At 43.4% G+C, this 72089-nt stretch overlaps 1 protein-coding gene across 4 annotated transcripts; it reads left to right on the top strand.

Moving 5' to 3' along the window:
* The first annotated feature begins 29410 nt into the window (after positions 1 to 29410).
* Positions 29411 to 57400, top strand: SPARC (secreted protein acidic and cysteine rich). 4 transcript variants are annotated; one of them, XM_073649830.1, is made up of 11 exons: positions 29530 to 29563; positions 32341 to 32429; positions 44478 to 44547; positions 45241 to 45297; positions 45656 to 45746; positions 46367 to 46488; positions 48755 to 48875; positions 53202 to 53335; positions 54780 to 54928; positions 55152 to 55300; positions 56586 to 57400. In XM_073649830.1, the coding sequence occupies exons 3-11, from the start codon at positions 44491 to 44493 to the stop codon at positions 56612 to 56614; spliced, it is 909 nt and encodes a 302-aa protein (XP_073505931.1). In that variant the 5' UTR covers positions 29530 to 29563; positions 32341 to 32429; positions 44478 to 44490; the 3' UTR covers positions 56615 to 57400. The 4 variants fall into 4 exon arrangements, with proteins under 4 accessions (XP_073505930.1, XP_073505933.1, XP_073505931.1 ...); XM_073649833.1 differs by having other exon boundaries at positions 29536 to 29563; positions 45244 to 45297; XM_073649829.1 differs by lacking the exon at positions 32341 to 32429 and having other exon boundaries at positions 29411 to 29563.
* The last annotated feature ends 14689 nt before the right edge of the window (positions 57401 to 72089 follow it).

Genomic DNA, 72089 nt, shown 5'->3' with positions numbered 1-72089 from the left:
CTGCCAGAACGCTATGATGTAATATTCCTATAAAACTTACTGAAATTTTCTGCCCAAACTTTGTAAAGGGATTATGCCCCTATAATATAAGGAGTCCCCTTGCTGAAACAATCCAGGATCTGGCTTCTGTAACCCCAGTGAAGCCAGGAAAATTCTCATTTATTGACCACATGTAGTATTCTTTAGTAGGAATTTACATGAACAGCAGATTATGTGGTGGGCCCCACCAGAAAACTTGCTCAAGCTGTTTGCTTTAGCTAATAGAAGGGGTCCTAAGTGGACATGTAGAATGTGATCAATAATTGTTTTAACGAGACAACCTTTTTAAATGAATATTGATGATGTTATCTCCATTTAAAGGGGGCTTATCACTTGCTATAAATATGTATTTTTTTCCCATGGTGTAAATACCGCTATTGTCCTGAGTCCGGCGCTGTTTTTCTTTTGTTCCTGTGCCTCTCCATTCCTGAGATATGGTCCTTTCTTTCCTTCATATAAATCTAGTCTATGTAGCCCTGGGGGTGTGGTCCTCATGTAGACACCTACAGAAAAGAGTTGAGGACCACGCCCCCTGGACTACATAAACTAGATTTATATAAAGGAAAGAAAGGACCATATCTCAGGAACGGAGAGGCACAGGAACAAAAGAAAAACAACACCGGATTCAGGAGAACAGCGGCAATTACAATTGGTAAAATATATATATATATTGCAAATGACAGGTGCCCTTTAAAGGGATTTAGCGGGCTTTACATACATTTCTGCACTTACTCTATGTGACTACAGGCTGCTGAATCTTAACAGTGTGAAACACACACACTGTTAGGACTCTGTTCCTCACGTGACCACAAGTATGCGATTTGTATACTTGCAGTCACATGCCGACTAGGTTCTCATTAACTTCTCTCCACGGAACATTCAAAGAACCAGGAAAAGTTGCTGATTGACATGTGACCACAAGTATGCAAATCACATACTGATGATCTCGTAATGACAACTCAAAAGCTGGCAAAAGAGCGGAATCCTGACAGTGTGCATGATGCGGCATTCGGCAGTCACATGGAGCGAGCGCAGACATTTATGTGGAGCCTGGAAAACCGGATAGACAGTGATAGCAGATTTACTAATACAAATTTGTGAGGTTTGGGCTGGCTGCATATGAGCGAATGAGAAATCGCCCAAGTTTCATCCAGAAAACTAGAAAAAAAAAATCTAATTTCATGTTTGTGTCCGTTTTTTACGTCCATTTTCATACATCTACACTAAAAATATACACGTTCAAATACAGTTTCCTAGGTTAAAGGGGATATTCGGGACTTTGTTAAAAAAATAAGTGCCTAAGGACTAACAGGCAGGTAGTTGCTTCATACCTGTTTGTGTTGCCCGGCGCCATTCTTCGCCGGCACAGAGCAGTCACAGACCTCTCCTGCCGGCAATTCAGCTGCCTCTGCTGACATCACGTCGACAGAGCGGCGGCTTCTTTTCTGCCCTGCTCTGTCGACGAGGTGTGACAGCGGAGAGCCTGCTGTCAATCAGAATGATGTCGCCTGTCAACAGAGCAGAGCGGAAAAGAAGCCATCGCTGTTGACGTGACATCAGCAGAGGCAGAGGAATCACTGGCAGGAGCGGTCCGTGCTGGCGAAGAACAGCGCCGGGCGCAACAGGCAGATAGGTAGCAACGACCTACCTGTCATTTTTTTTTACAAAGTCCAGGATATCCCCTTCAATAATAGAAACATAGCTGTAAAAATCGGATGTCACATGTTGGATCCATTTTTTTCCGCGTAGAATCCGTTTTTTTCTACGCACCCATAGACTTGAATGGGTGAGTCTCAGAAGATACTCGGAAGAAAGTAGTAAATGCTGCAATTTTTTTCTCACGGACAGTCGGACAGGAAATTAATCGTTCATCTGAACAGCCCTATTAAATAGCAGGGGTCAGTGTGCTGTCTGTGTGCTGTCCGGTCACAAACACGACCTATTTATATGGTCGTCTGCATGAGTTGTAACACTGAGGACGCCACCGTTGTCCTCAGTATAGCGTGCTGTGATTCTAGGATCAGGATCATTGTTTGCTCTACATGGGATCTTATCATAGATGATCTATAAAGTCTGCCTCTCGTTATATCTGTGCACTGAATACAGTGTAGATTATGTGACGTGGCTGAAGCTTTGCACTTGAGAACACTTGAGTTTCCTATTCTGTCGTGAGTCAGTTTGGAGGAATGCATTAGATGAGTACATTTTGTTCTGTCTGCATTTTATAAGACTTTTTATAGACTTATACAAGTTAGTAAATTATAGCTTCCTAAAAATGCTACTAGGCTTTTGCAATCTATTCATTTTTTGTTTTATTGTTGATTCTTTTAGGGATCTTTCACTTTCACAAAATTGTTTCCCAAACGATTGCATAATTATAGAAGAGCAAATACAGATATTACTCACCCGCTTCATTCCAGTGATCCTTTGCGTTTTGGCTGAGGTGGTGGCGTCACTCACAATTACAGTTCACATCACCGCTGCAGCCAATCACTGAGCTCAGCAGACCTGCTAAGATCAGTGATTGGCTGCAGCGGTGATGTACGCTGTAGTTATGATGCCAATACACAGAGACCAAAGCAGAGGTGGAAAGCGGAGCAGGAGAGAATGAGTCGCTCTCGGTATTTGTCATTTTGCAGCTATGCAATTGTTTTGGCATCATTACTTTTGTGGCAGTGGAAAACCTCTTTAAGAACAACAATAAAACAAAAAAGATATATATTGTAAAGCGGAGCCTGTTACCACTGTTTACATATCTATCTACAGTGGGGAAAATAAGTATTTGGTAACGAGTTCAAACAGGTACAATTAATACAGGTAATGAGTGCAGAGGAGGAAGGCTTCTTAAAGAAAACTAACAGGTCTGTGAGAGACAGAATTCTTGCTGGTTGGTAGGCGATCAAATACTTATTTCATGCAATAAAATGCAATTTAATTATTTAAAAATCATACAATGTGATTTTCTGGTTTTCATTTTTAGATTCTGTCTCTCACAGGTGAAGTGTACCTATGATAAGAATTACAGACCTCTCCATTCTTTGTAGGTGGGAAAACTTTGCGAAATCGGCAGCGTATCAAATATTTATTTTTCCCATTGTATCTAAATAAAAAATGGAGGCAGCATCCAAAAAAAGTGTAATATTACTGGAACGTTTCGATTCACAGTCTGAACCTTTTACAAGATTCTATCTATCTAAAATCTAAAAAAAAATAAAAGTACTAATTTTCTGTACGAAAACTTCCAAGATTATCACCAAAAACATCTTGCATACAAAATACTCCAAATAATGAGGCAGCACTCCAAAGTCAGATCAGAAAATGGATTTTACTTGTCCCATGTGCCATTTCATCTCACAATAAAAAAAACTTTTCTCTCTTTCCTGACTTTTAGGCCCTCCCAGACTACAGTGTTTGGGTGTGACTGCAAACCCCACAACCACTATAGTTATGGCCTTGCCACCACAAACACCCAATCAAACACAGTATGGCCAGGGATTTTTTTGTGATTTTCCCACCTTCCCATCCTATCTTAAAGGAATATCAGTTATTTAGTGTTGTTTTTTTTTATAATTGCAGTTTCGGCGGAGAGGGAGAGGCCTGGGAAGATTCACAATGTCAATGGCCATAGGTTCATCTTGTTACTCACAACTCCCCACTCTAGCCCCAGCCCCCTGCACCCACTTGGCTGTTGGGAAAACCATGGTCACCGAGTACATCACTGGAGGACTTCTGAAGTCTGCATTTGTTCTGAGATCTCCTGTTTCCATCCCTTGCCTTTTACTGACCAGCGTGTCTGGTTTTCCCTGTTTCTGTCCCTGCTCTGTCTCTGGAACATGTTTCTGGTCTTCATTTTCCAGATTTCAGCTCCTGGTCTGCTCTTCTTTTTAATGGCTCCTTTCCGGTAACCATGTTGCTTTCCTGTGACCATGTTCCTTTCCTGTAACCATGTTCCTTTCCTGTGATCATGTTCCTTTTCTCTGACCATGTTCCAGTTGTGTGACCATGTTCCTTTCCTGTGACCATGTTCCTTTCCTGTAACCATGTTCCTTTCCTGTGACCATGTTCCAGTCCTCTGACCTTATTCCTTTTCTCTGATCATGTTCCTTTTCTTTGACCATGTTCCAGTGGTGTGACCATGTTCCTTTCCTCTGACCATGTTCCTTTCCTGTGACCATGTTCTTTTCCTGTGACCATGTTCCAGTCCTCTGACCTTGTTCCTTTTCTCTGATCATGTTCCTTTTCTCTGACCATGTTCCAGTTGTGTGACCATGTTCCTTTCCTGTGACCATGTTCCTTTACTGTAACCATGTTCCTTTCCTCTGACCATGTTCCAGTCCTGTGACCTTGTTCCTTTTCTCTGATCATGTTCCTTTTCACTGACCATGTTCCAGTCGTGTGATCATGTTCCTTTCCTGTGGCCATGTTCCTTTCCTGTAACCATGTTCCTTTTCCTTTTAGCATTTTCCAGTCATGTGACCATATTCTTCTCCTGTGACAATGTTCCAGTCCTGTGACCATGTTCATTTCCTGTAACCATGTTCCAGTCCTGTGACCATGTTCTAGTCCTGTGACCATGTTCTAGACCTTTGGCCACATTCCTGACTTTTGACCAATTTCCCGTCATGTGGCTCCATTGCTGCACACTCCAATTCTGACTTTGTTCCCCTCTTGTTATAATGGCTGCATCCAACTGCCAACCGGTGACTTTTCTGGGGACCAATGATCCTTCAAAAGCAATGCATTAAGGACAAAACCTTTTTGCAGATGCTAAGGGTGAAGGCCAGGAGATCAGGAGATCTGGATTCCCCATCCCAGTCTGGCCAGTGTAAAACCAGCTGCAGATTAAACATCCACTTTCCACATCATGACAGTCATAGCACCATCTTCATCAAGCTTCATCACAGCATAGATGACACATCTTTAATCTCCTCGGCCATTGCGCAAAGTGGTTGCAAAGGAGATGAACATATTTCCCATGTTCCAACTTGATGAAACAAGTGTTATTGTAATGTGAATTGTGACTTGTGTTTGTAATGTTAATAATGTGTGTTGTTTAACAGTAGGGCTAAACTTAAGGGACAAAAGACAGTTACTGGTAGAAAGGCAGATAGGGCCTGGAGTGCATAGAAAAGAGCTTAAGGTCCAGTGTGACCAGTGCCACATTTTTGGGTGTGAGGGGAGACCGTGACAGAGATAGCATGATCCGGAGCAGAAACGAGCAAGAGTGACTGAGAGACAGAGTCATTTACCGGAGACGGATCCTGGGAGAGGACGCCTATCAGTACCTCCATAAACAATGCATTATATATATATATATATACAGTATATACAGTGTATATATACAAGCTCATCAAGAGAATGCCAAAAGTGTGCAAAGCAGTCATCAAAGCAAAAGGCGGCTACTTTGAAGAACCTAGAATATAAGACATATTTTCAGTTGTTTCACACTTTTTTGGTAAGTATATAATTCCACATGTGTTAATTCATAGTTTTGATGCCTTCAGTGTGAATGTACAATTTTCATAGTCATGAAAATACAGAAAAATCTTTAAATGAGAAGAAGTGTCCAAACTTTTGGTCTGTACTGTATGTATATATATATATATAAATTGCGTTGCATACTTTATTTAAAAATAAAAAATGCACCAAAATTACCTGTGTGACCGTATTGCATTTTGAGTGCAGTTTTTAAGGTTTATAAATATATTTTATTTTCATGTTAAATCAGAATTAACCCCTTAGTAAACTAGTGCTAGTTGTGAGACATTTATAAATTACTTTTGCTGTGTTGGGCTAAAATAAGTACATGTGAGTGCTGGTAAATTTTATAAATGTTTATTTTAAAGTTAAATGAATAGCAATTTTGTGGCAAAAATGCCACGTACACCAGCAAGTCTCCCATCTTGCACAGTGTCATTTGGTCCTGTTTAATGGAAGGAGGGTGTGCTCTTTGGGCCAGAAATAGAAGGCTTTTCCTTCTGCCACGTCTTTAGTCCAATCAGCGCTATGTTTTTTAGTGAGCCTCGGCCCAGATGTTTTCTGTCTTGTAGGGACATGCAGGGTAGAGGCAGCTGCTGCTTTTGATTGCACAGTAATCAGGTTTGTACATGGAAGAGACTGTAATAATCAATCTCAGATTACACAGCGTAATTCTTTTATAGCACTTTTGTCACTGAATTTATCCTGAAAGTAAAAAAAAAATCCGAAATCCATTTAGCACATACAGTTGAAACCAGAAGTTTCCATACACTATATAAAAAGACACATCTGCATGTTTTTCTTAATATCTGACATGAAATCAGAATAAACCTTTCCCGTTTTAGGTAAATTAGGATTTCCATAATTTTTAATATTTGCCAAATGCCAGAATAATGAGAGAGAGAGAATGTTTTAAGGCATTTTTATTACTTACTGCAAAGTCAAAAGTTTCCATAAGTTTCATTAGTATTTGGTACCATTGCCCTTAAACTGAATGACTTGGGTCAAACGTTTGGGATATCCTTCCACAAGCTTCTCACAATAGCTGGCCGGAATTAGGAATCCATTAGAAAGACCCATTTCCGCCCAAGCTTTAACTTTCTGGCTGATGTCTTGAGATTGCCACATAATCTTCTTTTCTCATGATGCCATCTATTTTGTGAAGTGCACCAGTCCCTCCTGCAGCAAAACAACCCTACAACATGATGCTGCCACCCTCGTGTTTCACAGTTGGGATGGTGTTTTTAGGTTTCCAAGCTTCTCCCTTTTTCCTCCAAAAGTAACGATGGTCATTATGCCCAAAAATGTTAATTTTAGTTCCATCAGACCACAGGACATGTCTCCAAAAATTAAGGTCTTTATTCCTGTGTGCATTTGCAAACATTAGTTTGTCTTTTTTATGTTTCTTTTGGAGTAATGGCTTCTTCCTGGCAGAGTGACCTTTCAGCCCATGTTGATACAGTACTTGTTTCACTGTGAATATTGACACAATCTTACCAGCTTCCGCCGTCATCTTCACGAGGTCTTTTGCTTTTGTCCTTGGGTTGATATGCACAAGTTGGACCAAAGCACGTTCATCTCTAGGACACACAACCCATCTCCTTCCTAAGTGGTATGATGGCTGGACATTCCCATCTTGTTTGTACTTGCATATAATTGTTGGTACAGGCGAGCGAGGCACCTTCAGGTATCTTGAAATTGTACACAAGGATGAGCCAGATTTGTGCAAGTCCACAGTTCTCTTCCTGATATCTTGGCTGATTTTTTAGACTTTCCCATGATGTTACACAAAGCAGCAGTGTGTTTCAGGTATGCATTAAAATACATCCACAGGTGTGTCTCTAATTAACTCAGATGTTGCCGAAAAAACTATCAGAAGCTTCCAAACACATGACATCATCATATGGGCAGTCCAGAGTTGTTCAAAGGCATAGTAATCTTAGTGTATATAAACTTTTGAGTTTGCAGTAAGTAATAAAAATGCCTTAAAACATTCTCTCTCTCTCATTATTCTGGCATTTGACAAATATTAAAAATGATGGTAATCCTAATTGACCTAAAACAGGAAAGGTTTATTCTGATTTCGTGTCAGATATTGAGAAAAACATGCATATGTGTCTTTTTATATAGTGGATGTAAACCTCTGGTTTCAACTGTATGGGGAACTCTGAAGAGACAAGTTGAGCATCACTCTCCATCCAGCATCCAGGCTCTAAAAGAGGTCGTTTTTGAAGAATGGAAAAAGATAGACGTTGTACTATGTCACCAATTTGCTCATTCCAGGCCTAGAAGACTTAGTGTTTTCCTTAAAAATCATGGAGGTCATACAAAATACTAGATGCAGAAGTTTTGATGGGGGGTGTACTCATTTTTGCATCGACTAATTTGAGTAAAGCAGAAGGTTTTGCAATGAAAGTTATATTATTAATAGTGATGAGCGAGCACTAAAATGCTCGGGTGCTCGTTGCTCGGGTCGAGCACATTGGAATACTCGGATGCTCGACCCGAGCAACGAGCCCAATGTAAGTCTATGGGAAACTCGAGCATTTTTCAGGCGGCTCCCCCCGGCGGTCTGCAGAGGGCTTAAAAATTGCCCAAATCGATGGGAACAGTGCTCAAATGACATGGGAACAGCATGGGGAAGACCCCTGGAAGCATTTCTGACTCCCAGATCACTGCTGTAAACAACGTTGTCAGAGTATTACGCCACTTTTACGGACTCACAATAAAACATACAAAAACGAAACCAAAGTGGATTTTCCTGGGAAATATGTTAAGGAACATCCTTTCCAGGGTAATGACTTGTATATAAGGCAAAATAAATAACCAAAAACAAAAATGCTTCTCCACACCTTGGGCTATGTTCACATGTAGCGTTTTTTATGCGCTTTTTCACTTTTGCATTGCTTTCAACCAAGACAAATGCATTCACCGGGAAATCTGAGGTGCAGTACCCCTGTGGTGACTGAACCCTCAGGGGCATCACACAGACATGCAACAATCACCGTCCATGTCCTTGTCCCACAGCAGCGTTCAGTTGTCCATACCCCATTCCTTGGAATGCAAGCGCAAGTATGCAGGCAGCCACCCACCCACCCACAGGCTGCAATACTATACTGCCAAATTTTTGACAGCTGCTTGCACTTGAAATGTTGCCTTTTAGGCTCGTGGAGGCGGAAGCTTTTCATAACCTCATACCGGCAGCAGCCGGGTGTCCATACTCGGTCCCCAGCCACCACTATATTTCCCGGTATCGCCTCCGCCTTACACAAGCACGGGTCCCACAACATTACCCGTGCCCTCCTCAGTGCACTTACTGGGAAGGACCACCTAACCACAAACACATGGACAGGTGAATGTGGCCAGGGACGGTACGGAGCCAGTCCACAACTTTTTTGGCTGAGAGTTGTATTTAGCTCGGTAAAAGGACTGGCATAGAGGGCAACCATATCTACCTTGCATGTTATTTCTCACAGGAAGTCCTCTAAAGCTGCTTGCACTTGAAATTTGGCCTGAACATTACTGCTGGTACTTTTCTGTGGGAATTTGCGCAAACTATGGTACGACGCCATGGTATTAGCACTGCCTCCAGTACCAGTAGCGAAGCCATCCCCAATTTCCTTCTCAGGAATTTTATTTGGTAGACTGAGTGGCTGCCCAAATACATTTTCTCACAAAGGAGCTGAAGATAGAATGGCAGCAGGTGCAAATTTCTCCAGCCTCCAGCCCAGATATTAGAGGGTGAACGGCAGCACATTGGATCAGTGGTTAGCACTGAAGCCTTGCAGCGCTGGGATCCTGGGTTCAAATCCCAGCAAGGACAACATCTGCAAGGACTTTGTATGTTCTCCCCGTGTTTGCGTGTGTTTTCCTCCTCAGTAAAAAAAAAAAGCAGCCATAGAGTGTCCGGGAACCTTCCCAAACACGTTTCTTAGCCAGGACTGCTTCTCAGCAGGGTTGGACGGTCCCACCAGAGAATCCTCTGGTGTGCCATGGCTTCTACCTCAGGAGAGTTCATGATAGCACTAACTTTGCAGCTGCTATGGGGCTCTTGAGCGGGTGAGAAAGGTTAGCCCTCAGAATCAAATCCTCTGGTGGGCACAATGTTTTTCAATTTGAAACAGCTTCTCAGTGGGAGTTGTATTTTACCACAGCCATATTCTTTAGCTCTGTGAAAGGGCTGGCATAGAGGGAAACCGTATCTACTCCGGCTGTCATTTCCCCATCACCAGGTTCTGCCCATTGTCACACACGACCATGCCTGGCTGTATGTTCAGCGGTGAGAGCCACAGATCAGGCTGCTATGTTACAGCTTTCAACAACTCTGCAGCGCTGGGCGGTTTGTCAATTAAGCATTAAGCATGTTATCTTCAGCACAGCCTGTTGCCGCTTGGCCAAGGCAGTGCTGCAGTGCTGTCAGCTTGTGACTGATGTGATCATTTCGGAGATGGAGGAGATGGTGCATGAGCTGAACAATGTTCATTGTTGTTAAATTGGTGATGCTAGTTTTTACTAAAGAAAGATCCTATTGTTTTGTTTTTTTTTTACGTTATTTTTTAAGACAAATGCATGCACAGGGAAATGTCATTTTAACATTTTACAACCTTATCTGGCCATGTGGTGTGTGACACATCATCAGACACATGCATATGTGGCGCCCCTGAGGGTTCGGTCGCCACAGAGGTATTGCATCTCAGCCAGAGATGTGGCATCTCACTCTCAGGTAAGGAAGGAGTACAGCTCAGGACCCTAACACCTGCATCCAACACATCCACTTCAACAGGGCAGGGCGAGATTGCTCCTAAGGGAGAGCACAGTCCCTGGTCCCTGGCTGGAGTGGAGGGGAACCTAGTGAGGGGGAACCATGTAGTGGGTGTGGGTGGAGGAAGTAGCTTAGGGGAGCACATGGAGAGGAAGGTATAAAAGAGGCAACCATCTTAGAAAGACAGATCAGTCAGAGGAGGAAAGTGAGGGGGGCAGAGGCTCTGCAGGAGCTCTGCTCCAGAGGCGGGCCTAGCCAGTGAGGCCCAAGTCTGAAGAGAAGGAGAGAAGAGAGGAGAGGGAGCAGAGAGGCTCCAGGAACCGAAGGAGAGAAGAGAGGAGAGGGAGCAGAGAGGCTCCAGGAACCGAAGGAGAGAAGAGAGGAGAGGGAGCAGAGAGGCTCCAGGAACCGAAGGAGAGAAGAGAGGAGAGGGAGCAGAGAGGCTCCAGGAACTCAAGGAGAGAAGAGAGGAGAGGGAGCAGAGAGGCTCCAGGAACCAAGAAAGGACCCCATGGGTACGGGCCGTGCAGAAGGCCACCCGTACGCCCGAATCTACCAGGAGGTGGAGTGGTCAGGCCACACAAAGGGAACCGGTCCCTCAACTAGCAGAGGACTTTATGCCCAACTAGAAACCGGAGGCTGCAGTACTTTATGTCCTGTAGCCACAAGTCCACGCCAGTCTCACCGAGAAGGTAGCCATACAGGACCCAGGGGACGGAACAGACGTCGCCTGCCAAGGCCCACGGGTACCGGATTGGAGATACTAGGTGTGAGGTGCAGGAAGCAGGCCAGAGAGCGAAGACACACAGAAGGGGGTCTTGCTAAGTACTCCGGAGTTACCTGGGGGTAGACCGAACCCCTCTCTGAGTAAACACAGGACGACGAGGGCAGTTACATGGATCCCTGTAATCTGGACTGCAACAACTGTGAGTAAAGACCCTGGGACTCCACTTCTTTGTCTCTGTGTTTCTTGCTGCGCCATCAACCCCTGCACTACAATGCCCAGCACAACCTGCAACATCTACACTGCCCTGGAGCTAGCTCTTCCTGTGGAGAGCCACACCATCCCTGTTGCAGTAACATCAGCTTGAGAGGACTGCACCGCAGCGGCGGCTCCCTTTAGCCGCATTCAACAGGTGGCGTCACAAACTTAAACACTAGAAATCCCCTATCCATAACCCCTTTTATTGACCGCCCTGGGTCACGGACCGGGTCACCGCCATTGTGACATTCCCCAGCATTCACCGGCCCGGCACCTGGTATCCCCTCGGCCCAAGTGGGCGCGTCACATACAGTGCTGAAAAGACATGGAAACAGCATGGGGAAGACCTCTGAAAGCATTTCTGACTCCCAGGTCATTGCCTAAAAGTGTGGCCATCATAAGTGATCCTTGGCGCATGCGAAGATGCCTCCCGCCATGAACCTGTCGTTGCAGATGTGACGCCCTCCCTGAGCAGATGGGGGATACTCGGAGCCGGGCCTTGCAGATGTTGGGGGGATGCAGTCGCAGCCTTGACCCATTCCGTGCCCAGGGCTGTCACATGAAAAATAATGGGCTTTTGGTTGAGTGGTTGTTCGACTACGCCACCTGTGGTTTCTGGTGAGGGCCACCAGCGCTGCCACAGTCCTCTGAGGCTGATGTTCTGGCAGCTCGGTTGGCACTACTCCCCACAGGCGGAGTAGGCCTCAGGGCAGGGTTAGGTGATCTGTGTGGAGGGATGGTGGGTGCAGTGCCGTGCAGGAATAACCAAACGGAGGCGGTAAATGAAGTCATCCAGGGTTTTACTCACTTTAAATGAATTTTAGCCGCAAAGCTTCCCTCTGCTTCACACGGCGTACTGCGGCCACCAGGAAGGGGGTTCAACACTTCCTAGGTAGATCAAGAGCACCTGTCAGGACCCCGTTGGTGTGTTCCTCTCCTTCTCCTTCTCCTTCTCCTTCTTCTCCTGCTTGTGTTCCCCCTGGGATCCACTAAGCCGCCGGGCTTTTCCAACAGTGACGTGAAGTACACAGTCAGATATCTCTTGCAGCAGGAATCCCTCTGGCTTGGCCAGAGTGAAGAATACAGGTGGTGACTCCGCTCCGTCCGTATCCCCCTGGGATCCTTTTGCCTGTGGAGCCTATCTCCACTGCTCCCCTCCAATGCCTTCTTAGAACGGGACCCTGACCGGGCAGAGACACTGGTTAACTCCGACCCGCTCCTCGTCTCGAGGCCTGAGAACGAGGACAGTGAATCTTCAGCCAGCTGCAGACTCTTGCTGGACCCTGACAGAAGACCACAATCAAAGGACCTTGAACTTAAGATGGCCATTGGTTTTATATGTTGCTATAAGTGCTTCCTGTAAGTGTTTCCTCCGTCCTCACCCACTACTAGGTTCCCCCTATCTTTGGTTCCCCCCCATCTCCTCTATCCCGGAACGGGGCAGCACCCTGGTGCATTTAGGCCCCCTGCAGGACAGAAGTGGTGTAGTGTTGAGTGTGAACTGGTTGATGCTCCATCCTTACCTGGAAGAGGAGATACCACACCTCTATCTGAGGTGCAGTACCCCTGTGGCGACTGAACCCTCAGGGGGGTCACACAGACATGCAACAATCACCGTCCATGTCCTTGTCCCACAGCAGCGTTCAGTTGTCCATACCCCATTCCTTGGAATGCAAGCGCAAGTATGCAGGCAGCCACCCACCCACCCACAGGCTGCAATACTATACTGCCAATTTTTTGACAGCTGCTTGCACTTGAAATGTTGCCTTTTAGGCTCGTGGAGGCGGAAGCTTTTCATAACCTCATGCCGGCAGCAGCCGGGTGTCCATACTCGGTCCCCAGCCACCACTATATTTCCCGGTATCGCCTCCGCCTTACACAAGCACGGATCCCACAACATTACCCGTGCCCTCCTCAGTGCACTTACTGGGAAGGACCACCTAACCACAAACACATGGACAGGTGAATGTGGCCAGGGACGGTACGGAGCCAGTCCACAACTTTTTTGGCTGAGAGTTGTATTTAGCTCGGTAAAAGGACTGGCATAGAGGGCAACCATATCTACCCTGCATGTTATTTCTCACAGGAAGTCCTCTAAAGCTGCTTGCACTTGAAATTTGGCCTGAACATTACTGCTGGTACTTTTCTGTGGGAATTTGCTTGCCTCCTACCAGCCTGGAATATTTCCAGCAAACTATGGTACGACGCGATGGTATTAGCACTGCCTCCAGTACCAGTAGCGAAGCCATCCCCAATTTCCTTCTCAGGAATTTTATTTGGTAGACTGAGTGGCTGCCCAAATACATTTTCTCACAAAGGAGCTGAAGATAGAGTGGCAGTAGGTGCAAATTTCTCCAGCCTGTTAGATATTAGAGGGTGAACGGCAGCACATTGGATCAGTGGTTAGCACTGAAGCCTTGCAGCGCTGGGATCCTGGGTTCAAATCCCAGCAAGGACAACATCTGCAAGAACTTTGTATGTTCTCCCCGTGTTTGCGTGTGTTTTCCTCCTCAGTAAAAAAAAAAGCAGCCATAGAGTGTCCGGGAACCTTCCCACACACGTTTCTTAGCCAGGACTGCTTCTCAGCAGGGTTGGACGGTCCCACCAGAGAATCCTCTGGTGTGCCTTGGCTTCTACCTCAGGAGAGTTCATGATAGCACTAACTTTGCAGCTGCTATGGGGCTCTTGAGCGGGTGAGAAAGGTTAGCCCTCAGAATCAAATCCTCTGGTGGGCACAATGTTTTTCAATTTGAAACAGCTTCTCAGTGGGAGTTGTATTTTACCACAGCCATATTCTTTAGCTCTGTGAAAGGGCTGGCATAGAGGGAAACCATATCTACTCCGGCTGTCATTTCCCCATCACCAGGTTCTGCCCATTGTCACACATGACCATGCCTGGCTGTATGTTCAGCGGTGAGAGCCACAGATCAGGCTGCTATGTTACAGCTTTCAACAACTGTGCAGCGCTGGGCGGTTTGTCAATTAAGCATTAAGCATGTTATCTTCAGCACAGCCTGTTGCTGCTTGGCCAAGGTAGTGCTGCAGTGCTGTCAGCTTGTGACTGATGTGATCATTTCGGAGATGGAGGAGAAGGTGCATGAGCTGAACAATGTGATTACATTGTTGTTAAATTGGTGACGCTAGTTTTTACTAAAGAAAGATCCTATTGTTTAGTTTTTTTTTACGTTATTTTTTAAGACAAATGCATGCACAGGGAAATGTCATTTTAACATTTTACAACCTTATCTGGCAATGTGGTGTGTGAGACATCATCAGACACATCCTTTTTTATTTCTGATGGAGGGACTCTGAAAGTCATAAAGCCTATTTTTACAGGGACATCAGACGGCCCTTACTATTCTTAAAAGGCCAGCAGTCGGCCCTAGCTATTGTTAGAGAGCCATCAGCCGGCTAAGTTTTGTTGTTCCCATTATTAACAAGTGGGTCTCCTATACTGTTATTGCGTATCCAGTGACAGCAAGGGCTGCCAAAAATTTGGACGCAACCCAATACCCCTTTGAAGAGACATAGAGGAGGGTCTCAGTAAAAAAAATGTTCCCATTATAAAGGAGCGGGTCTCCTATAGTGGTAATGCCCATGCTGTGACGGCAAGGGCTGCCAAAATTTGTGAAAAACCTCACTAAGAATTTAAAGACACACGGAGCAGGGCCACAGTAACAAGTACGACATGTTCCCATTAGAAAGAAGAGGGTCTGCTATACAGTTATAGGGTATGCAATGCAGTAAGTCCAACGGCTAACCGATTTTAGGAAAAACCCCACTAAGAATTTAAAGACACACAGAGCAGGGCCACAGTAACAAGGTACGACATGTTCCCATTAGAAAGAAGAGGGTCTGCTATACAGTTATAGGGTATGCAGTGAGTCCAACGGCTGACCAATTTTAGGAAAAACCCCACTAAGAATTTAAAGACACATAGAGCAGGGCCACAGTAACGACAAATTCCCATTAGAAAGGAGAGAGTCTCCCATAGTGTTGGCCTATGCAGTGAATGCAAGGGCTGTCAAAAATTTGGAGGCACTTCAATGCCCCTTGGAAGAGACGTGGAGGAGGGCCTCATAAAAAAATGTTCCCATTAGAAAGGAGTGGGCCTCCTATACTTGTAATGCCCATGCACTAAGTATATGGGTTGACAAACATTTACCCCTGGGGGGTATACATGAACATACTGTATAAAAAAAATTTTTCACGGGTATCATAAACACCCTTTAAAAAAATTCTGTGGGTGTTGCATGACGGGTCACCCTGGTGATATGGTGGTGGAGGATGAGGAGAAGAAGGAGGACAAGAGCAAATAGACAAAATCAGGAAGCGTATACCCATGTGTGGGTGTGAAAAGGTGCATGGGAATACATGGATTTGAGTTTATGTTACGCTGCTATCATTCGGAGGTGTTGAGAAGTCAGGCCCAATCTAGCCCTTGTTCATTTTTATAAGAGTCAGCCTGACAGCATTTTCAGTTGACAGGCAGATGCGCTTATCAGTTATAATTCCACCAGCAGCACTAAAAACCCGCTCACATAAAACGCTCGCGGCAGGCCATGCCAGGACCTCCGAGGCATAGAGAGCCAGTTCATTCCATGTATCCAGCTTGAATACCCAATAAGGCACAGAGGAATCACGGAGGACCTTAGTACGGTCGGCAAGGTACTCCCTCAGCATCTTCCCAAACTTTGCACTCCTTGTGAGAGTACCCCGTGCCTCAGGGCCTGTGCGATTGGAGGGTCTGAGAAAACTCTCCCAGAACTTTGACAGTGTTCCCCTGCCTCTGCTGGATTGAAGTTGTGTCTCTCTCACCTGTACTCCTTGGTTGTCCAACGAAGTGTGCCCTCTGCCGCCTGCGTTTTCAGATGGGAATTTTTTTAATATTTCCGCAACAAGGGCCTTCTGGTACTGCCCCATTTTTGTAGACCTGTCCACCTCAGGAATAAGAGATATAAAGTTCTCCTTGTAGCGTGGGTCTTGAAGTGTCACCAACCAGTAATGACTGTCACCCAAAATTTTGACAACGCGAGGGTCATGGGAAAGGCAGCGTAACATAAACTCAGCCATGCGTGCCAGACTACTAACAGGCAAGACTTCCATGTCCTCACCAAGAGGATGACTGACCATGCTCTCCTCCTCCTCCTCCTCTCTGTCCTCTGGCTATCCACGCTGAACAGACGGTATGACAGCTGTGCAGGTAGTACCGTCTATAGTGCATGAAACTAGCTCCTGTCCTTCCTCCTCCTCCTCCTCTTCCTCATTGTAACCCAATGCGCGTTGGGATGAGATGAGGCTTGGCTGTGTGTAATCACCCTGTATGGTTCGTTGCTCCATCTCATCGTGTTCTGCCTGCAATGCATCCTCTTTGATTGTGAGCAGAGAGCGTTTCAGAAGACAGAGATGCGGGATGGTGACGCTAATTATGGCGTCATCGCCGCTCACCATCTTGGTGTAGTCCTCAAAGTTTTGGAGGATGGTACATATGTCTGACATCCATGTCCACCCCTGAGGTCTTATGTGTGGAGTCTGCACTGAATACCGACAGCCTTGTTGATGCTGGCACTCAAGAACTGCCCTCTTCTGCTCACAAATCCTTCCCAACATCGGCAGTGTACAGTTCCAATGCGTGGGGACATCACACACCAATCTGTGAGCCGGAAGCTGCAAACGCTGCTGAAACACTGTAGGTTCAGCTGTGTGAGCCACAGATCTGCCTGCTCTTTCAGAGCTGTCCACAACTCTTCAGAATTGTGCGGTTTTTCAGCTAAGCATATTAGCTTCAGCACAGCCTGTTACTGCTTGGCCGAGGCAATGCTGCAGTGCTTCCAGCTTGTGACTGATGTGGTCATTTTGGAGATGGAGGCTGAAGAGGAGGAGGAGGCTGAGGAGGATGAGGTGCAGGAGCTGTAGACCATGGGGGCAACCCTGATTGACCTAGGGTCCGCAATCCTTGGCGTTGGGAGGACGTGTTCCGTCCCAAGGTCCGACTCGGTCCCGGCTTCCACTATATTAACCCAATGTGCCGTCAGCGAGATGTACCGTCTCTGCCCACAAGCACTTGTCCACGTGTCCGTGGTTAGGGGGACTTTACCGGTAACTGCGTTGTTGAGAGCACGGCTAATGTTTTGGGACACGTGCTTGTGTAATGCGGGGATTGCACACCGGGAGAAATAGTGTCGGCTGGGGACCGAGTACCGAGGGACGGCCGCCGCCATCAGGTTGCGGAATGCTTCTGTCTCCACGAGCCAAAAAGGCAACATTTTGAGCGCAAGCAGTCGTGAAATGTAAGAATTTAGTAGTGTGGCCTGTGGGGCGTTGGCTGCATATTTGCGCTTGCGTTCCAAGGACTGGGGTATGGACAACTGAACACTGCGCTGGGACAAGGACATTGACGTGCTTCCTGATGCTGCTACTTGAGAGTGTGCAACGACAGGTGCAGGGCAGAAGGCGTCTTCGCATGCACCATGGACAGTGGATTGGCTTGCATGCACAACAGCGGAAGAAGCAATGGTGCCACATGCAGACACTGTATCTGGACACTGGGGTTCAGCCCACAAAGTCGGGTGCTTTGCTGCAATATGCCTGATCATGCTGGTGGTGGTCAGACTGGTCGTTTTACCACCCCTGCTGATTCTGGCCTGGCTGGTGGTGCAAATGGCCTTTTTGGGCTTATCGGCAGAGTCTTTAAAAAACAACCAGACTCGGGAAGACCTAACAGTTGTACTGGCAACTTCCTTCGTGTTGGCGTTACGGGGAATGGTTGCCTGCCTTCTTTCTGCAGCCACCACACTGCCTGTTGGGGTGCTCTGCCTCCCTCCCCCTGTGTGCTGCTGTCCTCGCTCTGCATGTCCGCCTGCCAGGTTGGGTCAGTTAATATATCATCCACCACCTCGTCTTCCACTTCCGCACCCTGGTCCTCCTCCTGACTTTCTGGAAATTGTGTCTCATCATCGTCCACCTCTTTTGACACTTTCCCACCGTCGCCTCCGTGTGACCGTGGCTGCTCAAATATTTGGGCATCACTACACGCGATCTCCTCTTGCCCCGCTTCAAGTGGACCGGGCAAGAGGCCTGAATCTATAAATGGAAAAGTGAACAGCTCTTCAGAGTGTCCAAGTGTGGGATCAGTTGTCTCCGGGTACTCGGCATGGTGGGAGGAAGGAGGATCGGGATGAGGAATATGCGGTCCAGACTCACGGCTACTGAGACTTGACCGTGTGAAAGACAGGGTGGTGGTGGTGGTGGTGGCTAAGTGACTGGAAGCATTATCCGTTATCCAACCAACAACCTTTTGACACTGCTCTGGGTTCAATAGTGGTGTGCTGCAGTCCCCTAGAAATTGGGACAGGAAGGTCAGGCGAGAAGATGTGGGTGTTTTTTGTGGCACAATTTCAGCTTGCCCACAGCCTTGTCCTCGGCCTCTGCATGCACCATCACCATCATGTCCAGTTCCCCATCCCTTGCCACGTGCCTTGCCCATTTTAAATGGAGGACAGTATCTTCCATGCTCACTACAAATGACTGAGTTTGGAACGAACTTATATGTGATCCGTGTGACGGAGAAAACAGAGTATTAAATACCTGGCCTGTAGGTAAGTAGTTTGAACAGCAAACTGCTGTGAATTGCTTCAATGACACACTAAAGGAAATTTTTAATAGAGGCCAGAAATGGCAGTATTTTCTGACGTATATGTGATCCGTGTGACGGAGAAAACACAGTTTTAAATAGCTGGATTTCTAGCGCTCTAATATGGAAAGGACCTGGCTGTATTCTGCAGTGCCAACAAGCAAATGGCGCAGAAAAAACTGTGTTCTCTGGATTGCTTTTTAAGCAAATAATGTGGATTAAGATCCAAAGAAAAGTATTCCTGGCCCCTGAGACCTGGGCCTTTGCATAGAAATATCTAACAGCAGCAGAAGGCAGAATTGTGCTATATGCACTGCAGTCTGCTATATACACTGCCTGCCTATACACCCTGCCTGCCTGATATCTCTGCAGAGGGATTAGTCCTCAGAAGGACTGTTTGTTAAGATGGATATGTGTAATGTACTTTTTTTCTCCCTACACTACCTAATACACAATCAAATCTCTCCCTGACACAGCAGCAGTTCTCCCTACACTGCCTGATCCAGAGTGAGTGTGACGAGCATGGCGGCGCCAGGTCTGATATAGACCTGATGACGCTGTGCGGCCAGCCAATCACTGTAATGCCCACAACCAACATGGCTACGGCATTACAGTGCATGGCAGGCAATCCCTGCATGCTCATTGGCTCTGTAAAGAGACACAAACATGCAGGGAGGGGACCCGAGTTCCCGCCCGAGCAACCCGGAAATACTCACCGAGCACCGAGCATCTCGAGCAGTGAGATGCTCGGGCGAGCACAGACCAGTAACGAGCATGCTCGCTCATCACTAATTATTAACCTTAATTTCATGTTATGGGTTAAAAAATTGTTCAATGCGACTCTTTCTTGTCAAAATTTTGGAAATTGTTTTTGTGTTCAGTGAGGTATTGATGAAAATCTTACATAAATATATATATACTGTATATATATATATATATATATATATATATATATATATATATATATATATATATATATATACCTCAGATGTGTACTGTTTACTTGTTGTCTTATTTTGATAACATTATATGGCACATGTATAGAATTATATAGGCATGCCTTCAAATAAAACTCAAAGCTTATCTATGTACTGAGTGCTATTACTATTGTGTTACAGCTCTGTAATTTATGGGGTCATAATATAAGCCCTTAAATATTCTTCCAAAAATAAATAATTCTTTCTGCATCCATCCATCCAGGATCAGCTCCAGGTTTATGCAGTGACAGTGTCACACTGCGCTCCTCTTCAGCTTTTAATTTTGACTCTTTGCTTTTTTAACAGCTATAACTTTACAGCTGAAATTTGTATCATTACCATTTTGAATTCCATACAACTTTCTGATCTCTTTTAATTCCATTTTTTGAGAAAGGGGAAGGGACCAAAAAAAAACAACAATTTTGCCATTTTAACATTTTGACTTTGTATTTCCATTTTGATTACTCACCACATAGAACTACCATCTACACTCGAGTATAAGCCGACCCGAATATAAACCAAGACACCTAATTTTACCACAAAAAACTGGGAAAACGTATTGACTCGAGTATAAGCCTAGGATGGGAAATGCAGCAGCTACTGGTAAATGTCCCCATCCTAGTAAGCATTGCCTATTCATCACCAATCCTGGTATGCATGGCCTCCTCATCCACAATCCTGGTATGCAAGGCCTCCACATCCCCAATCCTTATATGCATGGCTCCCTCATCCCCAATCCTGGTATGCATGGCCCCTTCATCCACAATCCTGGTATGCATGGCCCACTCATCCCCAATCCTGGTATGCAAGGCCCACTCATCCCCAATCATGGTATGCATGGCCCCTTCATCCCCAATCCTGGTATATATGGCCCCCTCAATCCCAATCCTGGTATGCATGGCCCACTCATGCCCAATCCTGGTATGCATGGCCCACTCATCCCCAATCCTGGTATGCATAGCCCCCTTATCCCCAATCCTGGTATGCATGGCCCCCTCATCCCCAATCCTGGTATGCATGGCCCACTCATCCCTAATCCTGGTATGCATGGCCCCCTCATCCCCAATCGTGGTATACATGGCCCCCTCATCCCCATCCTGGTATGCATGGCCCCTCATCCCCAATCCTGGTATGCATGGTCCCCTCATCCCCAATCCTGTTATGCATGGCCCCCTCAACCCAATTCTGGTATGCATGGCCCCCTCATCCCAATCCTGATATGCATGGCCTCTCATCACCAATCCTGGTATGCATGGCCCCTCATCACCAAACCTGGTATGCAAGGCCCCCTCATCCCCAATCCTGGTATGCATGCCCCCCTCATCCCCAATCCTGGTATGCATGGCCCCTCATCCCCAATCCTGTTATGCATGGCCCCCTCAACCCAATTCTGGTAAGCATGGCCCCCTCATCCCAATCCTGATATGCATGGCCTCTCATCACCAATCCTGGTATGCATGGCCCCTCATCACCAAACCTGGTATGCAAGGCCCCCTCATCCCCAATCCTGGTATGCATGCCCCCCTCATCCCCAATCCTGGTATGCATGGTCCCCTCATCCCCAATCATGGCATGCATGGCCCCCTCAGCCCCAATCCTGATATGTATGGCCCCGCATCACCAATCCTGGTATGCAAGGCCCCCTCATACCCAATCCTGGTATGAATGGCCCCCTCATCGCCAGTCCTGGTATGCATGGCCCCCTCATACCCAATCCTGGTATGCATGGCTCCCCATCACTGCACACATGAAAAAAATAAACTCTTCTACCCACCTTCCTTCCCTCTGCTCCAGCGCTGCGTCCTCTTCTGCCAGCAGCTGATCACTTCCATGCGCCCTCAGGTGCTGAGGTGAGCTGCGGGGATATTCACTCCTCCACGCCGGGAATATGGGCGTGGAGAGGAGTGAATATTCATTTTCTTTAATAGCGCACACTGTAGCCGCAGTCGCCGGCTTCCTGCTGCGGCTCAGCGATCCTCTATGCCCTCTACTAAAGAGAATGAATATTCACTCTTCTGCACGCCCATGGGAGTGGAGAAGAGAGAATATTCATACTATCTAATAGCGGGCACAGAGGATCTCTGAGCCGCAGAAGGAATCTGGCGACTGCGACTGATACTATGCGTGCTATTAAAGAAAATGAATATTCACTCCTCTCCACTCCCATGGGCGTGGAGAAGAGTAAATACTCATTTTCTTTAGCAGCGGGTAGCTGCAGCAGCTGAATACTGCCTGTGCACCGCTCCTCCACCGCCGCAACCCCCCCTCACACCCTTCCACAGCTAGAATGTGAGTATACACTAAAGTATAAGCCAAGGGGGACTTTTTCAGCCTAAAAATGTGCTGAAAAAGTTGGCTTATACACGAGTATATACGGTATATATTTTATGACATTTTATTGGCCCATACAGTCCTATGTTAATTTTTTTTATGTTTTATTTTCATTCCAGGATAGTGATGTAAACTTTAATATTTTTCATTTTTTTAAATTATTTTTCTTTATTTACTTCTTTTATTAGTCTCCCTAAGAGACATGAGCCTGTGATCACTTGTACAATACACTAGTGCATAGCATTGTATTGTATAATTAATCTTCTATCCTGCAGTTGTCCCCCCGGCTGCCAAAGCCTAAGCGTCATGCTAGGTATAGGAAGGACCCAGCGTATGATGAGGGGAAAAGGAGGGGAAGCCCAGCAACTAGGGAAAGGGAGAGTGGAGACCGCTAGGTAGATATTACAACAGCCTGGCTCCCCTATCATCCCTATCACCGAGCAGGATAACTTAGCCCTGGCTGACCCTGGAGCTAGGCCATAGATAGGGAGGGGGAGTGGTGAGCACTAGTCAGCCCCACTGCAAATAAAGACAAACAAGGTAAACAGACAAGGGGATACACTGAGTTTAAGAAGACACCAGAGCGATCACGACAACGATCACAAAGGAACTCCTAGAAGAAACTAGCCGACTGCTAGAACTCCAGGCCTGAACAGAGGAATATACTTCTATCACGAGCGATTCTCTGGAGAGACTGGGTGTTGTTTAAAGGTCCAGCAAGGGTGTGTTAATTAGCAGCAGAAAGTGGAGCTCATCGCTGGGTCCTAGAGAGGGAAGGATGGTGAAAGGATCAAGAAGGTGTCTGCAAAGCCAAGCGCAACGACCTTCTACAGCCGGATCCAGAATGACTGTCTGTCACACCCAACACACCCGTGACACAAAGGTATCACACTGGGGACGATGAATGTGGGAAGGTAAATCCAATTTCCCCATTTCCAACCTCTTAAATGCCACTTTCATGATTGACTGTAAAGGTGGAGAAGAGAATGTAATTCCCCCACTGAAGACACGTGGGGATGCCGGAGACTGTGAAGAAGACGTCTTGAGAGAACAAGACTTCGGTCCAGATTGTGTTGTGTAGCATGTAATTAACCTATTTGTTACAGGTCCTGGATTGCCATGTATGGCACTCATTAAAGGGGAGGGGGTGTAAAGGTGAAAAAGTGGACATAGCACTGCCTCTGAAGACTCCTGTTGTTTTATTGTGTGCAAATTGTATTTTTTTGCATGTTTTATCCTCTGGAGACTGCAGTTCCTGTTAGTCAGGGGTGACAGTGTTAACTGTAGGGCCGGCCCAGAGTTGGGGAAGAGTAATGGGGACTAGTGTTTTAGTTCCTGTTTTTTAGAGTAGTTTAGAGAGATCTGGAGAGAAGGAGACTACAACCTCAGAGAGTTCTTTCATCAGTGTGTGTGTGTGTGTGAAGTAACAGACTGGCAAGGGAGCAAGTGTTATTCAGCAAGCAATCTACAGTGGTGCCAGTCGTTCTCATAGCAGGCAAGTTGGGGCACCTATGCAAGAAGATTTTAAGCAAGTCTCAGTGTTAGCCAGGCCTAGAGGTTCGCAGTGAAAGAATACAAGATCAGCCAGGCTGGGGCACGTCTGTAAGGTGGCTAGTGAGAGTTGCCTCACACCGTTCACACCTATGTAAGGAGTTTAGGGGCGCAGAATTAGATGTCGGCCGAAGTCTCCCCTTACATGACAAAGGCATCTAAAAGGACAAAATACAGTAGCTGCCACTGATCAGAGCAGTTAGACTCAGGAGCCGGCTGTATAAGTCAGCTCCTGAATCCACTGAATCCGCACCATATGGTGGATATTTGGGGGCTTGCATCCCTTGCTGTGACTTGAGCTGCTTTATTTTTATCTATCTATCTATCTATCTATCTATCTATCTATCTATCTATCTATCTATCTATCTATCTATCTTTTTCCGTAATGAATTCCTAGGTAGCTTTGACTGATGGCTATAACTCCTGTGTAAACTTGCTTGTGTGTAGAGAGGTCAGAGGATGACTGTTGTGCTGTATTTACACAGACCGTAACATGTCATTAGTTTCCTGTTGTCTCAAGTATTTCGATCTGGGCGCCATCACCAAATTTCCCAGTTTACATTATAAGAAGTGAAATCCATAACACAAAGTCAAGCCTATTAAGTGGTAACTTTAGATCCCCCGACATAGAGTTTGATGGTTATTACAACTGCTGCGACCCGCATAACTTTACCAATTTTCGGCACAGGACATTGTAGATCCGTCTTGCCATAATCTCCCATTACCCTGAAGATATTCTTAACTGGAAATGCAATCATACATTGATAACTGGGTGTTACCAGCTGCGGGTGACTCCCTACACAGTCTGATGCTGTCCAATCAGTGGTGACAATGTCACAATCAATAAGTAACACCCAGATGACAATTTATTCATTTTCACACTGCTATCTTCAAATTGCATGACCAAGAAGGAAAAGTCGTGAAATTATTGAAATCAGAGGATGGATAAACATGTCAATGATCTGCAAATGATGAAAAATGGAAACAAAATTTTCAAAACATCCCCTCTTCCGTCTCCTGAATTCACTATCCACTCTGAAGAAAAAGAACTCATCTCCATCTTGCTCAAGACAAGATGGACTCTCAGCTTACTGTGGTGTCAGGAAAAGTGAGGATCAGAGTGAGGAAGCAGGCATAAAGAGACACAGAAATATTTTGCCGAGCTTTCTAACAAGTCTTTTCTTCACTCCAGGGGTGGATTCACATCTACACAGTGCAGTACTACTGTATGATTTCCTCCACACCTTATCGAAATCAGAGGATGGATAAACATGTCAATGATCTGCAAATGATGAATTTTCAAAACATATCGATTTATTTAGTATTAAGTATGATATTTCCCCTCTTCCGTCGTCTGAATTCACTATCCACTCTGAAAAAAAAGAACTTATCTCCATCTTGCTCAAGACAAGATGGACTCTCAGCTTACTGTGGTGTCAGGAAAAGTGAGGACCAGAGTGAGAAAACAGGCGTAAAGAGACACAGAAATATTGTTCTGAGCTTTCTAACAAGTCTTTTCCTCACTCCGGAGGTGGATTCACATCTACGCAGTGCAGGACTACTGTATGATCTCCTCCATGCTTCTACTGTTTATGCCTGTGGGACTAAGGAATGAAGATCAGGAATTCCTCTCTGTGTACTCCGCTGTGTATGGGAGACATCAAACCAGCTAGTCTCCACCTTCCAGCTCAGAGTCAACTGCCAATTAGAGACACAGCCTAAGGAGGGGAAACTGGTGAACATGGCCAGAAATTGTTTTATTCCTCATGTATATACACATTACGGCTCATTGTAAAAGGTTATATGAAAGTGTAGTTACCCTGTGGGATAAAAGTGGACTTAGGACAAGGGCGGACATATCATTGGTAAAACCTGTGCGGACGCACAGGGGCCCAAGAGTTAAGGGGCCCATTTCCACCTCCTAAGAAGGCGGAATTGTGTATTATGGTGAGCTCTTGGGATGCCAAGGGCCCATATATTGTTCTTGCTCAGGAGCCCTCTTTTGACTGTTCCTGCCAGTAACTTAGGAGTACAAAATTTTATGGGGTTGGAGGAATACCTAAAAATTTTCAATCTGAAGAACCCCTTCTCTCAATAGTTTAGAGCAAATCTGGGTCTGGCATCATAATCCCAACTATCAGGATGAAGCTGGATGAAGTTGCTGCCAGCCGCACATTTATTCTACAGTGACTTCTGTAGGAGAAATTTGGTATTAAATTAAGTCCATTAAATTACATGTGCGATGACATTGTATAGTCCTCCAGTACAGTATCCTGAAGATAGTAAAGGGGGGTCCCGTCTTTAATGTCCCTGTGCTTGGGCCATGAGCATATGGAGGAACCTTTTTATTAAGGGTCTTCCAACAAATTTTTATAGAAGTTGATATAACCAGAAAAAGTTTTAGTTATTAATAATCCCACTGTGTCAGATATTCACACTGAAGAACTATGAGGACATTTATTTTGGCTGAGAGAAGCACGACTTTTATGAATATTTGGTCATAGAGATGGAAAAAGAAATACACCGCGGAATTAAAGGGGCTTGATTTTTTTATTTTTTATTATGGCCCATAAGAGATGACTGACTACTAACCACATGCTTGCTTTTGGTAATGGCTCAGACCAAATACATAAATAAACTGGGATAGGACTGTATATTTTGTAATGCCAGGCAGGAAACATAATTCAAGGAGCTGTCAGTTCACCTCTTACAAGCAAGTATCTATTGAAAGCTCAAATCCCGAAAACATGACAGCATCACTGTAGGTGAAAACTACAGCAACTTCATATGGAAAACAAGTAACACCTAATGCCAAAAAATATAAGGTATCTGCATTTAATAATGGGAGTCTCCTAGGTGGCACCCTTTCTATTAGCTAAAGCAGAGAGATGCTGCAATTTCCAACCCTCACTCTCGAGAGCTGCTGGTTACACAGATTACCACCATTATTATTGGATGGCATGTGATTTACTCTACGATGCCTTACCCAGTGCTGGATTTACAGCTACACTGCTCAGTGGTACTATATAATGACCTCCATGCTGCTGCAGCTGCTTTCTAGTATTTACTTAACCTATATTTTTAATTCATAGCAAAATTGCTCAGTTCTGCTATATAATGTTTTCCATACCGCTGATGCTTTCTGTTAAGTGTTTTATCTCATCCCAGAGCTGGATTCACTGATATACTGCTCAGTACTGTTGTATAATGTTCGCCATGCTGTCGATGCATTCTATGAAGTGTTTTATCTCACCCCATAGCTTGATTCACTGGTACACTACTCAGTACTGCTGTATAGTGTCCTCCATGCAGCTGATGCTTTCTATTAATTGTTTTATCTCATCACAGAGCTGGATTCACTGATATACTGCTCAACATTGCTATATAATGTCCTCCATGCAGCTGATGCTTTCTATTAATTGTTTTAATTCATACCAGAGCTGTAGTCATTGTCACACTGCTCAGTACTGATGTATAATGTCTTCCATGCTCTTGATGCTCTATATTAAGTGTTTTATCTCTCACAGAGCTGGATTCACTGATACACTGCTTAGTACTGCTGTATAAATGTCTTCCATGCAGCTGATACTTTCTATGGTGTGTTTTATCTCATCCCAGAGGTTGATTCACTGGTACACTACTCATTATTGCTATATGTTGACCTTCATGTTACTGCTGTTGCTTCTGTCTGTGTGAAATATAGAGACAGGAGAGCAGAAATCCCTCATGTTTCCATATTCGGTGCATCAAAGAAATCATATAAGCTTGTTTCCACACATTAGCTCAGAGACAACTGAAAATTAGAGATAGAGCATGAAAACTAGTGAAAAATGGAAGATACCAGTCTTATAGCTAGAAATAGTATTATATCTAGAGAGATTAGTCGGTCACATGAAATGTCAGATATGTTTTAAACAATAGTATTTAAAGAAGATCTTAAAGGCAGACAATGTGATTGAGTAGAAAATCAACCTATACTGACCTGGTATATTCCATGCTACTGCAGTGCCATCACTCTTTGTTTACTTGACTGCAGTAATGGAGCGCTGGTTACATACGTGACCACTGCAGCCAATCATTGGCCTCCGCCGCATGTAGCAAGAGACTGCTGAAGCCGGTGATTGACTAAAGTAATCTCTGAAGTCGAGGAAACAAAGGCCGTCAGAGGCGAGCACTGGAATAGGAGTGCAAAATAGAGAAAGGATCAAAAGCCACACACTGTTTGTACTAGTATAAGTTATGTTCACAAAGAATTTTTTAGCTTTGATTTTGAAATGGATCCGCCTTAAAAGAAGACCCCAAACACCGCTTCAAATACTCTTTGGGTATGTCCAAAGTTTTGTAAGATGATTTGGATTCTTCAAAATCCACATGCAAGAGTAATTAAAGAGTACTTGAGGCGAGTGACATGCCTGACATGCCGGTGCAAGGAGACTTATAGGCCATGCAATGCTACTCTGGGAAATTAAATATGCAAATTGACTATTCAGGAAGAGGACGACAACTTTAGTGCCACCAATTTGAAGTAGCAATCAGATATCACTTTGCACTGAGGAGGGGCAACAGCCTGAAACACGTGTCTGCAAATAGAGATTTTGGTTTGGCTTTTATTTTAAGTCATGTGGCAAGACTCGTTAAAGAGCATTGACTCTTAGGATTGCTAGTTCTAATAGGTGGCACTAGAGTTCAAGTCCTCTTCTTCTCTGAAGAGGTAATTTGCATATTTAAGTTCCCAGAGGAGCTGGTCTATAAGTCTCCTTACATTGGCATGTCAGGCATGTCACTCTCAAGAAGGAGAGATATTACCCCTTAGATCCGAGTCAGAGGCCTCTCATACAGCCAAATCAAATCTCTTGCTTTGCACTGAGGAGAAGCAAACACCATGAAACACGTGTCTGCATATAAAGATTCTGGTTTGGCTTTTATCCTAAGTCAGGTGGTAAGGCTCGTGAAAGGGTCGATATTGAGTTTTAAGATTGCTACTTCTAGTAGGTGGCACTAGAATTCAAGTCCTCTTTTTCTCTGAAGAGGCAATTTCAATATTTAATTTCTCAGAGGACCATTGCATGGCCTATAAGTCTCCTTACACTGTCATTTCATGCATGTCCCTCTCCACAATGACTTCCAGTAGGTGGCACTAGAATTCAAGTCCTCCTTGTCTCTGAAGAGGCAATTTATATTTAATTTGTCAGAGGACCATTGCATAGCCTATAAGTCTCCTTACACTGCCATTTCAGGCATGTCACTCTCCACAATGACTTCCAGTAGGTGGCACTAGATCTGCTTTCAAACCCAAGCCAGAAAAACTATGTGTGAACATTGCCTTATAAATTGAATTGCTCAGATATGGCATCCCTAAAACAAATTTTGTATTGGGGTCCATTGTGGTAATTTTACAGATCTGTATTGTCCATTAGATTAAGCAGTTGGTAGCAGTAAGTTCGATATGTTGGGATACTAATGACGGCAGCTTGTATTTGGGGTGTTTTGCCTTCTTTAGTCACATCCATGTCTCTGCTGACGATATTGGAGTAGACGGATGCTGTAATTAACATCTATTTCCTGGCATTAAAGTTTTGGAGTCTCTGCGGATTGCTCTGGCCTGAACTTTTTTTTTTTTGGGCTGTGTCCTTAGAATAGGACTGGAAGGGGGGCAGGATGGGGCTAGCACAGCCCTCCATGAAAGAATGAGACAGACAGCCAGCACAGTCCCACCCACCCCATCCCTGCTCTCTGCTAACTTCTCCTGCACCCTTCAGATTTCTTCAGACCATCCCAGAGGCTGAAGCTCTCTCCTCTCTTATCCCAAGGTATGGGGTTTTTGTTTTTTAACCTGCCTCCTCCAATAACGCAGCCTGTACTATAGCACTGGGCTACCTAATCGACTACCTTAGATAAATTATCTAATAATGTATAATAATGTACAACCAGAAGCAAGTAGGTGTGACGTAGGTGTAGCATTGCATTCTTCAGTGGTCTTACATAGGACTGCAAAGCATTAAATTCAGCTCTGCTATACCTCTACCTATATAAAAGGCAGCATATTGTAAGATTCCGCTGTGGCTTAGAGATTATTAATAATAATAATAATAATAATAATTTATTATATCACAGACTCTATCTTATGCACATTTGTCAATTTCTTAAAGCAATTGCTAATACTATAATAGAGCTGTAATATTCTGATACATTGTTGAATGCACAGAAACAAGTTTTAATGATTATATTTGGCCTCTTGAAAGTCCATAGTGTGAGTCTGCCTGTGGGTCCGGAGGAGGAATCCCAACAATCCACTAAGAACACTTCATCTGTGATAGTGGAAGAGTCAGGAATGTGCAGATATGTCCAGTGTCCAGACTATCACATTGTGCTTTACATAGGACTGCAGGCAAACCTAGGACAAATGGCTATAAAGAAGTGATACATTCAAACCTGACACATTTTCTTTTATCTACTGCTAGATAGAGATATCTATTATTTATCTATTATCTATCTATCTAATATCTCTCTCTCTATCTATCTCTCTATCTATCTATTATCTATCTATCTATCTCTCTATCTATCTATGTATCCCATATCTATCTATCCCTCTATCTATCTATCTATCTATCTTTCTATCTATCTATTATCTATCTATCTATCTATCTCTCTATCTATCTATGTATCCCATATCTATCTATCCCTCTATCTATCTATCTATCTTTCTATCTATCTCTATCTATCTATCTATCTATCTATCTATCTATCTATCCATCTATCTATCCATATATCTATCTAATATCTATCTATTCATCTATCTCATATCTATCCATCTATCTATCCATATATCAATCTAATATCTATCTATTCATCTATCTTTTTTCTTCCTTTCTCCGTTTTTCATTCTTTCTTTCTTCTTTCTTTCTTTCTTTCTTTCTGTTTTTCTTTCTTTCTTTCTATCTACAGTAGCATTTCATGATGTTTTTCATTTTTCTTTTTTGTTTGTTTGTTTCTTTCTTTCTAAAATAGCTTGTCATGATCTGTCCATCCATCCATCTACAGTGTCTATCTATCTATCTATCTATCTATCTATCTATTATCTATCTATCTATCTATCTATCTATCTATCTATCTATCTATCTATCTATCTATCTATCTATAAAGAAAAAAATAGAAACAGCACCAGTAATGGAGTTAGGGTGCCAAGTCTCCAAGGCAAGGACCAAGCCTTGAATATATATAGAATAAATGACAGCAGCACACCAATTGAAAAAAGTCCTATTTAATAGCCCATAATGGCAATGTTTCGGCTGCAAGTGTGAGCTTGAGAGAAGCTCACATTTGGAGCCGAAACGTCGCCATTATGGGCTATTAAATAGGACTTTTTTCAATTGGTGTGCTGCTGTCATTTATTCTATCTATCTATCTATCTATCTATCTATCAATCTATCTATCTATTATCTATCTATCTATCTATCTTTCTATCTATCTATCTATCTATCTATCCCTCTATCTATCTATCTATTATCTATCTATCATCTATCTATCTATCATCTATCTATCTATCATCTATCTCTCTTTCTTTCTATCTTTCTATGTATCATCTATCTATCTATCCTTCTATCTATCTTCTATCTATCCTTCTATCTATCTTCTATCTATCTTCTATCTATCTATTATCTATCATCTATCTATTATCTATTATCTATCTATTATCTTTCTATCATCTATCTATTATCTATATATCTATTATCTATCTATCTCATTTATGTTTATCTATTGTCTATATCTGATGTCATAATTATTAATAATGTGTTATTTTGTCATGTTTTGCACACTATATGACAGTGGAAAACAACAGACCTGCAATAACAGCATAACAGTAAATCCCCAGATGTAGCAGTGCCGACTTTGTTATCTGTCTCAGCTCGTATTGATATCACAAATTCTTATCTCTGTGATTTTATGAAGAGATGCAGATTCTGACTCTGTTATTCCATGGAATTATCCCGGCACGTTAAACAATGAGCTTCGAATAGTAAAAATGACAAATGCAGCTCTGCTACATATAGTTAAGGAGAGTTGGGACAAGCAACATCTGTAAAAAGCAGAGTTGCAGCTGTTGATATAAATCCTGCGTGTCACTGCGTGGCAGGGTCCTGTATAGTCCAGAGGGGAAAAAGGGGTTAACACAAGCATTGTCTGCCACATAAGCAAAAGGGGTGGGGGAGGCTGGGTGGGAGAAAAGAGAGGAGGGGGTCCTGTTATGTGGGAGAGAGAATCAGCTCTGCAAAGTTGCTGGGAGCTCAGCTCCACCCTGCCTGGCTCTGCTCTCACATTACTCAGGCTCTGAGGAATGCTGGGCGCTATAGTAACACGGCCAGGTCCTCCTTCACCGGCTGATCACCATCATCATCATCTGGGATGTTCAGAGTAGTTGGTCTATCAAGGACGCACCTTTATAAAGTCTCTTAAAATCGTTTAAAAAAATGTTTTCATTACAAATGCCCTTTTAAATGCTTTGGACGCTTTTCTTTACATACGTTAATGGTTACCTTTAGTTATTAAAATTACACTCTGAAATCTTCATTCCTTTGTTCATTTTCAGACCCCTTGCATACAATTTGTAGAGTGATCCAAGTTCCAGATTTTTCTCGTTTGAGAGTGTCCCTCCCAGTAATGTAGGCTGGATGTAAGGTCTGTGTCTAATCAGGGTGCTGATGTCTTCATTAGTTTATATATCAGCACAGCTTCTATCCTGCACTGGGTTTTTCTCTGTGTGCTTTCTATAGCCTTTTGATCTGCCCTCCCTGAGACTGTATATGCTTCCTCCCCTGTCCACGTTATAGAGATCTGTGTACAACCATCTCACTGCTGCTATGTCGAACACTGAGAGCCTTTTGATCTGCCCTCCCTGAGACTGTATATGCTTTCTCCCCTGTCTACATTATAGAGATCTGTGTACAGCCATCTCACTACTGCTGTGTCAAAAACTGAGAGAAATGAGGTGAAGAGCAGAGAGAGCCCTCAGTGTCAGGAGAAGGAGCTCTGACAGATTTCTAATATTTACTCATTTCTAATATGATTTACAGACACTCCACAGCACCAAAATAGTAGATAATATTTAGAAAGTTGTTTAACTTTGCATTTAGGAAGCAAATAAACAACAAAAACTATGTGTAAATGGTCAGTGGTGGGGGCGGCGTTACACAGATTAGCTGGACTGGTCTGCACATGGACCTAGTCCTGTAGTGATAATCTCCTGCTGATAAAACACTGATTGTACTGAAACTACAGCAAGCTGCCAAACAAGTGACACATCACTGGAATTAGGCTCTCTGCCCCTATAAAAAGCTGCTCTCAGAATAAATAGCAAAATCCTGCTGATAGATTAGGTTTAAAGGGAGCGTGTCATCAGAAACAAATTATGTTTAAATCAAGTTTCGTTTCTATATTAGACATATTTAAAAAGTGGTGTTTTTTAGATTTCCATATTGATGTCTATATTTAAAAGAAGCCCCCCCTGAATTCTTGCAATTTTCACTTTGGCCACTAAGCCTAATTTTTGTCTTAAACTTCCTGCTCTGTAGAGATCACTTTTCAGCATCTCATTATAATCCAAGGCAGGATTACGATGAAACGTAGCACTAACATACAGATAGCACAGGATCAATAGGAGATGTTCACAATTTGCCTCCTCCCTCCCTGCACAATGGCCTCTGCACAGATCACCAAGCATGCGCACTACACTTTCCCATAAGACTTAAAGAATTTCTCTAGGATATTGCTGTCTATGGAAAAACTGAACTAATTAAAGCTTAGAGAGGACTTGTCATCAGGTCAAAATTGGACAGCTTTTGGTCTCATCCTATTCCCGTTGCTCCCCTAATTATGCTGTTTTTTTTTTTTCTTTTAAATACGCCATACGGTTCCAGAGATATGGACCTTTTTTAAACAGCTAATTTTATGGTCAAAGGGACGTGGCTCGCATGTAATTATGCAGAGCATCTAAAGACACGCCCCCGAGGATCCTGTGAGCCACGCCTCAGGCCCATATCTTTGAAACTATATGGCGGATTTAAAAAAAAACAAAAAACTAAATATTCAGGGGAACAATGGGAATAAAATAAAATAAAAAAGGGCCGCTTCTGACCTGCTGACATGTCATCCTTAAATAAAGGAAAGACTTGGGAAAGTATAAAACTATGACGAGAAGCAAATGTAAAACTTACTATTATCATATCTTATCTACTTGATCCCCCAACCATCCTCTCCCAGGACCAATTTCTGCTTTTTCTTTAAAATAATGTACAATTTGTAAGGGAAAATACCATTTATTCAGACAAATAAATTGTCATAATAATGTGTTTTTATCTTGTTAATTACGGAACAATTAATCCATTAAAGCTATTCCGTATTTACATAGATTTGCATATTTACCTGTTGGAAAATGAAAGATCAGTTATTAAATTTAGTACATAATGATGATGGTTTTAGCAATTTTTTTTAAGCAGTATTAAAAGTAAAAAAATAAGTTCATACTCATAATAGTAAAACACTCTACTTTATAAAGAAAGGATCTTCTTGGGGAACGTTATTATTATTTATTAAACCCTTTTTGGATTAAATTAGAATGAAAATCACGTGATTGTCATGGATTTGATTTTAGATATATACATTTTTCCTACAGCGGCCACTACTGGAGAAATGGAGTATTACGTGATGGTCACCTAAATGATTCTCTGTCTATGTAATTCATATATAGGGCTGGAAACACTCTCCCCAATCTGTCTAGCTGATGGGGCTGCTTTTCTAATAGGAAATATGGGAAGATATTGCTTTGGCGAGACAGCCCTTTAATTATTAACTGCCTCCATATTGTAAGTCAGCCAGTTCCTATTTACACTTAAAGGGGTTGTACCAAGTTGAAAAGTTATCCCTTATTCACTGGGGTCTAACCACTCGCTAGAACATCCAGGAATCCCTGAAGATTGTTGGGAGGTCCCAACGGATAGATCTCCAGCAATCAGGAAACTATCTCCTATCCCATGGATAGGGAATAACTTCCAAACTTTGTATAACACTTTTAATAAACCCTTTATGACCTATATGTTTAACTCTTCAGACAAGTAATCAGCAGATGACAAACTTATAAACTTTTCTACCAAAACTGTACACGGAAATTTTTGACATGGATTCATTCATTACTTGATATCGGACCAATAGCCACAATTCTAAAGTTGTTAGTAATTTTTCATAGTTTTCATAGCCTCTTGGACTTTTTTGGTATTTGTCTGACACTATGTCCTCATACCGCAAACTCCATAAAATATCAAATTAGTATCCTACATTTTCTTTATACAGCAGAACAACGCAAGCATGTGTATGACTGTGCTGAAAAAGCCTCCACGAGGTCCAAAAATTATCATGTGCCTTATTATTTTTAGACAAAACAACCCACATAAACTCAGAGATTGAGTAGAGACGAGCAGACCCAAATTTTAAAGTCCGGGGTTTGTAACGGAAGTGTCCAGTGCTGAACTCTGAACACAGACTTCTCCCGGAAGTCCGTTTTAATGTTCGGAATTCCGGGGAAAGGAAAGAAAGAGAGACCGAAGTTCGGGACAATATACATTTCAATGGGGTTCGGGTTCATGTTCAGGTAAAGTTCTGGTACCGGAACCGAACTTTGGACATAAAATTTGGTCGGGTACCAGAACCCGAGCTTCCACGAGTCCACTCATGCCTAAGATTGACAACTTCATTCTACCAACTAAATAATTGGGGTCCCAGCTTATGGACCCCACGGATCTAAACTTTTCAAGCCTCCTTATGATATATTAAATAAGATGTAACATAGATAAAACGGCACACAGCAAAATAACACTATTAGGAAAAATGGGGGTTAAAAGTGTTGTACAATTATTTGTTAGTGCATGTAATTAGGGCTATAAAGCAGTTTTGCAATTAGGTCTCATTAAATGTTTTGCAATTGAGTTTCATTAAAAGTTTTGCACAGTTTGACTTCTATAGCTTCGGTATTGCCCTATCGATTGCTGGCTGCAGAATGAGTTATCTGAGAATCAGTCAGTGAGCCCACTATGAAAGGGGACTGACGGGGAGTTTGTTGCTCTTTTATCTGTCTTTTTTATGACCACAGACCACATCAAAGTTGAATGTGCAGGGAACCAAAAATCCTGTAAAAGTCAAAAGGTAAAATAAAACTGTCCCCTAAACTGGACAACCCCTTTAATGTAATCTCGCTTGTACATAGGATGCTTATGTAATAGCAGTCCGAGAATAGGGGTTTTTCCTCAAGTCTCCACTTACGCAGATGCCACGTTCCTCTGAATTTATGGCCGATGATGTCAGCGTGATGATCCCTATGTACACAGTCCCATTTCACAGGTGGATTTTATTCAGGCTTCAGACCAAGACAAATTTCCTGTTCCTTCATGCTTAGCTCAGGATGGCCGCCCCTGGGAGAACATAAGGAATGTACCAATATATTGAGCTATAAAATGTATAGAAAGTTCCATCATTTGTGCAAAACAGGATTTGAAGCCATGGAGAGCGTACGTAGCCTACTTTTTTCTTTTCTTAAAGGGATTGTCTCAATTACCTAAATAGGTAAAATTGCATAGTGCTTGTAAAACATGCAAATTTGTAATTTACCCCTTTCCTCCATTCTCAAGAACTGTCAGATATTTTATTGTATAGTTTACCACGCGTTGCCTAGATTACCGGCCAGGCTGGCCGGTTACATTGGCAAGGAGCACGCAGAATGAGCAGGCTGTATGGTTTATTGCTCGGAAGCTAGCTGGATACCTGAATCCAACCAGCCTGAGTCCACCTGTGCTAGGGGCGGTAAGTGGGCTTCTGTGCAAGAACAGTATGTGGGCCCTTTCCAGTCCATTAGTTCCTTATAATGCACCCTTTATGTACTGTTTTGGGGTAGAAGTGGCCCTTTTACCTCCTGGACTCTGGCGCAACTGCACAGGTTGCACCAATGGTATTTCCGCCCCTGCCCTTCTCCGATGTTGCAGAGGCAAAGTTACCTCTGCAAGCAGCATGGGAGAACATAATTTGGACCATGCCACTTGAAATGTCAGTCTTCAAGAGTACCCCTCCCCTAGTAAAGAAGGGGCCAGGAGTCTTGAGACAACCCCTTTACCATGACTCTAGACATAACAGATCTAGAGATTCCCCTGTAGACATGTCATTCGACAACTTTGTGCTTGTTCCATTGGAAAAAAAAACTTATGGCGTAGAGAAAATCTTTTCATGTTCCCTCTTCTAATTGTTCTCGGTATATAATGTCCAGTCTAGAACTTGACTCTCTCCGTAACTCCCATAGATTTCAATGAAGTGGTGCTCCCATCTCTCAGTTGACATCTATGGAAAGAGCCACAAACTTAAATTAGGAAATGGAGGTCAAAAGACCCCCCATTCTCCCAATAGGCGATGGTTTAATGCCTATTTAAAGGCAGTCTGTCAGTCCAAATTGACAGTATATACTAAGCTCATAGCCTGATACTATGTGACTGCAGACTTGTGAATCCTCATAACGAGTGCACTGCACGCTGTGAGCATTCTCCGGGGTCGGGAGCAGCGAGCACGTGACAGCAAGTATGTTATTTGCATACATGCAATCACGTGCCAACTAGACATGTGTGGCCTCACTCAATGCAACTGTATTGAGCGAGGTTGGAAAAGTCTAGTCGGAATGTAGCCGGAAGTATGCAAATCACATACTTGTGGACACGTGACTGCCTGCTCCTGGTGATGGCACCGGAGAGTCCTTACAGTGTGCATGATGGGAGGATTCACAAGTCTGCAGACTTGTAGACTAAGGCTGGACAACCCCTTTAACCTGCTGCCAAAATTATCTGACAGCACAGGAGGATCGGGGGAACAAATTGGCGGCGCCTGATCCTAATCTTCTCCCGATCATCTGTTATGATATAGAGACTTACTGCAGAACTATCAAACGACGATCAGTGGCTGATTATATATTTGTGTCTTAAACCCTCTCTTCCCACATGATGGATCAGACATATTGAAATCTAGCATGCCCAATCTCTCTTTCTACTGACATTTGCAGTTGAAATGTATTCAGTATTAACTTATCCGAGAGCATTTATAAAACGGAAAAACATAATTAAAACTTCCTTTCCGTGACTCGATGCGAGACTCATTGACCAAACCGGTCAACGGCAACAGTTGCTTCATCTTCCATGATGAATCCGGCCAATGTGTATTTCTCTGTCCATGAAATGTACTAAGTAAAATCTTTCCAGATGCAGATGAGGCCGTAGAAGAAGTCTCTTTTCATAAACTTAGTTTACTCTTCTGAAATAAACTTGTTTTTTCCTTTGCTGTGAGATCACGACGAGCTGAGGTTTGTTTGCTACAGGACACATTTCCCTCTTTGGAGCCTTCCAACCAAAATACATTCGGTTCTGTACTTCTGTGTCCATGGGTCCATTGATATGTTGGGGGGGTGGGGTCAATAAAAAAAAATAGGGGTCACTTCATTATGGTCTCCCATAGCATCAAAAGCCTAACGAGTAGGACTCCCATCACATATATTTACATAAATATGATTAATATATTTTTGGAAAAAAGTTTTAGTTTTACTTTTCTACTTTTCTACATTTTGCTTTAAATGTTTTTGAGTCTCTAAATTATATTATTTCCCTAAATTATTATATTATTATTATATATTATATTTATTTATTATTTATATGTATTATATTATCAATTAATATTATATTATATTATTATACATATTATTATATTTATTATATTATATATATATGTAATTATATTTATTATATTATATTATGCATCATATTATTATTGTATTATTTCCCTAAAATCCTAATAAATTAGCAAGGAGCCTGTCATCAAACAGCCTGAATATATAGGGGGCCACCGCAATCGTCTCAGCCCGGCTGTTGCTTTTGGTTAGTGAAAGTGTTTTCACTCTCTGATCTGAAATACGACTAAATAATCCTGTTTATTTTTGAGCTGAGGACATAAAAAAATGTACTCCCAGCGTGCGTGTGCCGAGTGCCAGGAAATGTCCAGAAAAACATGGTTCCCCCGGCCTGTGCAAAGCCTATCAGGGCATCTGGACCAAAGAAAGGCTGCCAAAAGTGGCTGTACTTTTCCACCCGACACTCATGAAAGCCAAAAAGGCTGAACTGACCCCCAACCTGAGACAGTGCACAGAAGGGGAAACCATGGCCAGGAAATAGAATGAAAGGAAGTTTTTTGGCCGACTCCATCTAACCACTTTACGGAGTGCACTGGGAATGAAAATGAACTTTTTGTAGGTCGATCTATTTGAAAGCCTTATGATAAAGTATAAAATAAAATAAAAAAAACCCTCTTATTTAAAGAGATATTTATAAAACAAAAAATTGTTCCCTATCCATAGGAAAGGGGATAAATTGCTGATCACAGGAAGTCTGAAAGGTGGGACTTCCAACCAGGGTTGGACTGGCCCACCAGAGAACCGGAGAATTCTCCGGTGGGCCCTGGCTTCTCCTTCAGGAGAGTTCATAGCACAAACCTTGCAGCTGGCAGCTGCTATGGGGCTCTTGAGTGGGGGAGAAAGGTGGGCCCTCAGACTCAAATCCTCTGGTGGCCCCAATGTTCTTCAGCTTGACACTGCTTCCAACGATCATAGAATCATAGAATCATAGAATGGTAGAGTTGGAAGGGACCTCCTGGGTCATCTGGTCCAACCCCCTGCTCAAAGCAGGATTCACTAGATCATCTCAGACAGATGTCTGTCCAGCCTCTGTTTGAAGACGTCCATTGAAAGGGAACTCACCACCTCTCGTGGCAGCCTGTTCCACTCATTAATCACCCTAACTGTCAAAAAGTTTTTTCTAATATCTAATCTGTGTCTCCTCCCATTTAGTTTCATCCCATTGCTTCTAGTCTTTCCTTGTGCAAATGAGAATAAAGATGATCCTTCTACAATGTGACAGCCCTTGACATATTTGTAGACAGCTATTAAGTCTCCTCTCAGTCTTCTTTTTTGCAAGCTAAACATTCCCAAATCCTGCAACCGTTCCTCATAGGACATGGTTTGCAGACCAGTCACCATTCTGGTCGCTCTTCTCTGAACTTGCTCCAGTTTGTCTATGTCTTTTTTAAAATGTGGTGCCCAAAACTGTACACAGTATTCCAGATGAGGTCTGACCAAAGAGGAGTAAAGACCGATAATGACTTCACGTGATCTAGACTGTATGCTTCTGTTAATCCCAAGATCGGGGCTCTGGAACTTCAACAACAGGATTCTGGAGCCCGATCCTGAGGTTTGATGGCTGAACCTCCGCTCTACTTATTGTCGATGGGACTGTCAAGTACACCAATATCTGTCAAACCCATAGATAATGAGTGAAGCAGGGGTCAAGGATGCCCACATCCTCTGCATTTAGATCAAGCTCATTCTTAGAGTACCAGAGCCCCGATCTTGTGATCATTTGTGATCCCAGGGTCGGATCTCCAGCAATCAACAAGTGATCCCCCATCGCACAGATAGGGAATTTTATTTTTTTTATTATTATTAACCCTTTAATCAAAAATGATGCAACATATAGGGGAAATCTGAAAAAAATAGGAACGTTCTACTGTGTAATCCTAGAGGTGCTCAGAAGTAGGATGTAGTCTTCAATGAATAGGAAAAACTTCGGCACTCTAACGACAGTTGAGGAAGGTAACTTTATTAAATCGACCCATATAGGAAAACAGATTACATCATCCTGTAACATATAGGGGGACATTTGTCATTGCTTATGTGGCAAAAATTTTTCCCTGATGAAGAAGCTATATGCTTCGAAACGCGTTGATTATTAAACCATTTACAATTAGATTGGCATCCTTAATTCTTCTTCCTACGGCAGCTCAGAATAAACCTATTTGTTTCTCCATGATCGAAAATTTTTGAAAAAACGTACACAATTTATTAGTACTGTGGCGCCCAGCTGCGCTTGGTACCACAGATCCTGGAAGGGTGCATGAACGGATTCCTCCACAAGAGGCCCCCACAGCATACACACTCCTCCACCTTCCACCTCAGACCACCAGAGGGAGCCCGTTAGGGATATAAATAGGGAAGGTGGAGCTAGGCAGCTCAGTCTGGAGTCGACAGAGAGTCCAGGCTGGAGCCGACAGAGAGTCTAGTCTGGAGTCGACAGAGAGTCTAGTCTGGAGTCGACAGAGAGTCTAGTCTGGAGTCGACGGAGAGTCTAGTCTGTTGAGAGAGTTCCTTCAGTAGTTAAGCCTGAGAGAGGTCAGCCTGCAGTGGAGCCCAGTCCAGACTCAGTTGTAGCTCAGCATAGTGAGCTTAAGGTGTGCCGACGCCATAAGAGCGGTGAAGCGCGGCAAGCTGCCGCTAGTGTGTATAGCCTAGTGAGGGCCCCGAGTAGGCCGAAGGCTAGAGGAGTGAGTAGCATTGGGGGCAGAGGAGCTTAATTAGCTCACCCCAGAAAACATATACCGGACACCGGGTCCACGTCTACAGGGTCGTATACCCCCCTGTAGAGACAACCGGAGACTTCAAGTCCCAGGAACACCAGAGAGCTGATACGTAACAGAGCCAGAGTCACGGAGGCCCCGCAAGCTGGGAGCGCGTACTCCAAGAGAAGGCCCTACCACAAACTCAGCTGGTGCAGAACAGAAACCAAGTTAGGCCTAGCTTCAGGCAGGTCAGAAACTTACAGGAGGCCCTACACCCACTCACTGGGGAGGATCCTGAAATGCACCCTTCACCCTACAGTGCTCCGGAGTGTGCCTGAACTTCCATCAGTAAAAGGTACTGAAGTGACTATCGTGTCTATCCCTGTTCTTGCTCCGACCCGGCTGGGTCCCACCTGTCCTGGATCCTTACATCCCCGCTGCCCTGAGGCCTAGCTCCACCTGTGGGGAGCTATACCATCAAGCTGCCTTATCACCGGCCTCAGTGAACTGCCGCAGCGCTGGTGATTCTCACCAGATACCACAGGTGGTGTCACGAACTTTCATATAATTAACAAATCCCCTTTTAAAAGAGAGGCCTAGAGTACGAGCCCGGTAGCCGACTACCGCGACATCCCCTGAAACTATCAACGAGGCCCGGGCGCCGAGTCCTCCCCATCCCCTGGGCTCTACAGTATCATGCGAAAACTGATGAGAAAATAAGGAATGTTTAATCTTTTAATATGACAACCTATTTATAAAATTTCGCAAAAAAGTTGCATGTTCTAGACAGGTTATAGCTGTCTGAAAAAAAAGTAATGGAACAAGAACATTTAAACATTTTAAGCCTTTTTAAATCTGCATAAAAGGTCACAATTTGTGAAAAATTCTACATTAGCGTTCAACATTTGACACAATGGCCTCCATCTAGTTTCTAACATTTGGATGTGTACTAGTTAACATGATGAATAGTTGCAATTTATGCAAAATTTTCACTTTTAGATAACATTGGAAAGTGCCTAAAAAGTTAAGGTGCATCATTAAGGCGCAACTGGCTAGAAATGGAGAGGCTGAGTTGAAGTGTGCTGAAGAATTGGTGTAAATTATGTAATTTCAGATGAATATGAGCCTCAGTGGTTAATGAAGTGTTGGGAACACTCTCAAAGAACGTTTGCCGTAAGAGCCCCCATTCATACACATTCGATAAAACTCAGCCAAACCTGACAATTTCGGCAGGGTCATCCGATCCTCTAATGGGGTATTGGGGCCTCCCGACTCGACCCTGACAGGTGATGTCGGAGGAAGAAGGATCCCAGTGTTGGAATCTCAGTGGACGATCCTTTGGTTTGGTGGGGTAATTATCTGATGCCAGGGAGAACACAAGAGCGCTCTGCTGAGTCGGAAGAGATATCTGTTGGCCGAACCATCATTATCTAGTGTGTATGGCCAGGCTAAGTTAAAACGAAAATAAAAGAAAACTAAAACTCCTATGATAATTTTTACTGTCAAGCACAGGGGACTGATGGCCATGTTTTTTTAAAGGGGTATTCTCAAATTTGGAAGCGTGGGGCAGAATGTTGAGACCCTATGGATCTCGAGAACTCTTAAGAGCTCCAGTGCTTTGAATGCTGAGCTCTGCATAACCCCGCCCACACCACTGATTGGCAGCTTTCTGTGTACACTGTGCAAAGGCAGAAAGCTGCCAATCAGTGGTGGGGGCGGGGTTACACAGATTAGCCTGACTGCTGTGCACATGACACCTAGTCAGGCAGTGATAATCTCCTGCTGATGAAACACTGATTGTATTGAAACTACAACACTCAGCTGCTCTCAGTTTAAATAGCGAAAACTGTTGACAGATTCCCTTTATCCTGAAGGTGATCCCCTTGTTACCCAGCATTACTTGAAATCATGCTACAATTCCAAATTCTGCTCTTGTATCCGTTAGGACTTGTTTCATGCCCTGAGTGACATGCCTGTACTGTTTTGTCTTTGACATTTGTGCTTGTGATCCCCCTAGGATCCTACTCCGCTAATATCACACTCACAGGGTCCAGGAAAGATCCAAACAAACGTCTATTTTTTTTCCAGTGAGAACATTTGGGTAGATCCCACTCCAAGTTTTGCTGGAATATTAGAACAACGTTTTTCGTTTGATCAAACAAAGTTTCATGACATTAAAAAAGTTGTCCAGGACTTTAACAATGATGGTCTATCCTGGTCATCAATGTATGATCCGTGGCGGTGCGACACCCGGCACCCTCGCCGACCAGCTATACCCGTGTCAGCGGCAGCCGGAACTGCTCAGTTATGGAGCTGTACAGCACAGCTCCATCAACTGTATAGTGGCCGCAGTCAGGTATTGCACATCCATCCCCCATTCAACTCAATAGGGGGTGGATATGCAGTACAGCTCTGCGGCCACTATTCTGTTGACTGAACTGAGCTCCGCAACTGAGCAGTTCCGGCCACCACCAACACTGGGAACAGCTGATCAGCGAGGGTGCACGGCCACAGATCACACAGTGATGACCTTTCCTAAGGATCAATGTTAAAGTCCTGGACAACTCCTCTAAGGATATGTTCATACTTGGCGTCACTGTGTTGCGCTTTTGCTGAGTAAAATATGCAGCGTTTTACAGTGCGAGGAAAATGAATGAGATTTCTGAAACTCTCCTGCATGTGATACTTTTTAATTCCTTGCTTATATTAACCATCGAAGAATTTTTTCAGATATCGAAAGGTACGTTCTTTCAGCGTGTAAAAACGCAACAAAAACACGAATATTTTCCGCGGCATTTTTTTTTCCAGCCAACACTATGGTTTTTGGTGCAGAAAAATCAGCTTCAATTACGCCACATGTAAACATACCCTCGTTCAGATGAGAGTATTAAACGGGCACTTGGGGCCCATGTGCACCATAGACTGCACCCATTATAAGCCAATGTTCCAGTGCAACACAGTCAATCTTCCACATGGACCATCGGTCTGATTTACGGACCGGACTAGTGCATGTAAATAGAAAACAGTTCCTGCACATGGAGCCAGTATCATCTGCAATTTCGAGTTTTAGCACGGTCATCTGAACCCGGCTTTATAGCTCATCTTATTATTATGACTGATAAGATTGTTAGATCCAGATTGTTGCAACCTCCAAGCATAGAATTAAATTTCAGTGTGTGCCCAAAATAATAACCAAATAATAACCATTATTACACACATTTGCTTTACATGTCACAATTGACTTGAACTTTTCATTTTTTCTTCCAGATCAGGTAGCACAATGAGAGTCTGGATCTTCTTCGTCTTGTGCCTGGCTGGCAAAGCACTAGCTGCACCTGTAAGTGACCATTTACATACCATGAAATCAATCTCTTTCTTGACCCTGATATACTTAAATACAGTTGAGGAGGACAACGTCAACATAGTCCTACAACATTGATCCAGAGGATCTTATCCACTGTTCCCGGTCCCTGTTCTGCTGTGGACCAGTTAAGAAGGATGGAACAACTTAATGGATCAAGCTAAGCTTAGCCGTTTTCTCAAAATGTACTAAATAATACGAGACCTGACAAATGCAAGAGGTCTCATTTATAGCAATTCCAAATGATAGATGTAGATGCCACTTTGGCTATTTTAAGAACTCCCATAGAATTCATGCATATGCACCGCCATTTTTCCATTCTCGGCAGCACAAGTTGAGATGTTCTTGAGATGTGTGTAGGTTCCAGAGGTGGGATGCAAATTTTTCAGACATTTATGGCGTATTCTGTGGATATAAATGCCCTTTTTAGGTCTCACCCATTAAGCTAAGCCTTCGTCCATTGCTGATCATGGATTGAGCCAAGAGAGAAAATGTCCTGCTTTGGGATAGGTTTTCTTGCCTTCCCAAAATGGCATAATGTGCTATGTTTAGTGCTAGGTTTGTGGCAATTATGTGTCACACTCTTTTTGGTCTTTCATTTTGCTGTCTAGTTGATGGAAGTATTTGTGGAACCTCTGTGTTCACTAACTCAGTTCTCTTTTCTTTAAGCAGCAACAGGATGCTTTGCCAGAAGAGGAGGAGGTGATAGAAGATGTTGTGACTGAGGTGAGATAACGTAATCACCTTAAACCCATTAGATATCATTCTGCCGAATGATTGTTCAGCTGACAACTATATCTCCCTACTCCCAGGATTGCTCATCTCAGATTAGCACTCCTGTTTTCTCTACGAGAGTCACCGTCAAACTCCTCTGGGGGCAACTTATCTCAATAGAGTTGGCCAATGAAGATCCAATGTGTGGGATCCTTCCCCAACATCATCTGTTGGAGGAGAGTCCAGAGACTCCCATACAGCTTAGACTTCTGGCTGATCCTGCCAAAATTGGCTGAGTTTAGCCTACTGTGTATAGAGGCATTTATATCATTGAATGACCAAGAACTTGTCGCTCATCTTCCGTTTACAGGAGACAGAAGTCGGAGTAAACCCCGTGCAGATAGAAGTTGGAGAGTTTGATGAAGCAATAGATGAGGAAGAGGATCCCACCACACAAGAAAGTAAGGATTGCTTTCAGCTGATACTAAAGGTATCCATAGTTGTTCGTGATAGCTTGTACGGCCAACAGCTTTTTCTCCAGAATCCTCCATACACATGAACTCTTAGTGTGGAATTGATTGCTGCCAGACACCTCTGGTGGTGGCTTATTTCCCCTACACAGAAAAGGATTGAAATCCGACACAATCTTTTTTTTTCCTCCAACATCGTCTGTTTTGAGGCCCCCATAAACATAAAATTCAGCAGGTTCAGCCAACCTTAATAAGTATGGGAAGCTTAAGACTGTTGTTATATCACCCCTCCAAGAGCATCCAGGAGGCTCCTCTAGAATGGTGAGACCCCCTGGGCTTTCGGAAGAGCTGGCAAATATCCCAGGAGCTAATGAAGTCTCTCAAAGCCTCCTGGAAACCAATAATTCTTGTACTCCTTGTATTCCTGTTTCCAGTTGTGTGGCCATGACTTCACAAATTGGTATGACTAAGGCTAGTATCTCATCCAAAAGAATTGGGACGATTATGTTAATCACACTCTGATCAAACTCTGATCTACTATTCAGAAGTCTGAAAGCTGGGAAATGACTCCGCTTTATAGATTCTTTATAAAACTTTTTTTTTCCCCTTAGATCCTTGCCTAAATCATCACTGCAAGCATGGCAAGGTGTGTGAAGTAGACGAGAGCAACACTCCGATGTGCGTGTGCCAAGACCCATCTACCTGCCCTGCAAGTGTAGGCGAGTTTGAGAAGGTACGTCTTCATATAGATCTTGTAGGTCACAGAGCACTCAACTCCATGAATGGAAAAATGGATTTAGGACAAGCCATCTTAGAGTTCATAGACCTCAAAACTTTGGTGGGTCCAAAGTTTAGATTTGTTTAATAGTTGGAAAGTCTTGAGCACTGCGGCAAATTTCATTAAATAATGAAAAAAAAAGAAATCCATTAAAGTCGTCCCGTTGTCAGATTCCGTTTTGGGCCTGAAGCGATGTATTCAGAGTATTTGCACATTCCAGGATAGGGGTTGTCTGAATATGAATAAGAGGGAACTTTAGGGGACAAGTTTCTACACATAATATCAATGAGTACATGCAAAAAATTATTTATTTGTATTATTGCTATTGGAAACTTCATTGTCATCTGTGTACAATTCTTCCAAGCCCTCATAATCATCATATCCATTGAAAGGAAATAATCTATTGATTATATTAAGTTTTTATATTAAACATATATATTTTTTTAGTTGCTGATTTTTTTTTCACTTTTTTTCTTTTCGTGATCTAAATAAAAAAAAAATCCTGAAATCTTCCTGTTCTTTCTTTGGCTACTAAGCCTAATAGTAGATTGACGTTTCTAGTTCATTTTTCAGGAGTTTTTCCATTAACAGAAATGATTACAATGGCATGTATCACCTCCTTGCAGACAACATAGGATCCACCATTCACAATAGGTGATGTCACAACTCACCTGCTCCCCAGTGGCATAACTAGAATCCAATGGGCCAAAATTTGGACCTAGGCCTCAACTAGCATGTTGGGCAGATAGACGGACCCCTGTAACATTGTCCTCCGTCCTGGCCCCGTTCCTGTAATAATGTACCCCTTGTTATAATAATGTCCCCCATCTTGGTCTCAATCCTGTAATAATGTACGCCTTTTTGTAATAATATCCCCCATCTTGGCCCCAATCCTGTAATAATGTACCCCTTCTTGTAATAATGTCCCCAATCTTGGCCTCAATCCTGTAATAATGTACCCCTTCTTGTAATAATGTCCCCAATCTTGGCCCCAATCCTGTAATAATGTACCCCTTCTTGTAATAATGTCCCCCATCTTGGCCTCAATCCCATAATAATGTTCCCCTTTTTGTAATAATATCCCCCATCTCTAACACATTTAAAAAATGATCCTTCTTACTTGTAGATGCTCCTGGAGCAAGCAATGTCCTCTTCCTTCTCCACAGCTGATGTATTGGGGTGGGGTAGGGTGCATGTGGCAGTGATGTCATGCCCCGTCCTTGATTGGCACGTCAACATCAGCTGCCGGCCTCTGATTGGCCTGTATAGCTATTGTGGTGCAGGGAGCCGATGGCTCTCTGTGCCCCGATGCATTTCACCTGAATGTGCATTCAAGGACGCACATTCAGCTAAAAACAGCACTGGCGATGGTGGGTCCACACGGACTCAGTCCCAGGCGAACCCTCTGTAACCCATATCGTTACACCCCTGTTCCTGCCACTATGCACAGTAATCTTAGCACAGGTCAGAGAAGATGTTCAAAAGATGACAGTAAGCATATCTACATTATTGCTGTCTAAGGATCCATTATGTACGGTCCGACCAGCAGCACGATACGACCACCGATCGGTAAACCTTAACCAATCAGTGGTCTCTTAAATGCCAGGTTTACATAGGCAGACCAAAGTAAACAATGCACACTGACCGATCTCTAATAGGTCGCTCAGTGTGAATAGGCTGATAGTTCTCGGCGGTGCAACTCCTGTTTACATGGGACGGCGCACCATCAAGAATGATGATGTTTGTCGATGCTCAAAATCCTGTTTACACTGCAAGATAATCGTGAAAAAAGTGTTTTTAAGAGCGCTCATTCACAATTATCTTTCAGTGTAGTTTCGCGAGGCTGCTGTAATGTAGATCTCTAAATGATGGATGGCTGTCTCATAATCATGGACCGAAAATAAAATAATAAAAAAAAAAATTAGAACATAAAAATATTACAAAACCATAATATGTTTGACTTTCTGGTTTATAATTTATTAAATCTAATACAGTATATGTGATACATTTCCGCCAGATTGATGCACACTAGGTCGGAAGAGACGTATAATTTAAAGAAACAAATGGGGAATAGAATACCGAAAAATGTTCCCAATTTATATTATACGCTTCCAAATTAACGTTTCGATTCCTTCAAACCCTTGGGGATGAAAGAACTTCACATATTCTTCCTGTCGCACTTACTAAAATGATTTTTTTTCTCATCCACCTTCTCTCGTAGGTCTGTGCCACAGACAACAAGACCTATGACTCTTCCTGCCACTTCTTTGCAACCAAATGTACCCTGGAAGGAACAAAGAAGGGTCACAAGCTGCACCTGGATTACATTGGACCATGCAAATGTGAGTGCCTAAGATCTTTATCCTCTTTACGCCAGTAATCTATCCCTTTTGTAGCAACCGATAGAGAATAGAGAAATCTGGCCAATGACTTTGCCAAATTGACCAATAAAAGATGATTTGATGAATATTTTCCAAAAGTAAAAGGGGTTGTCCAAGTAGACATCAACAAGTTATGGCTTGAATGTCCAGTTGGGTGGGGGTCCGGTAACAATTATCCCTGAAAGTCACTTGATAGAAGTACCATGCCACTTCATCTGCCAACAACCCTCTTCGGCTCCTTTTGGAGGCCAGATGGTCAAAACATTGAAGTCAACTGATAACTATGCCGTCTCTTAAAAGCCGCGGGGATTCAACGTAAGACAAAGTGGCCAAACTCTTAAATGATGGACAAGACTATCAATACTTTCAGTTGCATGAGTACAGTGGTCAGTTGAAGACTATAATGCTTCATTCCCCAATAATGAGTTTTGGTTTGTAGACCAAAATTACCAGAAGTAAAAGGGGTTGTCCAAGTAGACATCAACAAGTTATGCCTTGAATGTCCAGTTGGGTGGGGGTCCGATAGCAATTATTCCTGCCAGTTACTTGAAAGATGTACCATGCTACTTCATCTGCCAACAGCCCTCCTCAGCTCTTTTTGGAGGCCAGATGGTCAACCCATTGAAGTCAACGGATAACCATGTGGTTTCTTAAAAGCCGCGTGGATTCAACGTAAGACAAAGTGGCCAAACTCTTAAATGATGAGCAAGACTATCAATACTTTCAGTAGTTGCATGAATACAATGCTCAGTAAAAGACAATAATACTTCCTTACCCAATAATGACTTTTTTTGGTTTGTAGACCAAAATTACCACTGGGATCGAAATTTCCTGAAAATGTCCTGAGCTATTTAACCTAAGAATGATAGGGACACAATTGTGTTAGAATAAAGGTTCCACCTTCTTGATTGTACACGTAAGGCTCGCACTTTCCACTGATGGCCCTCGGGGGTCATTTCATTTTGGGTTGCTGGTTAGAGCATGTGAAGAACGATGACTCTTACAGCTGCGTGGAGTCAAATGTCTACATCCTGCTAGCTCAGCGCTCCACATGAACCTAACCAATGAGCATTGTAGTCTCCCCCAGGGACTAATTCCTCAGGTTCGCAGATTTGTTCTAGCCTGCAATGCAATGTTTTATGTGGAAAATCCTGCTCATTCTTTAAAAATAAAGCTAGAGCTGGTTTTATACATGAGCTTTCATCAATTCCAAGCTTTGAATATGAACATCCTCAGGGGTATTTTGTTTTTAACTTCTTGCAATTGGATTTCTATAGCAATTTTGTACCACTTGGCTTTTGAAGGCTCTTTGTTTCCCTGCACATTGCTGGCTGCAAGCCATCAGTGAGCTCCTTGAGTCTTAGAGGTACAAGTCTCAAGTCACATAGAGTGACTGCAAACTTGTACCCCAAGCCTGGATGACCTCTTTAATGATATTAGGGGTTGAATTAGGAATTACTCTAGGAGTCATTAGCCTGATATATTATTGCTGGTTAAGACTGTATGCAAAAAAAAACAAAAACAATACACATTTGAGATAAGTAAAAATTGTAACTATTGCTACAAATCAACCAAAAACAAATCAGACCCACAGATTAATCAGCACAAGACCAGGTCATGTTCCCCCATTCTTGACAAGGCATATCTTCTGGGTTTATTTCATATATGCGGTTTAAAGAGCTGTCATTTTTTTTCTCGTTCAGATAATCACTTTTATGTCATGTCATATTCTCTATTTTTTTGCTGATCTTGGTAGGAAAATAAGGGAGATAAGTGCCTCTTTTTCCTATTTTATGACCACAAAAGACCACTATAATTCATTTAAAAATGTGTTCCCCATTCTGTAATAATTATTTTTATATATCGGACATGTTTTTTTTTTTTCTAGTAATAGTAATTTGGATTGGCAGTGGCATTTTTGTTTATTTTTTACCTGCTGTTTTTATTTATTTATTTATTTATTTAATCATTTATTTTGTACAGTGTACCCCCCCATGAGATCATAAAAGAACGTTCAATGTATGTACCATAAATATTTAAATTTTTTCACCTTATTTTATTGTAACTGGGGCTGGTATATTAGCCCCAGTTACAAGGGAAATTCAGCGTCCTGGCCAATAGCAGAACTGACTGGGTCTCATATGACCCAGCAGCTCCTGCTCAATCATTATACACAGTGATCACGTGACCGCTGTGTACGTAGGAGGAAGCACCGTTAGTGCTTTCTATTACTGTACTCGCATCGCTTCTTTAGCACTGTGTATGGAGAAGGCTGAGATGATAATAAACCATTTCTGCCTTCTCTATGGGAAAAACAATTATAAATAACACAAGTGTGTATAACCACTAGCCCCTGTCTAAAATAATAGACAAGGGGCAACCTACCCAGAAGTTGATGATGAGAGTAAGACTCCCAGGAAAACTTATACCAATCACATTGCAAAAAAATAGTTGTCACATCAAGAAACCAAATGGTTAATAGAGTTCTAGAAATAATGCAGGTAAGACACATCAAGAAACCAAATGGTTAATAGAGTGCTAGAAATAATACAAGTAAGATACATCAAGAAACCAAATGGTTAATAGAGTGCTAGAAATAATACAAGTAAGATACATCAAGAAACCAAATGGTTAATAGAGTGCTAGAAATAATACAAGTAAGATACATCAAGAAACCAAATGGTTAATAGAGTGCTAGAAATAATGCAGGTAAGATACATCAAGAAACCAAATGGTTAATAGAGTGCTAGAAATAATACAAGTAAGATAGCTAGACCAATGTAAACATATACTGTATATCCACAAAGTTATGTGATGAAGGTAGCAAAATACTGATGAACATCCAAACATCTATGAGGAGGGTCAATTGTTAGTATCACCATTGCACACAGATACAGCTTTTATAAAGCGCCAGCCCCACTGGTTACGTGTAGTCTTCTCTCCGCATCCTTTTATGCCTTCGTTTTAACTTGCCGATGTATCGGTAAGTATGGCCATTTTCAGAGATGAAGTACATGCTCTAGAAAGGGGATTAAGTCTTGTGGTTCAAGAATGTCACTCTTCAAGGCTCACTTTTGAAAAAGATACTTCCCCTACAAGTGTCAACAGGCGGGATAATAGAAATTCCTGCTCTGACAAAGAAACCTCTGTGAAGTGTGAGAAGCTCCAGTAATTGACTTTTCTGCAACAAAGGCTGCCTTGTAAATTGGTCTTTCAGGCACATGAACAGTGCCAAAAGTTATATGGGTAAAGTGAATGGTGTTGCTCATCAAGTACAGGATTTGGGTTGAAGATTACATATGAAACCCAAGGACCTTTCATCGACTTCTCTGTCTAATTAGGCTAGATGCACACTCAACATAATCTTCTATAAACGTCTTCATACACATTAGACTAAAGTTGGCCGAACCCATCAATATCGGTGGGATTATCTGACAATCTAATGTATATGAGGGCCTCCCGACTGTCCCCTGACAGTTGAAGTTGATGTCAGAGGAGAGAACTATCGGCTTGGTGGAACGCCAACAGGATTGAGGGTGAAGATTATGTATGATCTTCTATTGTCTTCTCTTGTCCACTAAGCTAGATGTCGATCTCTAAGACTTTGGTGACTCCTTAAGTTCTCCAACCACATTAGACTAATGTCAGCCAACCCACCGGTATCCACTTGTTCAACCAACACTCTAATGTGTATAGGTGTGCCAGCCAACTAATTATACAGGTACATGTTGATCGGGCTTGTCCGATTTCGGACTGTTGAACGCTTTCTTCTCCCAGTAAGCTACCAGCAGAGATGTCTATCTGCGGCTTTCTCATAGAGAACAAAGAAGTGCTTGGCCCAGGGAGCCCACTTCTGTATGCGAAAGATGACTGAGATGGTTGTCAGCTGAACGATCGGCCGAATCATCATATGGCCGACAGCCATCTAATTTGTGTGGCTGGCATTAGCAAGGGCTAATTGGTCTTCACCAGAAGAGATGATGTTCCATCCTCCATCTTTACAGAACACAGCTACTTTTTAACTGAATGGTAATCTTTATTATTATTATTATTATTATTATTATTATTATCATTATTATTAGTATTATTATTAGCATTATTATTATTATACACATAGGATATGAAAAAGACCCTGGTGTCAAAAAAGATTGGCTCCAAAGATGGTTGTCTTTGCTGTACCTTTGAGGCTCATTATTGAGTCAGAGCCTGGGCCACTGGAGACTTCTTAGCTTCTTAGAGCACAACTTAAATGCCCATATTTGACTTAATTTCCTTCTTTTCCCACAGTCATTCCTCCCTGTGTGGACTCTGAGCTGAACGAGTTCCCCCTCCGCATGCGCGACTGGCTGAAGAACGTCTTGGTCAGCCTGTACGAGCGTGATGAGGACAACAACTTACTCAATGAGAAACAGAAGATAAGGGTAATGAAACAAAAATCTTAATTGCAGAGACTATAACTCTTGCTTTTCATTTTATCTATTGCACTAAATGTGTTTTTGAGCTATGAATAGCCATTTTTTTACCCAACATCTAAAGTTGCATCCCCATAGTCACTCGATGAACCAGGAAAAATAGTCTTGTTGGGTAGAAGAACTGGCCATAGATGTTATGATGATAAGTAGTGATTGTTACTGTCGTTAACAATAATTGTTGAATGATTTGTTCAGGTTCAACCTGGTCTTTTGGTTAGAAATCACGATCCAAAAATATTCTTACCCGTTATCGGAAAATCTAGTAGATACACCAGTCATAGCATAGTTTAGCATTATCTGAGATACATACATTTGGCAATGCTAATTCATAATACTTCTCCTAATTAATTTTCCTTGGAAAAAAATGTTTTGTGTTTTTCCTTCTTCTTGACAAGCATTCATGTTAAAAAGAAAATTGTGATGCTGAATGTATCTGGTCAACCATGGTCAATAATGGAAACAAATTGTGGTCAACTTTTTTTTCCATATCTAGCTCCAGAAGATGCATTTGCCACAATTATGAACTGAGGAACCTTCTAGATCCAATTTCTATGTAATAAGTAAACATTGAAGGGTCCTACAGCTCGCCTAGCTGGGATTTTTACAGTCATATCCCACAATAATGTACCAGATCAGGTTTAATTCCAAAACTCACAAGCCTAATGTTAAGTGCTCACGACTTAGCCCAGAATAAACAATGTATTTTGAACTTTCTTACTTCCCTATTAGCTAGTACATAGGCTATCCTCTACATCCCGGGTCAACAGTTATTCTTTTGTAGGTCAAATAATCCACTAATTACTCTGTCCTCTTTTTGCGGTATTTAGATTGACTAATATCATGTCCTTTCTGGAAGATGCATATATAGAGTAGTCAGACCATATTGTTATGGTGGGGTCCATGAAAGGGATGGGCTTTGCGTCAAACCATAACAAAAGCTGGAAGTAACTCTCATGAAGCGTAGGACATGTAATGCTTTCTTCTGACATATGTCCCATTATTGGGTTAGTAAAGGGGTTCCAATTGACCATAAACTGGAGTTTTGGGAATGTAGATAGAATCTGAAGGCATCTGTAGTAAAGTTAATGTGCCATGACATTGTCTTTGTAACGTGCCAAATGATGGATCTGCTTGCCCAGATCAAGACATAGATTGGTTTGCCTTTATAACTTATGGCTTTGTTGTACAAAACGAGAACATCCATAGACCAACTTGGTTGTACTTAGAGCAGTCATATCGAATCTCTAGTGTATGGCCGGCTTAAGAAAACATCAAATTAGCACTAGGAAGAGTGTTTATTTTTTGCATGGTTGACTAGTTGACAACTAAATAATATCATACGACATGACATCAATTAGAGAACATCCACAGAACATATCTCACTTTCCTACAGGTGAAGAAGATCCATGAAAACGAGAAGCGTCTTGAGGCTGGAGACCACCCCATGGAGCTGCTGGCACGTGACTTTGAGAAGAACTACAACATGTATGTCTTCCCCGTGCACTGGCAGTTTGGACAGCTGGACCAGCACCCCATTGATGGGTATGTATTGTGATTATGATATAAAACCACAACAATCATTATTTTTTTTTTTAATGAAGACAAAATACAGTAGCTTTGTTCTTAAGTGGTCTGATATTGAACATGACATGTGGGCCTATATTTGGATATTTTTGGTATATACCGTATTGTAGTACTGAACCAAACTTGTGCCACCTGTTATTAATTCCCTAAATAACCCATTGTTCATCTATTCTGCCCCTAGATACCTTTCCCACACCGAGCTGTCTCCTCTCCGCGCTCCTCTCATCCCCATGGAGCATTGCACAACTCGTTTCTTCGATGAATGCGATATCGACGATGACAAATACATTGCTTTAGATGAATGGGCCAAGTGCTTTGGACTCAAGGAGCGTAAGTACAAGTATCAGATAATTAGCGGATAAACATTATACACTAACATGAGAAGTACTAAAGTTGTATATAGCTCTATTCAATACATAAATTGTACAAAGCTGTAGCATAGCACCAATAAAAGCTTTTTGGGCCCTATTGTACCTTTGCAAGGCTTTTGGGCTCATTCGTTAAAACTGGCATTGTGTATGCAAGTCTTAATGAAGGGCTCGTTGGAGTATGATGTGCCAAATTAATTAAGAGGCACACACCACTAAATTCCTTCGGCACATCTTTTCATTGGCGTGCGCCTCCGTGTGCCTCACCAGAAATGCTACTCCAGTCGGGGACAGCCTTTCCTAGTCCCTCCCATTTTGGAGGAGCTGCTTCAAACTGACGTGAAAACTCCAAAAGTCTCCAAATTTTTGCCAACTTTGCATTGCACAAAAATTTTGTGACTTTTGAGAGCATTTTACACTGGTTTGCTGATGTAAAAGTTATGATAAATCGGCCTCTTTGTTTTTATAGAGGCATAAATGGGGTCTTTTCTGTTGGAATGGTATGAAATGTGCTTCCAGTAAAAAATCATGACATACTCCATCGGGTAACACAGTACGACCGAAGGCATCAGATAGAAGCACATGAATCTATATTTTCGCTAAATGGCACACGTGAAATTAATAGACAAAGTACAACACTGCGGCGTACATGAATCCTTGTGGCTGTTGGAGATTAAATCCAAGTAATGCACTGGAGTAGATCTTCAGATATGTGAATGGAGCATTAGTGCGCATGCTCCACCACCATGCGTATGCTTGGCAACATTTATTTACTTCTAAGGCTTAATTATCTCTGAATTAATGAAGTAAACGGAGCAATGGTCATGCATGTGCACTAATGCACCATTCGCGCAAAAGTCTTTAGGACCAAAATTATCAGGATTGGTGGTGGTCCCAGCCGTTGAACCCCCAGTGATTATACATTTATCACCTCTCCCATGGATAGATGATAAATGTATTTAATGGAAATAAGGGGAAATTTGCATTATTTACTACTCAAAAGCCAATGGTTGTTGGTTTTCTTGACCATGTATGAACCATCTTGGAGTCATGGCCAGCTTTTTTTTCCCCACTCCCCAATATTCTGAGTACTTGGCTCAGCCAATTGGGAGAGTGGAGTAATCAACACCTGACTCAACTCATCGGGTGATTGAATTCCAACCACCCATGGATTTTGGAAGAGATTTGGATGGTCAGCCAATAAAGAAACATAAGTGACACGCTCCATTTTTCATTGTCTCTTGCAGAGGACATCGACCAGAATATGATCATCTAAGCGACATCCGTGGATTTTTGTCTCACCTGAAATTATTTGTGTAATATTTTATTTTGTATCTCCTCTTTCACATTCTAGTTTGTAATATTTGTCTCTTGGGGGTTGGGCGGCAAAACAACAAAAAAATGGTGCTAACTTTAGAACAGATTTTATTAACGGTGCTGAGACCAAGGCAACAAGACGCATTAGCGCTTGAAGGAGATGACAGCGCGTCACCACTAGCTCGGAAATCCATTGTTTGACCAGATCGAATTTCTATCTTTCACTCTTTTCTAATGTTTCTATCTATCCAACTTCTGACTTTTTATCCCTCTGAACAAAGATGAATAGAGCGGCTTGCAATTCTAGCTTCAAAAGTCGTGTTGCCTATGTTCTCATTCTATTCCATTGCTACTCCCCCCCCCCCAAATGGAGTGTTAAAGCAGGACTTTAACCCCTTCCCTGCTGGAGTAGCCCCCCAAGTTTTGCCAAGAGACTCTAGCAATGGAGGGGTTAACCCCTGACTGGTATGCAGGGGTGGGTGGGTGGTGGGATTTGATTTGCGATGTGGCAGACTTCCATACCGGTTTGCTGTGGGGAGGTTCCATCAAGAGTGGTTCTCCTGGAATGTCAATGTTGATTTAGAGAGTTTGGCGTAACAATCGAAAACTGAGGCTCCTAAAAGAATAAAAAATTGAAAAGTATCTCCTTATATTTTGCATTTCCTGAAACTGCTTCTTGTCACGTGCTTTAATGTGTAGATTGAAATAAAACATCATGATTATGATAGATTCTTCTTACCCAGAACTCCTGTAGTGTCAGGACTCTAGTCTATATAGCCTAAAGAACCAAGTGTATATCCTCTGAACAGATCTTCTGGTTATTTCTCATTCATCTAAAGATGTTCTTGGAAAAGTCATCATGGGAACTTAACTTCTATTTCCTTAGAAACCACCAAATAGTGGCTAACTAGGAATCATCAAGCCCTTACAGCAAAAATTGTCATGAGCTCCATATCAAGTAATGCCTAATTCCTCACCGGTAGCCCCCTACTAGTCTTCCGTGTTCTTGGAAAACCCTCTCTCAATTGTGTTCCAGCAAGAAGCCACCTTATGTTCTTTGTCTTCTCATAGACTTCAGACTAAAGCAATCTTTGGTTGATTATCAGCTTCATCAAGAAGAAACATACCCAACCATACCTTGATCCAGTTACCATAGGAGTCCTGAAAAGCTAAGCCCTGTTCATTTAGCTATGGCCTGAGCAATCAGTGGTTCTCCAGCTGTAGATGGACATTTTCTGGTTGAGATGAATGTTCTAAATCTTGTAGATATTAACTCAAAATCTTGTGGAATTTTCAAGCTCAATATTTGTCAGCTTATTGATATCCAGTTTTGCCCCATGTGAGGAGGTGTCTACAAAATCTATCTCAAATGAATACCAGAAGACTCACCTTAGATGATGCCTTTGTTGCCCCCATGGCTTGCAGAAACAGGGTCCGCAGATGGTCCAAATCTATGGTCACGTTGTGAATGTTTAATGTGGGAAAATTCCTCTGCAACTGATTGTAAGAGCAATACCTTAAGGCTACGGCCCCACTATCAGTATTCGGTCAGTATTTTTCTCAGGAGTGGGAGCCAAAACCAGGTGAAGAACAATCAGAGAAAAGGTATAATAGAAATAAGTCACCGATTCTGCATTTATCACCCACTCCTGGTTTTTGCTTCCACTCCTGAGAAAAAATGCTGACCAAATACTGATAGTGGGGCCGTGGCCTAAGACATATAACTGGCCCCACACACGCCACCTCCATTATATCAGATGGATATCAGATGTATTATAACCTCCCCCCAAAATTATAGGACTATACTATAACTTTGCAAAAGGACTCGTCCAAAAATTATAATGTACTCGCCTTTTAAAGTCATTGGTTATTCCATTTTTGTTGCAATTGACTGTCAAGTACCTGTGCAAAATGTCTATATATAGAGGAAATGAATTGGCAGAACCTAAAGAAGCCGAGAAGGACAATAAAAATTGGGTAAAAGGAGAAGCAAACACAATGTGGCAAAATTTTCATCTTTACTACGGAGTCAAATTGTAGCAAAATGATACCATTTTGCCACAATTTTGTGTGAATCACTGCAAATACTGTGATTTAGCCATCCTATTCCTTATAAGAATGTAAGGAGGGTGATGGTGTGCCCCTTTAAGAATATAGGAATCCTTACTGGTGCATTGTGCCCCTTAATAGTTTAGTGGTTCCCCACTCAGGGACGGCTGAAGAAATATAGGTGTACACATGAGATGTCTAAAAACATTTATATTCAGAAAAAGTCAACAAGCTTGATGGTTACAGAATTTCTCAAGAGGAAATGAACTTGAAAGTTCCAGCAATCTCACAAGAAGAAACGGCTTGGTATCAACAAAGGTGGAAAATTGGTATTTATGACAATGGTGAGCTGGCACTCGCAACACTTTACACAACCTGCTGATGTTTTCAGCAGCTCTTTATCCTCCGGGACATCGTCTGTGTTACACTCGATGCAGCGCACTATCACCGACAGAAATTCACTGCTATAGCATGTCTGGCAATCTTGCACACTCTTATAGTCACCACATATCAGTCTCTCACACTCAGGCACCAGTTACTTCACCATGTTTGTGATGCCAGCATTTTTAGGGAGTATACAGTGGGTACGGAAAGTATTCAGACCCCTTTAAATTTGGCAGAGGATCCCCAAATCCAGGTGTGAAAAACTTGTTGCATCATTCCTAAGAAGACTCATGGCAGTACTAGCTCAAAAGGGTGTTTCTACTCAATACTGAGCAAAGGGTGTGAATACTTATGATCATGTGATATTTCAGTTTTTCTTTTTTAATAAATTTGCAAAAATTTCTACATTTCTGTTTTTTTTCAGTCAGGATGGGGTGCAGAGTGTAGTTTAATGAGAAAAAAATGAACTTTTTAGAATTTACCAAATGGCTGCAATGAAATAAAGAGTGAACAATTTAAAGGGGTCTAAATACTTTCCGCACCCACTGTATGTGTTCATAGCACTTATCCTACGCTGTCCCCTTACCCAGTCATACCACCAACTACTCAATGTATCGACTATCAAAAGACATGGCACAATATTCGCTCCTCATCACCACCAGTATTGACATCTTGCCTAGGCATTATCTGATGGGGCATTTCATATATGTCAAATACCATAGAAAAAGCAAAGAAATGATCCCAAGCATAAGCTGGTGTACCAGTTTATGTTCCGGCTCTTCCCGTCAACTGGGGCGGACCTGCTGAGCACCGTGATTGAATGATTGGCTGCAGTGCTGTTGATGTGACGCTACAATTGCAACCAAACGACAAACCAGGAAGTGGCAGAGACACAGTGCTGGACCTAGGAAGTGCAAGTAATACTTTAATAATATCTACAACGTTATGGCAAACGTTGATCGACCTTCAGAATGTATTTTTCAGTCTTGTTACGCAATGAAAAACCAAGAAAACTTTGATTTGTCCCTTAAAACTTTGGGCTTTTAATTCCTTGCCAAATACCTACACTTCAACAGTGTAATTTGATCCAGTCTGGTCTGCATCAAGCTGCCTCCGCTAGTCACAAAAAGTGCGAATACATCAACCACGGAGAATGCAGAATGAAGGCTGAAAGCTCCTGGCCTAGGCAGAACTGGCTGGCATCCACCCATTGTCTGAGACTTGCCCAAACCACCCGAAAAGGTGACATCAAAGGGTTTCCTAAACTTACCTGTAATCCATCAAGACCACCCTAAATAAGGCCCAGAATTAACCTTTAACATATATCCTGGCATGGGCCCTCCACTAACGGACACAGATGACCATTTAGCATTAACCTCTGAAGGACTAGGCAATTTTTCATTTTTGCACTTTCGTTTTTTCCTTCCCTTATTCCAAAAATCATTACTTTTTTATTTTTCCGAAGACATAGCCGCGTGGTGACTTTTTTTTGTGGGATGAGCTGTTCTTTTGAATGCCACCCTTCATTTTTTCATGTTATATACTGGAAAACGGAAAATAAATCCAGTTCTTTTAGACAGTTTTAACAAATGAGACCTACAGTTTTTTGAGCTGTCAGTCAATAGTAAGACTGTCTTTGCTGCCTATAGCAACCTGTCACAGCGCAGCTTTGAATCCTTAAGCTGCTAACATAAACGAGAAGCTTTGCCGTGATTGGTCGCAACTTGCCTTTTCAGAGAGAGGAAGAGGACTTGAACTCTAGCACCACCTATTGGATGTAGCAATCCTAAAAAGTCAATATCGACCCTTTATCGAGCCTTGTCACATGACTTTGGGTTAAAAGCCAAACCGACTATTTGCAGACACGTGTTTCGGGGTGTTTCCCCTCCTTATTACAAAGCAAGAGTTCTGATTTGGCTGTATGAGAGGCCTCTGGTTATGGTTCTAAGTGTAAAGTCTCTCCTTGTGGATAGTGACATGCATTACATGACAGTGTAAGGAGACTTAAAGGCCATGCGTGGCACCAGTTTTAATAAATAGATCCCATTTCTGGTGAATTTTGGTGAGATTCCTTGTGGGGTTTTTTCTACATTTTTACCATTTTTTTAATGAACAAAATAAGATAAAATTGCATAAGTGTATAAAGAAGGCCACCAAAAATGCTTGTAAAAATACACGAGTATCATGGCACCATGCATAATCAGAAAAACCTCTGATGAAGTTAATAGTATTCTAAGGTTGCCTGGCCACACACTGAAAGCATGGCTACCATGAGGAAATGAACTTTTTTCTTCTCATAACCTCCGGATTTCAGTCATTGAGGCACGGACGACGCGGCACCAGTCACCCCTTTGGACATAGTGAGCGGCAGCTGTAACCGCACCCGTGGCACTGACTGACAGCCGACTCAGCACTGATGCACTGCCGCTCGTCTATGACTGAACGCCAGAGGCTTCTGGGAGGAATAAAGCTCATTTCCTTTCAGTGTGTTCCTAGTCAAAGCAAGAGTTCTGATTTGCCTGTATAAGAGGCCTCTGATTATGGTCTAAGGGGTAAAGTCTCTCCTTGTGGAGAGTGACATCAGGGCCGGTATCAGCACCCGGCGTACCCAGGCAAGTGCCAGGGCCCTGGACCATCAGAGAGGCCCACTCACTGTCGGGACCCAGGCCACTTCCCCAGCATCTGTTCAGGACCGCCGGTGCTGCTTGATTGCCGGCCCTTCACCAAACATGGCCGTGCGCAGTGCGATGTGCGGCTGTGTCTGGTAGTAATGACATGGCAGGGTCGGCACTGGAACTTTAATTTGGCTTGTGTATCGCCCCTGCCACATCATTACTAGCAGACACAGCCGCACAGCACACTGCTTGCAGCCAAGTCTGGTGAAGTGCCAGCAATCAAGCAGCGCGGGTGGTCCTGAACAGGTGGCGGGGAAGCGGCCCGGGCCCCGACAGCGAGTGGGCCCCTCTGATGGTGCAGGTCCATGTCTGTGACACACCGGCGGCCCTGCACTGCCACATACCTGAGGAGCTGCTGGACTGGACACAGGCAGGGGCAGGTGAGCAAGGCTTCCCCAATCCCCATATTAAAGATATTTCTAATGTGTCTGTGTGTGCATGTATGATGTGAATGTCTGTGTATGTCAATGTGTATGACTGTGTATATATATTTATGTCTGTTTTAAGAATTTGTGTTCAAATATGTACGTATGCCTGTATGTGTACGTATCTATGTATATGTTTGTGTATGTGCATATCTGCGTATTGTATGTGTGCATATCTGTGTACCATGTGCATGTGTGTATGTGTGTGCATGTCTGCATGTGTGCGCATGTCTGCATACCTTGTGTGTCCATGTCTGCGTTGTGTGTGTGCATGTCTGCATACTGTGTGTGTGCATGTCTGTGTATCATGTGTGTTTGCATTTCTGCGTACCGTGTGTGTACGTCTGCATACTGAGTGTGTGTGCATGTCTGCGTACCTTGTGTGCGTGCATGTCTGCGTACTGTGTGTGTGCATGTCTGCATACTGTGTGTATGTGTGCATGTCTGCGTACTGTGTGTGTGCATGTCTGCGTACTGTGTATGTGCGCATCTCTGCATACCGTGTGTGCGTGCATGTCTGCGTACAGTGTGTTCGTGCATGTCTGCGTAGTGTGTGTGTGCATGTTTGCATACTGTGTGTGCATGTCTGCATACTGTGTGCATGTGTGCATGTCAGCGTACTGTGTGCGCGCATGTCTGTGTACTGTGTGCGCGTGTATGTCTGCGTACCGTGTGTGTGTGCATGTCTGCGTACCGTGTGTGGGTGCATGTCTGTGTACTGAGTGTGTGCATGTCTGCGTACTGAGTGTGTGTGCATGTCTGCGTACTGAGTGTGTGTGCATGCCTGCATACCGAGTGTGTGTGGATGTCTGCATACCGAGTGTGTGTACATGTCTGCGTACCGAGTTTGTGTGCATGTTTGCGTACCGACTGTGTGTGCATGTCTACATGCCGAGTGTGTGTGCATGTCTGCATACCGTGTGTGTGTGCATGTCCGCGTACTGTGTGTGTGCATGTCTACATACTATGTGTGTGTGTGCATGTCTGCGTACTGTGTGTATGTGTTCATGTCTGCGTATTGTGTGTGTGCATGTCTGCGTACCGAGTGTGTGCATGTCTGCGTGCCGAGTGTGTGTGCATGTCTGCGTACTGAGTGTGTGCATGTCTGCGTACAGTGTGTGTGTGCATGTCTGTGTACCGTGTGTGTGTGCATGCCTGCGTACTGTGTGTGTGCGCATGTCTGTGTTCTGTGTGTATGTGTGCATGTCTGCTTACTGTGTGTGTGTATGTCTGCGTACCGTGTGCGCGTGTGTGTGCGTATGTCTGTGCACCATGTGTGCATGTATGTCTGCGTACTGTGTGTTTGCATGTCTGCATACTGTATATGTGTGCATGTCTGCATATATGAAGGATGAGGGGACAGCCTGGGCCCTGTGTTGTATACCTATATTTCTCCGTCGTATCTCTGCATCATGAATGGTGGTATGTGTTAAAGGGGCCCTCTGAGACTCTTTCGCCCGGGGCCCACAAAAACCTGGTGCTGGCCCTGAGTGACATGCTTTACATGCAAATGTAAGGAGACTTATAGGCCATGCGTGAGGCCAGTTTTAATAAATCGGCCAAACTTCTGGTGAATTTTTTTAGGATTCCTAATTTTTGGCTTTCTGTGAAATTGGGCCTAGTGTGTAATAGAGACAGGGAGACTGGATTCCGAGCCTTAGGGCTCATTCAGGAGTCCTTTTTGTTTTTGAATACAAGAAAAAAAACAGACAATTTTTCATTAAAACGTTGGAATTGATTTTCATCCAGTTTTGGTCCATGTCTACTTTTACCATCAGTACTGATTCCATTTTACAGTACATGCATTGACGAGTTTGTTCCATGCTCAGATCAAAAACGAACATCTCTGTTTTTTTTGGTATTTTAGCTTGACACTCAGTCTATAAAAAAACCGACATGTGAACAACACCATAGACTATAGTGGGCACGTGATCTCTCCATGAAAAACACATATAAAACATGTACATGAAAAATGGATGTATGAGACCTTACAGGAAGAAGAAAAATTGTGAACAGCAAGAATCTCTGTGCAGCGCCACTGTACATGTTGGTGCTATATATCAGCAACATTAAATTGGTTGTTTGTCCAGGAAAAATGTGATCCTTACCAGTGGGGTCAGATTCTGTAAAAGTAATAAAAATAAAATCACACTTGAAATTAATCCAACGCTGAATGCCCGATGGTCCGCACCATTCAACCAGTCACAAGACCACTGCGCCTTGTGATAGACCACAGCGGTTAGGTGACTTGAACCGCGAATAATCAGAAAACCCTCCGATGAAGGTCAATAGTGTTCTAAGGTTGCCTGTCCGACACACTTAAAGCACGGCTACCGTGAGGAAATGAACTTTATTCTTGTCAGCAGCCTCCGGCTTTCAGTCATAGAGGCACAGCCAACGCGGCTTCAGTCACCTTTCACTACATAGTGAGCGACAGCTGTAACCACACCCCGGCACTGACTGACAGCCGGCTCAGCACCAATGCACTGCCACTCGTCTATGACTGAAAGCCAGAGGCTACCAGGAGGAATAAAGCTAATTTCCTCCTGGCAGCGGGGCTTTCAGTGCGACAGCCAGGCAGGTTTCGAACACTACTAATCTGTGGATTAACCACATATTTTAAGATTAATAGAGTTTTTTTACATGACAGGTTCCCTTTGAAATTTTGCATACCTTACAACTCCAACCAAAAGTACAGCCACACTAAGAATAAAACACTCATCCATATCTACTCTATAGTGAAGCTCTTGGATACTAATGCAAATCTTCAACAGGGCCAACTATCAGTAGTGATCTACCAGTAGTTATCTACAAGGATGGTGAGCGGATACACCAGACACCAGAGCCACCACCCCTATGTGGGGCCATTATTCTACATGGAGGACTATGTGGGGCCATTATTCTGCATGGAGGACTATGTGGGGCCATTATTCTGTATGGAGGACTATGTGGGGCCATTATTCTGCATGGACGACTGGGGCCATTATTCTACATGGAGGACTATGTGGGGCCATTATTCTGCATGGAGGACTATGTGGGGCCATTATTCTGTATGGAGGACTATGTGGGGCCATTATTTTGTATGGAGGACTATGTGGGGCCATTATTCTGTATGGAGGACTATGTGGGGCCATTATTCTACATGGAGGACTATGTGGGGCCATTATTCTGTATGGAGGACTATGTGGGGCCATTATTCTGCATGGAGGACTATGTGTGGCCATTATTCTGTATGGAGGACTATGTGGGGCCATTATTTTGTATGGAGGACTATGTGGGGCCATTATTCTGTATGGAGGACTATGTGGGGCCATTATTCTACATGGAGGACTATGTGGGGCCATTATTCTGCATGGAGGACTATGTGGGGCCATTATTCTGTATGGAGGACTATGTGGGGCCGATTATTCTGTATGGAGGACTATGTGGTGCACATAATACTGTATGGAGGACTATGTGGGGCCCATTATACTATATGGAGGACTATGTGAGGCCATTATTCTGCATGGAGGACTATGTGGGGCTTATTATTCTGCATGGAGGACTATGTGGGGCCCATTATTCTGTATGGAGGACTATGTGGTGCAGATAATACTGTATGGAGGACTATGTGGGGTCCATTATACTATATGGAGGACTATGTGAGGCCATTATTCTGTATGGAGGACTATTTGGGGCTTATTATTCTGCATGGAGGACTATGTGGGGCCCATTATTCTGCATGGAGGACTTTGTGGGACCCATTATTCTGTATGGAGGACTATGTGGGGCCCATTATTCTGTATACTGGTTGGCCCACGACTTTGTCCAAGTTTTTCATTTTGGCCCTCTGTGTGTTTGAGTTTGACATCCCTGGTGTAGAGGGACCATCCTTATTCTCATTTGCAACTGGAAACACGAGAAGCAATGGAATGACACTAAAAGGAGAAGATACAGATTAGATATTAGAAAAAACTTTTTGAGGGTGATCAATGAGTGGAACAGGCTGCCGCGAGAGGTGGTGAGTTCCCCTTCAATGGAAGTCTTCAAACAGAGGCTGGACAGACATCTGCCTGAGATGGTTCAGTGAATCCTGCATTGAGCAGGGGGTTGGACACGATGACCCCAGAGATCCCTTCCAACGCTAACATTCTATGATAAACTCATATGGACCAAAGGGACCATTTGGGTCCTCCTATACTCCAGAACTCAGGCGCGAAGGCAACCCCTACACCCACTATAGTTAGTCATACTCATGGACATCTGGAAGGCCCATTATCAGCAGGGAACAGCCTCGTCTTGTCTCTACCGGCCTCCCTATTTATAAGTGAGGATGTGAAATAATAATTCCAATACAATATTATCTAAGTTTCGCAACTCCTACAGGCTTGTGTTCAGAGCAGTGACAGATGCTACTTTATAACAGGGAATGTGTAGTAAAATTCCCTACAAGTCTGGGTCACGTGGGCAATCACCAGCTGGTATCTCCAACCTAAAAATCCATACCATTCCCCCAACCTGCTATCCATCAGTTCCTTCACAGCCTGTGACTCCAGCTGTAACTGTTCCTCCTCCGGCTGTGAACTACATTCCTTCCCATTGACTTCTCCCAAGTCCCTGCCAGCAGCGACCTCAGACAGGCAGATGTGCTCATGTAAGAAAAGACTTGCTAACCCCTGCCTGTCCGGAAAGCCTCATTATTTCCATTGCAACATTGTCATGCTTTGCATTGCATTCATGATTCTCTATGGATATTGAAGTCACTTTTCTTTTTCTTGTTTTTTATCTTTTGTACTCGCTGACGTTTTTTTGTTCCAAATCCTTTTAAATCAAAAACGTTCTTTGCTTTTAATATTAAACAATTTTTGACACTTTTCAGCACCAAAAGCCCTTTAAAAAGTTGCATGTTTGTCTAAAAATGCATCAAACAGAAAACTTTACCAAAAGCATTAGTAAAGGTAGGGACCGGAGTGAGATGAATATTAAATGCGTCATTTCATGGTGTCGCATTTCATGAATCTGTCTAAAACATCTGAAAAAGCAAAGTTGTCAAGGAAAAAAAAAAATTAAAAAGACTTAAAAAAGAAAGAAAAAGTAAAAAGTGGTGCAAAATACATTAAGAATAAAGCGTTAATGCTAAAGCTAGAGCAAATTACTCTGGAAATATGGAGAAACAGCAATGATGAGTTGGGGCCCATTATATTTAGTTGTCTGCAGAGCTGCGCTCATTCTGGTGCTGCCCTGTACATGTAGGAGCACATAGGCATTTCCCATGTGCCAAACACCCACAGGACATTACTCTATATGTAAAAGAGCATTGTTTATTTTCCCAGGACCTCCCCTTTAATCTTCTAAGACACTTGGATGTTCTGGACTAAGGAGCTCACCCAAAACTCACGAGTCCAAGTGTATTCAGTCTCCTGCGCCCACCCAGTCTTAAAAACAGCTGCAGGTGGTACTGAGCAGTGGGAGATCTCAGCAGGGAGAAGGAACACTGAAAAGCTGACAATTAGGCTAGATGGGCAGAGATTGAGTCAAACTTTCATAAAATTCTGAAATGGATTTTCAACGTAAATACACCAGCCTTGTCAGGTCTAAGAGATCTATTTAGTAATATATACAGTTTGCATTGTGAAATCTGGTGATAGATCCTCTTTAAAGGCAATCTGTCACCCTTTTGAGCTTTTCAGCTATAAAATACATCGCGGAGTCCACTTTGCTATTTTGATGTGTCAGTTCTGCAATATAGGATTCTGTTGCAACTTCAGTTCTACTAGAGTTCTAAGACAGCTCAGTTATATTACTGTGCCAGCTTTCCAATACTGGACTCTGCTGCAAACTTAGCTCTGCTACATCGCGGAGTCCACTTTGCTATTTTGATGTGTCAGTTCTGCAATATAGCATTGTTTTGCAACTTCATTTCTATTGGATTTCTAAGACAGCTCACTTATATTGCTATACCAGCTTTGCAATATTGGACTCTGCTGCAAACTTAGCTCTGCTACATTGCTGAGTCAACTCTGTTTAGTGCTTTGCCAGTTCTTCATTTGAACATCCTATGCAACTCAGTTTTGCTTCACCATTACTGAGTCTACTCAGCTTTCTTGAGAATTAATGTTGTGGTCCGCCATTTGCCATCCTGCCACATCTGACTCTGTTGTTTCAACTGGATAATGCTGATGCACCAATGCCATATGTCCATGTTGCAGGGGCATACGGCACATAGCGGCAGACCACCTGGCTGCTATGGTGCCTGAGAGCTAGGGGACCTTGTTCCAAGCATTCCTGTCTGACATTTCATCCTCAGGATGCAGATACAATTGAAGACAATGGTGGAGGAGGAATCCCTCGGCTCACTGCTCCACCATGCAGCCTGTGTGTCTGAGTCTCAGTCTAATATTTTGCTATTTTGTGAGTCATTATTTGTGGAGGGTACTGTGGTGCATGATACTGTGTGTGTATGGAAGGGGTGTGGGGTTCATTAAACTGTTTTGGGGCATGTAGAGTCATCATACTGTGGGGGAGTATCATACCGAGTTTGTGGGAGATTGTGGGGACATAATAATGTATGTAGGAGAGATTGTGGGGTCATCATGCCGTGGGGGCATCATACTGTATGCGGCTGTGTGGGTATCATACTGTGTGATTTGGGGGACTACGGGGCCATCATACTGTGTCAGGGGACTGTGGGGTCAACACACTGTGTGTGGGGGGACTATGGGGTCATTATGCTGTGTGTGGGTGGACTGTGGGGGTGTCATACTGTGTATGGGAGAATCTAGGGACATCATTCTGTGTTTTGGGAGAAAATCTAGGGGCATCATACTATGTGAGAGACTGTGGGGATATCATATTGTGTGGGGGAGAATCTAGGGATATCATTCCGTGTTTTGAGGGAAAATCTAGGGGCATCATACTGTGTGAGAGACTGTGGGGATATCATTGTGTGGGATAGAACCTAGGGACATCATTCTGTGTTTTGGGGGAAAATCTAGGGGCATCATACTGTGTGAGAGACTGTGGGGATATCATTGTGTGGGGGAGAATCTAGGGACATCATTCTGCATTTTGGGGGAAAATCTAGGGGCATCATACTGTGTGGGGAAATTGCAGACATTCTACTACGGGGAAACATTGAGGGCATCATTGCGTGGGGGGCACTGTATGGGCATTATAACGTGGGGGGGTCACAATAGGGTCACCATATTGTAAGGGTTCTCTGGGGGGCACCATACTGTGGGGGCTTACCTTCTAGTCATCATACTGTGCTTGTGTGGAGTATTGTGGGGCAAATTGTGTGACAGAATACACTATTTGGTTTCATACTGTGTGTGGGGGTATTTTTGGGGGGCATCATACCGTATGCGGACCATTAAAGGAGTATTGTTGTAGATAAGAACCTTAAAGAACATCACTAGGGGCACAATTTCTGTGTGCGTGTCACAATACATGTCCCTCTCTTTGTGTTCAAAAGTTGTGAGGTATGTCCTTCTGTGCCTGCTCCTATATGCAATACCGTGACACCGCCGACCTTTTTTCTTGGGGGGGAATCAATACAGACTCTTGCTATGGGGCTCCATGATTTTTATGTACCGTGCTGAATAACACGCCTGAAGAATCCACCTCTCCAGGTGACGCATAACATTACAAAACATTCTTTCCAGGTCAACAAATTAGGAAAGAGTAAATATGTTTAGATGATCAGTAGTGATGAGCAAGCACTAAAATGCTCGGGTGCTCGTTGCTCGGGTTGAGCAAATTGGAATACTCGGGTCCTCGACCCGAGCAACGAGCCCAATGTAAGTCTATGGGAAACTCAAGCATTTTTCAGGTGGCTCCCCCCGGCGGTCTGCAGAGGGCCTAAAAATTGCCCAAATCGATGGGAACAGTGCTCAAATGACATAGGAACAGCATGGGGAAGACCCCTGGAAGCATTTCTGACTCCCAGGTCACTGCTGTCAACAACGTTGTCAGAGTATTACGCCACTTTTACGGACTCACAATAAAACATACAAAAACAAAAACAAAACCAAAATGGATTTTCCTGGGAAATATGTTAAGGAACATCCTTTCCAGAGTAATGACTTGTATATAAGGCAAAATAAATAACCAAAACCAAAAATACTCCTCCACACTTTGGGCTATGTTCACACGTAGCGTTTTTGATGCGTTTTTGCACTTTTGCATTGCTTTCAACAAAGACAAATGCATTCACTGGGAAATGTCATGTTAACATTTTACAACCTTATCTGGCCATGTGGTGTGTGGCACATCATCAGACACATGCATACAGTGCTGAAAAGACATGGGAACAGCATGGGGAAGACCTCTGGAAGCATCTCTGACTCCCATGTCACTGCCTAAAAGTGTGCCCATCATAAGTGATCCTTGGCGCATGCGAAGATGCCTCCCACCATGCACCTGTCGTTGCAGACTTGCAACAATCACCATCCACGTCCTTGTCCCAGTGCAGCGTTCAGTTGTCCCTACCCCATTCCTTGGAATGCAAGCGCAAGTATGCAGCCAGCCACCCACCCGCCCACAGGCTGCAATACTATACTGCCAATTTTTTGACAGCTGCTTGCACTTGAAATGAGACCTTTTAGGCTCGTGGAGGCGGAAGCTTTTCACAACCTCATGCCGGCGGCGGCCGGGTGTCCATAATCGGTCCCCAGCCGCCACTGTTTCTCCCGGTGTCGTCTCCGCCTTCCACAAGCATGGGTCCCACAACATTACTCGTGCCCTCCCAAGTGCACTTACTGGGAAGGACCGCCTAACCACAAACACGTGGACAGGTGAATGTGGCCAGGGATGGTACGGAGCCAGTCCACAGCTTTTTTTGATGAGAGTTGTGTAGCACCCCGAGGGCTCGGCTGCTACAGGGGTATTGCACCTCAAACCAGAGGTGTGATATTCCACTCCCGGGTAAGGATGGAGTGTGGACCAGGGCTCAGTAAGCTGCATGCACCACACACACCCCATTTCCGAGGAACAGACCAACGGTGCTCCCACTAGACAGAGTGCAGGCACGACAGCTTCTGTTCCTGGCTGGAGTGGGGAGGGGAAAGTACACCCAGTGGTGTAGGAGCAGATAGGGGTGGGTTTCTGGGCATAGGTAGGAGCCCATTGGTTGCTAGTCACCTGGGCTCACACATAGAGGGAGGTATATAAGGTGGGCACCATCTTAGATCAGTGTTCAGTTCAGTGGAGACAGTCTGAGGAGAAGACAGGAAGCAGAGCCCCTGCATGGGCTCTGCTCTGCAGGCCGGCCTTGTCAGGAGGCTGGAGCCAGAGAGAGAGAGAGAGAAGAAGGAACAGAAAGGAAAGTAAGAAAGGAACTGGAACAGAGGAGAAAGGAAGCAAGGAACATAGAGAAAGGCCCAGAGACACGAAGGCAGAAGGAACCCCATATGTCCAGAGGAGATACTGGGTGAAGGGTTGGCAGAATAGGGTACCGGAACCCAAATTGGTGGAGGCGACTAATCCTCAGCCAAAACCGGAGGTTGTGACCACATCTTGGTGCGACCCCTCACTACATCCACCAGAAAGGCATACCGCATAGGGTCAGGGAAACCGGGAGAGGTTTCGCCAACAGAAGGCCCGAGGAAGCTGGACAAAGGTGGGTCACTGGTGGGGACGGCCAGTAGAAAGGAAGAGAGGGGAGCTCTGAACCACGCTCTGGAATTGCCTGGGAGTTGACCGAGTCCCTCACCTGGTGGACGCAGCACGGCTTGGGCAGTCATCGCCTGCAGCATTGACCTGAATAACAACCGTGAGTAAAGCTTTGGAAACTGCAATTACAAGTCTCTGTGTTTCATCGCCGCACCAGCACCATCAGTACTGGGACACTCACACCATCACTACCACCATCATCCACATTAGCTGCCCTGAGGCAATACTCCTCCCGTGGGGAGTTATCCCA

The sequence above is a fragment of the Phyllobates terribilis genome, unplaced genomic scaffold (assembly GCF_046119375.1).
Source record: "Phyllobates terribilis strain yellow unplaced genomic scaffold, ASM4611937v1 Scaffold_10__3_contigs__length_209671492, whole genome shotgun sequence".
NCBI classification, from domain to species: domain Eukaryota; kingdom Metazoa; phylum Chordata; class Amphibia; order Anura; family Dendrobatidae; genus Phyllobates; species Phyllobates terribilis.
The sequence above is the reverse complement of the archived record's forward strand: the minus strand, read 5'-3'. Positions and strand labels throughout refer to the sequence as shown.

Excerpts from the sequence above, each read along its gene's own strand:
- SPARC (XM_073649829.1), top strand. The coding sequence starts at position 44,491 with ATGAGAGTCTGGATCTTCTTCGTCTTGTGCCTGGCTGGCAAAGCACTA. Across the intron at positions 45,298-45,655 it reads TAGAAGATGTTGTGACTGAG|GAGACAGAAGTCGGAGTAAA; the intron begins GTGAGATAACGT and ends TTCCGTTTACAG. Across the intron at positions 46,489-48,754 it reads GTGTAGGCGAGTTTGAGAAG|GTCTGTGCCACAGACAACAA; the intron begins GTACGTCTTCAT and ends CTTCTCTCGTAG.